At 40.1% G+C, this 72089-nt stretch overlaps 1 long non-coding RNA gene across 2 annotated transcripts, besides 2 other annotated features; it reads left to right on the top strand.

Moving 5' to 3' along the window:
* Nucleotides 38876-39756: an enhancer, noted in NCBI's record as "OCT4-NANOG-H3K27ac hESC enhancer chr13:107448863-107449743 (GRCh37/hg19 assembly coordinates)". NCBI's record gives its function as "activates a minimal SCP1, AML or CMV promoter by ChIP-STARR-seq in naive and primed H9 embryonic stem cells {active_cell/tissue: H9 hESC(naive and primed)}" and the evidence as "EXISTENCE:reporter gene assay evidence [ECO:0000049][PMID:30033119]".
* Nucleotides 39757-40639: an enhancer, noted in NCBI's record as "OCT4-NANOG-H3K27ac hESC enhancer chr13:107447980-107448862 (GRCh37/hg19 assembly coordinates)". NCBI's record gives its function as "activates a minimal SCP1, AML or CMV promoter by ChIP-STARR-seq in naive H9 embryonic stem cells {active_cell/tissue: H9 hESC(naive)}" and the evidence as "EXISTENCE:reporter gene assay evidence [ECO:0000049][PMID:30033119]".
* On the top strand, nucleotides 39893-62648 carry LOC105370349 (uncharacterized). Of its 2 annotated transcripts, NR_187801.1 has the most exons (7): nucleotides 39893-40051; nucleotides 41243-41360; nucleotides 48927-49048; nucleotides 51429-51565; nucleotides 58721-58778; nucleotides 60105-60335; nucleotides 62115-62648. It is a non-coding gene; the product is annotated as an uncharacterized LOC105370349 (long non-coding RNA). The 2 variants fall into 2 exon arrangements; NR_187800.1 differs by lacking the exons at nucleotides 48927-49048; nucleotides 58721-58778; nucleotides 60105-60335.
* The last annotated feature ends 9441 nt before the right edge of the window (nucleotides 62649-72089 follow it).

Below are 72089 nucleotides of genomic sequence, written 5' to 3'. Positions count from 1 at the left end.
TATTGCTGGGTTGGAAAACTACGTGATGTAAGGCAGTGATTTATTCAATTCATATCTGAAATCCTATGTCTGGCCAAAAAACTCAGAAGCATCAGGCTCAAGTGAATTCATGTCCATTTGGAAACTGCTTACCCAACAGAGCTAGAAGTTTAAAAATACTGGAAGATAGACTATCTTTCTGTCATCTCATCACTGTTTGTTTAAAACTTCATGATGCATGTGAGTAATGAGTTGGAGGACTTCAGCTGCTTCTTTGAGCATTTGTTCTTTTGTGGCTTCCACCTTATAATAAGCCTGCCTCTGAGACAGGTATTACTAATTGCATATTGTTTTGTGTTTCTAATGTTTCATTTCACTGACTCCTCTTTCTCTTCCCCTCTTAGTTGTAAGATCCCTGCTGTTTTAATATTTAACCATTTCTTCACAGGCATCTTTTTAATCCAGCTTAACTTTGGACATGAATTGAAGTTGACCAAATTGCTTGCTACAGTCCTGTCAGCATTTCTGCATTCAGAACTGTTTGTTGACCCAGTTGCAGTGATATAGATTTTCCCACACAGTCTATTTGACATTTGCAAATCCAGTCTGCACCAACTTCTATTGTATTAAGCAAATAACCATACTGCACTGAAATTCCACTCATTGTTAACTCCAAAGCAACGGGATTTTCTCCAGTTCACAAACAGTCAAACCTATTGTTATCAGAAAACCCTCTCCAGATGAAAACTGAAAAGAATCATATGACCCAGAAAAAAGATTAGCCTTCAGGAAGTCTTTGGGTTTTGCCATTTTGGTCAAAATATCCCCAGAGGCAGTGGAAAATAATAAAGTAAAACCTATTTTTGGAATAAAGCCCATTTCAAAATAGAGTCTACAAACTTTCAAATTTGCAAGACAGGGCTTCTCAAAATAAAAGGCACAAAACTGGGCTATGGCAAACCCAAAGGGACCAGAAGCAATTCAAAACAAGGGATTTAGTAAATTTTAATTGCCTCATTTTCAATTCAAAAGGGAGTGTAAGTATTGATATTATGCTATAGCTCAATTGCACAGACCAATCAGCTAGTTTGCTGTGACACAGGAATCCTCAGAGATTCATCATTACCCAGGATTTCTGTCATTTCAGATGAATTTTCCACCTTGTTGGAAACAACACGCTGTACTTCCCCAATCTTCTTTTTCTGTGCTTCTATCTGGGGAGACTGATTTAAATTATAGTGTTCCAAATAAAGTCTGAATAGGAAACAAACCCAGTATTTTTCATATATGAAAAGGCAGGGTATAAAGAGCTTGTTCTAAGGACACATGGCATTTGTTTACCAGAAGGAACACAAAGGTTTACGTCTCAAGATTGGAACGTAGACAAAACTATAAAACCTGACTTATAAAAAAGTCGAAAATAGTGAATAAAAATAGCTAATGAATTGCCAAGATTTATGTCCCAGTACCAGCTGCTGGGATTCCAAACCAGTTCCAGAGATGCTGGGGTTCCTAGGACACTACTTCAATTAGAGAGCTTTATGGAAACAGGATTGAGTGTGCACCCTTCTGGTCCACAACATCTCCTGGTGCTTCATGGATAGAGAAGGCAGGCAGCACTAACATTCTTCACTTCGAATCATTAGGAACAACCAAATATTCCATATTGGTCTCTTTGTATATTAGCTATCTATCATTGCATAATAAATTACCACAAAACTTAGTGGCATAAATCAATAACAACCATTCATTACCCCACTGTGATATCCAGCTTCCAGGATGGCTTACAGAGATTCCCACTTCCTAGTTTTCACACCCTTCTGCAGTCCACACCTACACTGACTATGACTGACATGTGCAGCCAGTTAGATCATATGGAAAAGACAACATGTGACTCCCAATGTTAGGTCATAGAAGACGTTATTATTTCCATATTTCCCCCTCTCTTGGATTCCTTCTCCTGGGAGAAGCCGGCTACCATATTGTGAGGACACTCAAGCAGCCTGAAGAGGCATCCATAGGGAGAAATCAAGTTTTCCTGCCAATAGTCAGTGAGGAGCTGAGGTCTCCTTAACATCCACATGAGGGAGCCATCTTGGAAGCAGATCACCCAGCTCTAGTCAAGCCTTCAGATGACCACAGCCCCAACCAATATCTTAACTGCGATATTAGACACCTTGAGCCAGTAACACCCAGTTAACCCCCTCATAAATTCCTGTTTCACAGACACTGGGGGGATAGTGTTTATTTCTTTAAGCCACTACATTTTGGAAAAATTGGTTATGCATCAATGAATAACTACAATAGTAACCTGCATATTTGGGAGTGGCTTATCTGAGTGGTTCTGATCCAGGGTTTTTTTGCAAGGTTGGCAAAGCTGCAGTTTTTTGAAGGCCTAACCATCTGATGGATCTGTTTTTATTATGTCTCACTTATATGGCTGGCAAGTTGGTGCTGGCTGTTGATGGGAAGCCTCAGTTTCTCTTCCTGTCATCTCTGTGCAGTCAGCTTTGGTGCCTTCACAACATGCAGGCTGGCTTCTCCCAGGGTGACTGAGCTGAGAAAGAGATCAAGGAGGAATTAATACAGCCTCTTATGACTGTGATGGTTAATTTTGTGTCAACTTGACTGGGCTAAAGAATGCCCAGATAGCTGGAAAGACATGATTTCTGGGTGGGTGTATGAGGGTGCTTCCAGAAAAGATTAGCATTTAAATTAGTAGACTAAATAAGAAAGACCCATCCTCACCAATGTGATGGGCAGGCATCAGCCAATCCATCTGTGGCCCAAATAGGAAAAACAACAGGAGAAATGGTGAATTTGTTCTATTTGAACTGGGACATGCATGTTCTTCTGCCTTCAAACATCAGCAGTCCTGGTCCTCAGACCTTTGGACCTGACCTCAATTGCCACTGGATTTCCTGATTCTTCAGCCAGAATACTGCAAATCATGGAACTCCTTTGCTTCCATAATTACATGAACTGGTTTTCATAATGATATTTCCTCTCTCTCCAGATAGATAGATAAAGAGATAGAAAGATATAGATAGATATACATATAGATCTGTCTCTCCAAATATATGTATCTGAGTGCTTATATATACATGTATGTTATATAGACACATATACATAAAAATATACATACACACATATATATAACACATTTATTTGTTCTGTTTCTCTAGAGATCCTTGACTTATACAGATTTTGGTACTGAGAGTAGTTCTAGAGATGAGTTTTAAGGATGAGTTCTATGAAATGGTTTTGTGGTCTCTAATTGGCTCTTGTAATCTGACTTGATTTCAAATTGCTAAGCACTCTTTAAAGTAGTAAAGAGAGCATAATAGTTCGTGGTGTAAACTTTATAAAAATATCCAAAGTATCTGCATTGGATATCACTAATCAACCACTTAGAAAAAGCAAAGAGTGAAGTGACTCTGTATATAACAATTTTGCACATTTTTTTTGAAATTGACACAATTCAATGTCATTGTTTGCTTATTCCTAATATCACTGAGCAAATGGCAAAAAAAAAAAAAGTATGAGCTCAGGAATTCAAATTTCCACCTCAAGCACCACGTAAATGACCTAAGAACTTCTAGATGTTCCTTGAAGGAGAGCCTTATCTTCTGTCACTACAGGGTTGAAATTACTGAAAATCAAACTCAGAATCTTATCCTGTGATTGGCTGGATTACAACACAAGTTGAACTCCCAGCCTTAAAGTAGGGTGTCTACTGTTAAAGTGAGAACATTAATTAGGAAAGAATGAAAGAATGAGATCCCATAAGTTGAGTGAAGATGTGTAGGGAGAACATAATTAAGCTGAGAACATTGAGCCCCTAAATTCTTTTTTTTTTTTTTTTTTTTTGGTACAGTCTCACTCTGTCACCCAGGCTGGAGTGAAATGGCACAGTCTCAGCTCACTGCAGCCTCTGCCTCTCGGGTTCAAGCAATTCTCCCACCTCAGCCTCCCAAACAGCTGGAACTACAGGTGTGCACCACCACACCAGGCTAATTTTTGTACTTTCAGTAGAGATGGGATTTTGCCATGTTGGCCAGGCTGGTCTCGAACTCCTGACCTCAAGTGATCTGCCTGCCTCAGCCTCCCAAAGTGCTGGGATTACAGGCATGAGCTATGGTGCACTGCCTGAGCCCCTAAATTCTGATGAGTCTTCTTTGCCAGTGGAAGAGGTCTCCCTGCTCACAGTGGTAGAGCCTTCTCCATTCACAAAGGACTGGCCTTTCCACCTCCCTTTGAGGATATTAATTTTGTATTGCTTGAGGAAATGGTAATGTCCTCCCCTGAGGCAGTTGCCCTGCAAGACAGTACTGATGCTCTTCACGACCTACCCTCATCACCCCTCTTTTCTTCTAGACATATAACCAGGCTCAAGTCCCAGAAGACCCCTAAAGGTGAGGCGAAAAGTGTGATGCATGGGAAGGTGTACTACACTCCAAAAGAACTTACTTGAATTTTCTAATTTTTATAAGTAGAAATTTATGGGACGTGTATGAAAATGGATATTAATAGAGTGGAATAGTATTGGGAGGAACATACATTTGGATCAGGTCAAATTTATTAATATGTATCCACTAAGCAGACATTTTGCATTAAATGTTGCAAATCAAGGAGTTAGAAAGAGCTCTTAGAGTTTGGCTGGTTGGAACATGGAATAAAATATAACCCACAATGAACACATTGCAAACATGCAACCTCTCTTGGTTTAATATAGATGAAGGGATTCAAAGATCTAGGGATATTGGAATGTAGAGTGGATTTGTCATTTGAGAGTTACCCCCCCAGGGAGGGTCCAGAGAACCATACTTTCACCAATTCTTTGAGAATTAAATTTGTGAGGGGAGCCCCAGCATGTTCTCTATAGGCCAAACCTGACAGTGGGAGCTACAGCCCTTGATTAGAAAATGTAAATGCAATGGGAGTAATTGGAACCTAGGAGGGCAGAGGCTAAGGGGAAGACTCAATTGCCAGTGCCAAGGTGGGCAGTGGCTACCATAATGGACATCAAAGTTAAAGCAGCAAACAGAGCAGTCAGACCTGTGCAAATGTGTGGTGTTGGTTAGTTCATCATGGTGATGCTAGAGGTGAAATAGACGGAAATCATACCCAAATTTTAGTTGACCTGTATAAGGAGAAAAATTCTAGATCAACTGAACAAAAGCCTAACTCAAATCACAAAAACAGAGTCACAGCCCCTCCATCAATTCTCAGAATTGAGCCAGTTTGCAGACCCAGAACCACTTTAATAAAGCGAAGGCTAGGTCCCTTGAGGAAGAGCCCTAGTGCCGTATCAAATATTTATACTGTAAATCTTTATCCCAGCCTTCCCCACAGAAACCTCCAGCCTTTTGAAAAGGTAACTGTGTGTGGGAAAAAGGAAAAAGTCAGAACTCTGGGGGACTTCTAGACACTGGCTCTGAACAGCTACTGATTTCAGAAGAGCCCAAAACATCACTGTGGCCCTCCAGTCAGAGTAGGGGCTGATGGTGATCAGTTACTTTTAGCTCAGATTCATTTCATGGTGGGTCTAGTGGATCCCTGAGCCCATCGAATCATTATTTCCCCAGTTCCAGAATTGATCATTGGAATAGACATAATCAGAAGCTGGCAGAATCCCCACATTGATTCTCTGACCTGTTGACTTAGGGATATTATGGTGGGAATGGCCAAGTGAAAGTTATTATGACTGCCTCTACCTAGAAAAAGAGCAAATAAAAAACAGTACCCTGGAGGGATTGCAGAGATTAGTGCCACCATCAAGGACTTAGACTTAAAAAATGCAAGGGTGGTGATTCCCATCTCGTCTCCATGTAGCTCTCCTATTTGTCCTATGCAGAAGACAGTGAATTTCTACATGCTTACCCAAGTGGTGACTCCTATAACAACTGTTGTATCGGATGTGATTTCATTGCATGAGCAAATTAACATATCCTCTGGTATCTGGTATGTAGCTATTGATTTGGCAAATGCCTTTTTTCCCATCTTTGTCCATAAGGTCCATCAGAACAGTTTACTTTCAGCTGACAAGGCCAGCAATACTCCTTCATGATCCTACCTTAGGAATGCATCACCTTTCCAGTCCTAGGTCATAATTGAATTCAGAGATCTTGACTGCCTATCCCTTCCACAAGCATTCACGCTGGTCTATTACATTGATAACATTATGCCTATTGCACCTTGTGAGTGAGAAGTAGCAACTACTTTAGACTTATAGGTAAGACATTTGAGTATCAGAAAGTGGGGAAAAAGCCAATGATAATTCAGGAATGTTTTACCTCAGTAAAATTTTTAGGCGTCCTGTGGTATGCGGCATGTCAAAATACCCTTCTAAAGTGAAGGATAAGTTGTTGAATCTGGCCCCTCCTACAACCCAGAAAGAAGCACAATGTCTAAAAGGCTTATTTGGACTTTAGAGGTAATGTATTACTCATTTGGGTGTGTCTCTCATCCATTTACCAAGTGACCCAAAAAGCTGCTAGTTTTGAGCAGAGCCCAGAACAAAAGAAGGCTCTGTGATGAGTCCAGGCTGCTGTGCAAGCTGCTCTGCCATTTGGATCCCATGATCCAGCAGATCCAATGGTGCTTGAAATGTCAGTGGCAGATAGGGATGCTGTTTGGAGCAGTGCAGGACTTAAGCATTTTGGAGGAAGGCCTTGCCATCATCAGCAGATAACTACTTTCTTTTCCAGAGAGAGCTTTTGGCCTGCTACTTGGCCATAGTAGAATTGGAACACTTGACCACAGTCCATCAAGTTAACATGTAACATGAGCTGCTTTCCATGAACTAGATGTTATCTGACCTATCAAACCATAAAGTTGGACATGCATAGCAACATTATATCATCAGATGGAAGTGGTGTACACATGATCAGACCCAAACATAACTTGAAGGCACAAGCAATTTACATGAATAAGTAGTTCGAATGCCCATGGTCCCACTCTTGCTACACTGCCCTTTCTCTCCCAGTCTGCATATATGGCCTCATGGGGAGTTCCCTACAATCAGTTGAAAGAGGAAGGCAAATTCAGACCTGGTTGACAGACAGTCAATATGCAGGCACCACCCAGAAGTGGATAACTGTAGCACTCAGCCACTCTCCAGGACATCCCTGAAAGACAGCAGTGAGGAAAATCCTCCCAGCGGGCACAACTTTGGCAAGTGTGCTTGGTTGTGAACTTCGCTTGGGAGGATAAATGGCCAGATGTGAAAAATGACCAGTGGATCCTAGATGCAATGGCTACAGCCTGTGAAGTGGGTATTAATGGGCTGTGGCTGGTGTTTTGACAGAATGGTCAGAGACTTCAAAGAAGGATGATTGGAAAACTGATGTCAAGTAAATATGGGGAAGAGGTGTATGGAGACATCTCTCTTAAAAGGCAAAAAATGTGAAACTATTTGTGTCCCACGTGAATGTTCATCAAACAGTAACCTCACTAGAGAAGGATTTTAATAAAGTGGATAGGATGACCTTTTCTGTGTATATCAGTCAGCCCCTTTCCCACCTCTGTTATTGCCTGATAGGTTCATGAGGAAAATGGCCGTGGCAGTGGAGATGAGCTATGCCAGGGCTCAGCACTGTGTACTTCCACTCTCCAAGGCTGACCCAACTGTGGCCACTGCTGGGTGATCTTTGCTAGCAGAAGAGACCAACACTGAGCCCCCAAACAGCACCTTTCCTCAGGGTAATCAGCCAGCTACCTGGTGGCCGGCTGATTACATTGGAGCACTTCCATCATGGAAGAAGCAGCATTTTGTCCTTACTAGAAAAGATGTTCACTGTAGATATAAATTTGCCTTTACCGTATGTGATGTTTCTGCTAAAACTACCATCCATGGATTTACAGAATGCCTTATTATTCAGCATTGTGGCATTACACACAACATGGCTTCTAATCAAGGAACTCACTTCATAGCAAAGAAGTGCAGCAATGGGCCCATGCTCACGGAATTCGCTGGTTATAGTACGTTTCTCACTATCTTGAAGTCGCTGGCTTGATAGAATGGCAGAATGGCCTTCCGAAGAATCAGTTACAGTGCCAGCCAGGTGGTAATATCTTTTAGGGCTGGGACAATGTTCTCCAGAGGCTATATATACTCTGAGCCAGTGTTTAATATGTGGTGCCGTTTCTCTGATAGCTAGGATTCACGGGTCCAGGAATCAAGGGATGGAAGTGGGTGTGGTTCCACTCACTGTTCCCCACTAGTGACCCACTAGCAAATTTTTGCCCCAGTTCCTGTGAATTTATGCCTTGTTGGCCTAGACGTCTTTTTTTTTTTTTTCTTCTGAGATAGTGTCTTGCTCTGTCACCCAGGCTGGGTTGCAGTGGTGCGATCTCTGCTCACTGCAACCTTTGCCTCCCAGGCTCAAGCAATTCTCATGCCTCAGCCTCCCAAGTAGCTGGGATTACAGGCACATATCACCATGTCTGGCTAATTTTTGTATCTTTAGTATAGATGGCGTTTCACTGTGTTGGCCAGTATGGTCTCAAACTCCTGACCTCAGGTGATCCACCCGCCTCGGCCTCCCAAAGTGCTGGGATTACAGGCATGAGCCACTGGCACCTGGCTAGACATCTGAATTCCACAGGGAGGAACGCTTCCACCAGGAGGCAAACAATGATGCTATTGGATTAGAAGAGCCCAGGCCACGCTGGGATCCTTATGCTTCTGAGTCAACAGGCCAAGGAGGAAGTTATAATGCTGGTTGGGGTGATTGATCCAGACTGCCAAAGGGAAAGGTGACTGCTGTTCCACAATTGAGGTAAAGAAGAGTGTGTCTGGGATACAGGAGATTCCTTAGGAAATCTCTTAGTACTACCACGTCTTCTGATTAAGGTCGATGGAAAATTAAAACAACCCAATCAGGCATACCAACTAATAGCCCAGATGCCCTGGGAATAACAACTGGAGTCACCCCATCAGGTAAAAACCAGCCGAGGTGCTTGCTGAAAGCAAAGAGAATATAGACTGGGTAGTATTAAATAGAAGAAGGTAGTTATCAACATGAGCTGTGAGCACATGACCAGTTACAGACTTAAGAACTGTAATTTTCATGAGAATTTCTTCCTTTATTGTTATAAATATGCCTATGTATATATATATATATGCATATATTAAGCAAATATCTTTGTTTTTTATCTCTTATGCCCTTATATAATGTTAGATATATTGACTTTATAACAATATTTAAGTATCGTTAATTCTACATCGTAGTATTTAAGTTACAGAATATCACGAGAAGAGTACACATCTCTCAAGGACTTTACTTTCTCTTTTAAGGGAGGGATAATTGTGTATTTTCAGTTATACACAGGGTAATTGCATCGTGTTAGGTAGAATTGTGACATTATTGTCTTTATTTGGAGGTTGAGTTTATTATTTGATAAACTAAGGCGACGTGTTTGGGTGCAAAGTTGGCAAGGGGTGGATATGTGATGGTTAATTTTATGTGTCAGCTTGACTGGGTTAAGGGATGCTCAGGTAGCTGGCAAAACATTACTTCTGGGTCTATCTGCGACCGTGTTTCCAGAAGAGATTTTTTATATATACATACATATGATATAATTCTATATATAGGCACCTATGTCTATGAACACACGCACATATATATCTCCTATTGGTCCTGTTTTTCTGGAGAAGCCTAATACGATAACCTAGTGTCAAAAGATACACATTGTTACTTCTATGAAATTCTATTCATTAAAAATAAGTTTCTAAGTCTGAGACATATTTTAGCTGAGGGGATTTAGGCTCTACCTTTTGAAAAGAAGAACATCAAAGAATTTTTGGACCTACTGTAAGACCACCAGAGTTCACCCTCTGGCTACAAATTATTAACCTTCCTCTTGCATGCCAAATATACATATTTCCTTCAAAACTCCCCCCCAAATCTTACTTATTACAGCTCAGACTCAAGTTCAAGGATTTGGGTATCTAAATCAAATCCTGCTTTAAGTGAAAGTCCTTAAATGTGGTTTCTTGAGTACAGCTCCTTCCTAACTGAAGACTTGTCAACTAGAGAGAAATTGTCTGTCTTATACACCTGTATGTAATGGTGAGACAAGCCTGAGATAACCCATGTAAATACTTTCAAAAATGGGTAGAGCAGGAGACACTCAGGAATCAGTGGTCCATAGCAATTATGAAATCTAGCAAGGCACATATTAGCATTTCTTTGATCAGGAGTCAAGGCCTGAGAATAATTCTTCATAACTTTTGGCTCTGTCCTCTAAGTTCTTGGTTTTCCCCTGAGTCATTTCTTCTTTTCCATGGAATACAGCTTGTGTTTTTAGCAGAATAGTATTCTTAGCCTGCTTCTTACCTTTAGAAATTTTGGATTTCAAAGCCTTCTTTTTAAATTGTACTGTTTCTGTCCCTTGCAGTTCAAGCAAATAATGTTTTTCTTAATAAAATTATCTTAAAAACTTTGTGAGTCTCCTATGATTCCTGTTGGTATTCACTCCCTTAGAAAAAGCCACACACACAAATGTGGAATTAGCCCTTCTCTATCGTGGGCTTCTACTGCAAGTGGTGAGGGACAGCACTTTTTTCTTTTAATTTTTATTTATTTATTTATTTATTTTTTATTATACTTTAAGTTCTAGGGTACATGTGCACAACGTGCAGGTTTGTTACGTATGTATACATGTGCCATGTTGGTGTGCTGCACCCGTTAATTTGTCATTTTCATTAGGTATTTCTCCTAATGCTATCCCTCCCCCCTCCCCCCACCCCACAATAGGCCCCAGTATGTGATGTCCTAGCCCTGTGTCCAAGTGTTCTCATTGTTCAATTCCTACTTATGAGTGAGAACATGCGGTGTTTGGTTTTCTGTCCTTGCGATAGTTTGCTCAGAATGGTTTCCAGCTTCATCCATGTCCCTACAAAGGACATGAACTCATCCTTTTTCATGGCTGCATAGTATTCCATGGTGTATATGTGCCACATTTTCTTAATCCAGTCTATCATTGATGGACATTTGGGTTAGTTCCAAGTCTTTGCTATTGTGAATGGTGCCTCAATAAACATATGTGTGCATGTGTCTTTATAGTAGCATGATTTATAATCCTTTGGGTATATAACTTGTAATGGGATCGCTGGGTCAAATGGTATTTCTAGTTCTAGATCCTTGAGGAATTGCCACACTGTCTTCCACAATGGTTGAACTAGTTTACAGTCCCACCAACAGTGTAAAAGTGTTCCTATTTCTCCACATCCTCTCCAGCACCTGTTGTTTCCTGACTTTTTAATGATAGGAGGGACAACACTTTTTAAGCTTCTCAGAAGCGTCACTGTTTGAATGGTTGTCTGAGGTACACGATAGATATTTCCAAGATCTTAACAAAAGGTTTACAGCCACACCCTCAACTGCTTCTTCTTAGCATGTTTTGTTGACAGCAGTCTAGATTTGATCTTTGTCCTGGAGCCATTTTTAACTTTAGCATCATTTTACTATCTAGGAGGTCTAGTATTTTTTAAAGTAGCAATTTTCATCTCTCTTATGCTTCATAGACCTTCCTTTAGTTTGTATCTCTTCTTTTCCATCTTACTATAAGCAGCAAGTAAAAACTATGTGATGCCTTCAGCAGTCTGTTTGGAAATGTTATTAGCTAGATCTGACAGTTCCTTGGGTACATTTTGTACTTCAACAACACTTTCACCAGCTGGCCAACTGGAGCAGGTATCCAGGAAAAGTCAAGTGCCTGTTTACCTGGCCAGTGACCTGGTCTCACAAGCACTAAGAAAGTATGCTTATCCATAAAAGAAGATAAATGGCCAGTAAAAATGCATGAAATAAAGTGATTTCCATAGCTGGAGAAGTGGGTGAGGTGGGTATGGTTTTTGAGGTCAATACTTAAAATTCTCTGTAATACCAACTAATTTAAATATTGTGCTTTACAATTTCCAAAGCACTTTCACACACATTTTTATGTGACTGTGCAGTATTTCTTTTGAGACAGTCATTGTGGATTACTGAATAATTGGATATTTTGGTAGGTACTTGTTTGCATGAGTCAGAAGCAAAGTTAGAGCTGATTAACATTCTATGAAATATTCTCAATAAACATGAACACTGGAAAACATAAAAGTTGAGCAATATGCATTTACATTTAATAAATGATACCTATTTCAATTCAATACATTGGTATTAGATTCATTCAGTGTGGTTTTAAAGCTCTGACCTCTCACAGAGAAGCTGGCAGCATATGCAGCTCTCTACAATACAAAGCAAAATATCTTCATACACACAACAGAGAAACTAACTAGTTTTACTGAAGTTCACTTAAAACATGAAGAAGAGGCCGGGCGCGGTGGCTCACACCTGTAATCCCAGCATTTTGGGAGGCCGAGGCTGGTGGATCACGAGGTCAGGAGATCGAGACCACCCTGGGCAACACGGTGAAACCCCTTCTCTACTAAAAAAAAAAAAAAAAAAAAAAAAAGCAAAAAAATTAGCCAGGCGTGGTGGCAGGCACCGGTAGTCCCAGCTACTTGGGAGGCTGAGGCAGGAGAATAGCGTGAACCTGGGAGGCGGAGGTTGCCGTGAGCCGAGATCCGCCACTGCACTCCAGCCTGGGCGACAGAGCGAGACTCTGTCCTAAAAAAAAAAAGGAAAAGAAAAGAAAAGAAAAAAGAAACATGAAGAAGACAACTCCAGAACTAAATTCATTTTCCCACCATTTATTCTAGTTTTTCCCCAAGGTATTTGTTTAATGATTAATGGCAGAGGAGTGGGACGTTATACCCCATGTGTGCTGAGGAAAAGAGCAATGAGGCTAAAATAAGCAGATGAATGAAAAGGAAAGAATCAGATCAGCCTACAAGGCAGGCTACAGTTTCAGGGGGAAAAAAAAATCTAAAAAATGAGGGGAAAAAAAGATGAGTTTAAAGAATGTAACTAAACACAGGATATGATATAGCCTACTGTATAGTGATTACAAATAAGATGTTAAATGGGAGAACTGCCCATTTATTTTTTCAATGACTGTTTTAATACACTCTAGTCAAAATGTAGAGTGGTAAATAAAATATAAAATCTAGGAATAAAAAAGGAAGGGACATAAATTATTCTTATTTCTAAACATTGTCATTAGTTTTTTAATTGAAATTAAATTCATGTGGTGTTTAAAATGTCAGAAAAAAAGATCTTCTCTGCATCCACATCACGTTCAAGTCTACTATGTTGACATCAGAAATAAGACCTTGCAATGGGTGAAATTCAAACTTTTAAATCTCTAGAAAAATTAAAATTTAGACTTTGAAGTTAATTTCTTTCATTTCATAAGATGGAATTTTTGTGTTTTTTTTCACATAAATGCAAGAGTTCTATGGAAAGAAAAATAGTGTACAAGAAACTAGATGGTGTTCACCTTGCTTCTCATGTAACTAGTGCCCTGCAGTAATCTGGGTGAGCTATGTCTGCACAAGCACATATTTCTCCCTGAAAACAGGAAGAAAATTAGCAAGAAAATTAAACACATATTATTTCCTGACCTCTGCTCTGTGTTGATTACTGAAAAAAAGGGGACTTTAAAAACATAGGATACGGCGGGGCGCGGTGGCTCACGCCTGTAATCCAGCACTTTGGGAGGCTGAGGCGGATGGATCACCTGAGGTCAGGAGTTCGAGATCAGCCTGGCCAACATGGTGAAACTCTGTCTCTACTAAAAATATAAAAATTAGCCGGACGTGGTGGTGGGCGCCTGTAGCCCCAGCTACTCGGGAGGCTGAGGCAGGAGAATCGCTTGAACCCGGGAGGCTGAGCTTGCAGTGAGCCACAATTGCGCTGCTGCTCTCCAGCCTGGGTGACAGAGCGAGACTCCATCTCAAAAAACAAACAAACAAACAAGGTAAAAATAAAAATATAGGATCTTTTTTTCTTCCCTTACAGAACTTCCTAGAGAGGGGAAAAGGAGACAAAGGGCACAGCTGCCCTGGAAGCTGCGGACGGCTTCCTCTTCTCCATCCTGGGGGACTATTTACTTCTCTCTGATAGAGCTGTTTCTTTGTGGATCATGTCAACATTTTATGTTCCGTCTCAGTAGTTTCCTCGGGCAGCACAGAGAGATGCTGAGTTATTGCGCTCACTAAATCATGACCCTCATACCCTGGACATTCCGTGTGAAGGCAAAAGGCACCCTGGGAGACAGTGCAGCAGTTAGCTAACTTCTCTGGGGGTAGTCACAGCTTTCCAGAAGAGAATGGAAGAAAAAACATCTGACAGCCACTGATTCGCCTCTTCTCCACCCCTAACCTACTGCTGGAGTGACACTTTTCGAGGACAACAGTCTGCCACACTCCACGGTCCTGCACCTGGGAATGTATCCATGCGTCTAGGCTGCAAGAGTGTCTGAGCCTCAGCATCGTTGCCTCATACACCTGAGATGTGCGTTCTTTCACTGACAAAAACAGATGGCGGTGTTTCAAGCCATCGCCTCCAGTGGAAAGGTAGATGTCAACGCAGATGAGAAAAAGAGCTTGAGGAAAACTGCAGGAGTGCGAGGAATCATTTGAGCTCAAAATGAAATATGAGTGAAAACAGGTTTCCAGTGGAAATGTTCTGTAGATCAGTTAGTATGAAGAAGCAATAATTACAGAAGATGTATTGCAAATATTTTCAGTGCAAAAAACAGAGAACAACAATACTGTTTCCTTTCTGAAACGAGTCACACCGAAAGCGACTACATATCGGGATCACCTCACTCAACCATAGACTGACAGGATTCAACTGTTTAATCTGGACTCTAGTTTTCCCCCGAAATTCTTTTCACCATCTAGCTGCGCAGTACAGAGCACATGAAAACATTAAACCTACAATTACATTGATAAACTGACCCTCAGGAGGCATCCCCTATACCTTAGCTATGGAGACTAGAATATTTTTTATTTTATTAGATTTTAAAATCTAATAACTTAGAGAACAGAAATCACGCCTAAAGTTTACTTCAATAGAAAAAGCGGAACGTGGAATTGCTGGATTAGATGTTAGCACCAGTGTATACATATGTCCAAACTCCCCAAATTGTATACATTATGTGCAGTTTTTAATAGCAATTATACCTCCATAAAATCAGAGAAAAAAGAAAAAAGGCAGAATGTGAAGAAAAAGGGGGGAAATGAAATGACTTAAATATATTTCCTGTAAAAATTGCAATATCGTATGATATAACCAAATATTTGCTCTGACTTAGTCTGAGGCTTTGAAATGGATAAAGGCATGGTTAGTGCTATTCTGGTGCTAGGGTATGTTTCCTTTGAAAGGATCACCTTTCTCGGTGTGCTATCTTCTCCTGAAATGTGCTCCTGACGTTAGATCACAGGATGAGTTGCAGTATATCAAAGTGAATAGCGTAGTTAATCTCCAAAATAAAAACCCTTGTAAATATCAACCTGAAGATTGCTCCCAGAAAGTTCTTTCCAGGATATAATGTCACAAGACAAAGTCGATGCACATACTGAAGAGAGATTTGATAAGACAGAGGACCTGAAAAGACCAGTTCCTGGTGAGGATTTTTTCTCCATTTATTCAAGAAGTACATGTAGTTATGTTTGTAACCAGAAATGAAGAAGGTGAAGCACCCAACCAACCCACGAGCCAACAAATGTGTGTTTGCAATTGTAAGTACCGCACTGGAAAAACATGCCAAAATGGTCAGCATGAGGGGGCTTTATTTCAGTAGATTAGTCCTGGAAGCACAGACTGCCCTCAAAAAGAGCAAAGAACTAAGACTATACCTGGAATATGATATATTGCTAATAAATGATAGGAAATTCATAAATACATAGATACCATCATGTACTGTGTAAGGATGCTTCAGTCAATGATGAACCGCCTATAAGACAGCAATGTTTCAACAAGATTACAAAAACATATCTTTTCTATGTTTAGATATACAAATACTTACCACTGTGTTACAATTACCTACAGTATTTCTTTCTTTTTTTATTATTATTATACTTTAAGTTCTAGGGTACATGTGTACAAAGTGCAGGTTTGTTACATATGTATACATGTGCCATGTTGGTTTGCTGCATCCATTAACTCATCATTTACATTAAGTATATCTCCTAATGCTATCCTTCCCCTTGACAGACCCTGGTGTGTGATGTTCCCCACCTACAATATTTCTTACAGTAACATGCTGTACAGGTTTGAAGCCTAGGAGCAATAGGCCATACCATATAGCCTATGTGAGCAGTAGGCTATATCACTAGGTTTGCGTAAGTACTCTATCATGTTCATACAATGACTAAATCACCTAATGATGCATTCCTCAGAATGTATCCGTGTCATTAAGTGATGCATGACTGTATTTTGCAAGTCATATGCTCTCTGTTACTTTCGCCACTCACCGTTTCATCTTAACAACACCAGAGGGAGAGGGGGAAGCCACATTCACACCAACATAACTATCCAGGCATCTTTTCTTACTCTCCCCAAACAGTAGCCCCATGATAGATAAAACTGTTAAAACCACCCATGGTTGTTAACAACAACTATTCTACAATGGAACATGTTTTTGTGTTAATGGTCATATTGAGAGTGACTTCATCTCCTCCCCTCCCTTCCTCACTCTGATCCTTGAATGCCAAGCCCATCTCCCCCAGGACCAGTGCACATGCTATTTCCTCTTTCACAGGAGCACTCTCCAGGCATCTGCGTAACTCCCTCCTTCAGTCCCCAGGTGCTGCACAAATCTCTCCTACTAGAGGCTTTCCCCAGTCACTCAATAAAATCATAACCGCTCCTGTCCCTTGCAACACTTCCTCTTTCTCTTCACCTATTTCACTGTTCTCCAAATATGTGTTACCACTTGGCAGGCTATATATATTTTGTTTGCTTGTTTACTATTTTTCTTACCCCCTAAAATGCAAGCTCCATGACGGATGTCTTTTTGTTCAGTGCTGGATTTCCAGTTCCTGGAGCATTTTCTTCCACATAGCAGGTTCTCAGTAATTATGTGCTGAATAACTGAATAAATTATTCAATTATAATGTAATTAAAACTCCACTAAGCTTCATGTTTTCTATCCTTCTCCACAAACTAGGAATGCGGTCATCTTTCTAAAGCACAGATATGATCAGGTTTCTCAATCCCTTGCACTGATAACGTCAAAAGCAAACAGGAACATGAGTAACTTAGGAGGCTCCCCTAGGAAGACAGTCTAAATTCCTTAACCTAATTTACAAGATTTTTAATGATCTGCCTTTTGGATGTATCTCTAGATTGATTTTCCACTACTTGGCTATCACGTGTTAAAAGCATGGATTTTGGAACTTAATTTATTGGGTTGAAACTTTGGCCTCATCACTTATTACCTGTGTGTTTATAAAATTTCTACAGTTTTGTTTTCTCAATGGTAAAATGAAGATGATAATAGTATCCATCTTGCAAATTGTATTTTGAGAAACAAGTATGTTAAAATCTGCAAAGTACTTAAGGAAAGAAAAACTACTAAATACATACCTAGACAGTGATCTAGCAGGTCAATTCCTAGGGATTTACCAAAGAGAAATGAAAATACCAGTTTATGAAGACAGTTGAACAAATTTTCATAGCAGCTTTATTCATGATAGCCCCCAAATTGGAAACAGCCCACATGTCCATGAATGGGAGAACAGATTTAAAAATCTGTAGTGATGCTGGTGAGGCTGTGGAGAAATAGGAACGCTTCTACACTGTTGCTAGGAATGTAAATTAGTTCAACCATTGTGGAAGACAGTGTGGTGATTCCTCAAAGACCTAGAGGCAGAAATACCATTTGACCCAGCAATCCCATTACTGGGGTATATGCCCAAAGGAATATAAATCATTCTATCATAAAGATACATGCACGCGTATGTTCATTGTGGCACTATTCACAATAGCAGAGACATGGAATCAACCCAAATGCCCATCAATGATAGAATGGATAAAGAAAATGTGGTACATATACACCATGTAATACTATGCACCCACAGAAAGCAATGAGATCATGTTCCTTGCAGGGACATGGATGGAGCTGGAAGCCATGGTCCTCAGCAAACTAACACAAGAACAGAAAACCAAATAACACACGTTCTCACTTATAAGTGGGAGCTGAACAAGGAGAACAGGTGGACACAGGGAGGGGAACAACACACACTGGGGCCTATTCAGGGTTGGAGGGAGGGAGAGCATCACGATCAACAGCTAATGCATGCTGGGCTTAATACCTAGGTGTTGGGTTGATATGTGCATCAAACCACCACGGCACATGTTTACCTATGTAACAAACCTGCACATTCTGCACTTGTATCCCAGAACTTAAAATTAAATTAAATTAAATTTTAAAAATAATAATAAAAATAAAAATCTGTAGTATATTCATTCAATGGAATACTACAGAGCAATAAAAAGGAATGAACTATTGATACAGGCAATGACAGGGATGAATCTCAAAGACCTCATGCCCAGTGAAAGAAGCACCGCACAAAAGCAAGCAGTGTATTGATAGAAGATTCTGGAAGAGAAAAAAATAATCATGGGGGAGGGAGAAAATCACAGGAGTGCTTGCCCCTTAGAAAGTGGATTGAAGACTCACTGGGAAAGGCTTGAGGAACTTTCTGGGGTGATGTTAAGTTTCTGTATCCTGGTAGAACATTGGGTTAGAAAGGTGAGATTGTGCTGAAATTCAGAGAACGTACACTTTCAATTTTTGCAATTCATTTCACATAAATTTTACAGGAAAAGAATATAAGTAAATGCTAAATTTTAATTTGTGATAGGCATATTTCAATATTTAGTAGAAATTTTACCAATGTCTGCAATTTACTTTCAAATGCACTGAAAGCAAATGATAATTAATTGCTAGATAGAAGGTTGGAAGAATGGATAGACATGATAAAGAAAGTTTAGTTAAATGTTAATGGTAGCATGGAAGTGGTGAGTATATGGATTCTCACCTAAAAATTCCTTTAACTTTGCTGTATCTGAAAATTTTCATAATCAAAATTGGGAAAAAATACAAAAGAAGTATAGCAAAAATATTAATTTAAGTTATCATCATGTAAAATGATTCCACATTTACAATTGCCCATAAAAGTAAACCCAAGCCTCTTTCTTTTAGATCTTTGAAACTCAGTATTACTTATTGCCTGACAATTATTGACATACTCATTCTGCACTAGCATTAACCATATTTTTCTTCATTGACTATTTTTATAGAACAAAAGTTAAATGAGCCCAGTCTTTTGCAATTAATTTTTATAGCATCATTGATTAGATTTCCCCAAATAATTTATTTCTCACTTCATACCCTAGAAGGTAATTCCATTTAATATTGTGGTGTAACATTTTAAACCAGACTGCCTCAGCATACCATTGAAAGATTTACGTAGGTCTGAAACAAGAGCTATTTCTGCCTAATGACCTGTATGTAAAAGCAACAGAAATATAGAAGGTAGGAATAATCAATCCATAAAATGTTATATATCTCCTAAGAGTTGTCTAAGTAATCAAAGATTTCCTGGTGTGGGTCATTATACATTGCAATGACTTCAGTTAACTAAACACTTAAAATATATGTTTCTCTTGCATTTAACATTACCTCTGCAGAGCTGGGATAGTAAACCATTTTGTGTGGCCCATTCAAATATACAACCTAATTATCTAATTCAGTCAGTAAATAAAATAAAGCATTTTTTTATTTTGCAGGCTGCGGGGCACCAGCTAAACTCTCTGGGAAGTTTGCAGGAGGCACAGATACAGCCTTAACCTTGACGAGTCTTCCATCAGAGACATTTCAAGATGCAGTATGAAAACTAAAAGGCTCTGCTCTAACAGAACTTTCTGCCCAGCCATAACACAAAGATATCAAGAAGAAAATAACAAAATACTGTCATAAGAAAATGTAACACAAATAAAGATACAGTACTCCAAAGTACCGAGGATGCCAATTATAACTTACCAATATAACTTCAGGTTGTTAATAAATACTTCATAGGTCTATAATTTCAGAGTAATAGTTTAATACTGAATTTAGATGAAAAAAGAAAATATATATATTTTAATCCTATACTCAGTAATGGCTAACATTTATTGATCAATTTTTTTATTTTATAACATTTTATATAACTCATAAAACAATGCTTATATAAAAATTCACACAAAGTGGCTAGAAAGCACACGATTTCCAAAAATGTCCTGGGTTTTTGTTACATTCAGTTTTCCAAAGATGCACTCAAATTAATGGTAAAATGCAGACATTATATGATATTTCATTCTTTGGTAAAACTATTCTTATTATTTTGTCTCCTCACAGGATAAACTCTGACATCTCCTTTGTGCAGGAGCTGCTATTAACATCACCAGGAGAAAATTGTTAAGGCTGGATCTGGGAGAGGCAAGTATTTCCACATAGCAGTAATAGCTCCTTAGTCCCCACCCCCACTTCAGTACCTCCACCTGGTCCATCTACACAGCCAGGCGGGGTGAGAGCTCAATGACCTCCAAGCAGGAAGCTGGAGACCCCCTCTCCATTGAGCAAGATGCAAATGTTTAGGGGAAAGGTGAGAAAGGAGGATGTCTCTGCAGGAACCCAAGTCACCATGCTGTGGTGTGGTCAAACCAGTGACTCTCACCATGTAGGCAGCCAGTGGCTGGGGGATGGCTGCTGCTGGTGTGATGACCCCTCCTCATAAATTTAAACTTAGAAGACCATCTTTGATGGTCACAAGCTGTGTGATCTCTGCTCAGCCACCTTGTTCTGATCATTTCCCAAGTGAGAGCCACGAATAATATTTCAACTCCTATGATCTTTATATCCACCACCAAGGATCCTCCTACCACCCTTACATTATGAAAACTGGGCTAGAATCCCTCTTGATTCCAACTTAAAAGCTTTATATGCTGTCTATGACACAACTCTATGTACTAAATAAATAAATAGATTTCAAAACAATCTGTGCTATAGCATTGTGTAACCATCTAAGCCATAAAGTTCTATATTCAATAATTTAACAAAAATAGCTCAATTTTATCTTCAAAAATTCTCTGAATAAAGAGACACAAAGCAAATATATCTTAAAAACCTTTGGAAAAGAATCACATAAAAATAATTATAATCTATAATTCAGAGCTTTGTTTTTCACAAAGGTAATAAATTAAACATTCTCCTTTGAGATTTCTTTACTGTGCAAAATGAGACCAATTAGGTCAAACTGTTCTTTTTACCACTTTTTGACATGCTAGTCAGAGATATTAACATTTCCAAACAGAATTGGAAAACATACCAGGGTTTGAAGAAGAATTTGGGATAATCAACCTAAAAGTAGTTGTTGATTATATTCTTTCCCTTTCCTTGATTATATTGTTTATCCTTCCCTGATTCCTGTGAAATTTTCTCCTGTAAAGCAATGGGGAGTTGAAAGAAAGGACAGCAATATATATTCACAAATATTTTCTTTAAAATCAGTCTAATCATCATACCAAAGAAAGAAATGGCAGGCTAGCACAAAGCCAACATGCTCTCAGGAATGGGGCCTCCATGTGTTTCCTCTCCTCTACATCTCAGACTCTCTGCAACATGACTTCAGCCTTTGTACTAAGCATAAACCTCTCCGATTTCATCCTAGATCCTTCTGTGGTCACAGAGGAGTCAGAACTGGGCAGACTCTTCCTTTTATGCCTGAATCCTCCTGGCCTTTCCAACTGTCTTTCCACTAGTAGCATGCCTGCCTAATTTCAGTCCTTCAACTTTCTTTCTCTCTCTCTCTTTCTTTTTCTTCTTTCTTTCTTTTCATTCTTTCCTTCCTTCCTCTCTCTCTTTTTCTTTTTCCTTCCTTCCTTCCTTCCCTCCTTTCTCTCTCTTTCCCTCCCTCCCTCCCTTTTTCTTTCTTTCTTTCTTTCTTTCTTTCTCTTTCTTTCCTTCCTTCCTTCTTTCTCTTTCTTTCTTCTCCTTCCTTCCTTCCTCCCTTCCCTTCTTCCTTCCTTTCTTTCTTCCCTTCCCCTTCTCCTGCTCCTTCCTTCCTTCCTCCATCCCTCCCTCCCTCCCTCCCTCCCTCCCTCCTTCCTTCCTCCCTCCCTCCCTCCCTCTTTTCTTTCTGTCTTTCCTTTCTTTCTTTCTTTCTTTCTTTCTTTCTTTCTTTCTTTCTTTCTTTCTTTCTTTCTTTCCTTTCTCTCTCTCTCTCTTTCTGTCTTTCTTTCTTTCTTTTTTTCTTTCCTTCTTTCTTTCTTTCTTGACAGAGTCTTGCTTCATCACCCAGGCTGGAGTGCAGTGGCCTGATCTCAGCTCATTGCAACTTCCACCTCCTGGGTTCAAGCAATCCTCATGCCTCAGCCTCCCAAGTAGCTGGAATTACAGGCGCCCACAACCATGCCTGGATAATTTTTGTATTTGTAGTAGAGACAGGGTCTTGCTCTGTTGCCCAGGCTGGAGTGCAGTGGCATGATCATAGCTTACTGTCACCTCAACTTCCCAGGCTCAAGCGACTCTCCCATCTCAGCCTCCCAAGTAGCATGGTGCTTTGCCATGCTTATTAACCCATTACCTAGCTATTAAGTCTTGCATGCATTAGCTATCTGTCTTGATGCTCTCCCTCCCCTCACCCTCCAGCAGGCCCCGGTGTGTGATGTTCCCCTCCCTGTGTCCATGTGTTCTCATTGTTCAATTCCCACTTATGAATGAGAACATGTGGTGTTTGGTTTTCTATTCTTGTTTTAGTTTGTTGAGGATGATGGCTTCCAGCTTCATCTATGTCCCTGAAAAGGACGTGATTTCATTCCTTTTTATGGCTTCATGGTATTCCATGGTGTATATGTACCACATTTTCTTTATCCAGTCTATCATTGATGGGCATTTGTGTTGGTTCCATGTCTTTGCTATTGTGAATAGTGCCGCAATAAACTTACATGTGCATGTAGAAAAGACCATTTTCACCTAACAAACTGGCAAAAACTGAAAAAGAATAACCACACCCAGTGCCACCCAGAGCAGCACTTTCCAACCCTGCCAGAGCAGCACTTTCCAACCCTGCCAGAGCAGCACTTTCTAACCCTGCCAGAGCAGCACTGTCTAACCTGCCAGGACGGCACTGTCTAACCCTGCTACGGCAGCACTGTCTAACCTGCCAGAGTGGCACTGTCTAACCCTGCCAGGGCGGCACTGTCTAACCCTGCCAGGGCGGCACTCTCTAACCCTGCCAGTAGAACTTGCAGATCGTGACGCTTCTTCCTAATGTATGGAAAGTCCATAATATACACATAACCTTTGATGCAAGAATCTCATTTTTAGGAATCTAATTAATAAAAATAACCAGAAATGTTGCAAAATTGTGTAGACAAGATATTTAGCTGAGTCACTTGTAATAACTAAAGTAAACAAACAGCATAAATATTCAGAAATAAAGATTAAAGAAATGTCTATGAAGAAACACTAGGTAGCCATTTAAAATAAAGATGTAGACTGGGTGCAGTGTGGCTCACCCACCTGTAATCCCAGCACTTTGGGAGGTCGAGGCAGGTGAATCATTTCAGGTCAGCAGTTCAAGTCCATACTGGCCAACATGGTGAAACCCCATTTCTACTGAAAATACAAAAAAAAAAAAAATTAGCCAGGCATGGTTGTGCATGCCTGTGTCCCAGCTACTCAGGAGGCTGAGGCAGGTGAATCGCTTGAACCCAGGAGGCAGAGGTTGCAGTGATCAATATCATGCTACTGCACTCCCACCTGGGCGATGGAGCCAGACTCTATCTCAAAAAAACAAATAAATAAATAAAAATAAGTTAAAATAAAATAAAGACATAGATAAATATTAGTTGGCATGGAAAGACATCTATACTGTATTGTTAAGCCAAAGGAACAGAGTACACGTAATATAATCTCAACTTTTATTATCTGGCTCGTAAGGCAACAGGAGATATAACTTGATTTTTCTTTTTAAAAAAATTCTAATATATTTTCTTCAGAGAACACGAGTTATTTTTTATAGTTAAGATATCCTTTAATTGGAAAAATGTTTCGCAGAAATTATTGACTTTCTGCCCCATTATCTCCCCCAGCCCCACCCTGTACAGAAGGATTAGCGAGTTCAAGTGGTCACTCACACTCCGTGACCCGTCACATTAGGAGTGAGGCTGCTGTGTGTGCAGACATCACGCTTATAGATATGATGTCCTTTTTTCTTCTTCTTGCTTCTTTTCGACCAGGGATGCTTCCCAAGCCTGAGGTCTGCCCGCGCGCTCCCTATGCTCTTTCTGCTGTCTGGACCCTTTCATCCTCTCCACCCTCATGGTAGGTCAGCCTGAAGCAGAGCCAGGAGACCCAAACTGAGTTTGGGCTCAGTGTGGTGAAGAGGATATTTGTGGCTTTAGGTCGGGCACCATTCTCCAGCCATGCTTGCTAAAGTGCTCTGCAGATTTTGCTCACAAGTACAGCTAATAATTGAATAGTATACCCAATTTCTTTCTCTCCCATTGTCTCCTTATGTCTGTAACTCCCTCAGGAGCCCCCTAAGGAGAATTCGCGGGGATTTGTGGTAGGATCAGGCATTCATCAACCCCCTAAGCAAATACCACTGAATAACACTAGGATTTTGCCCCTGCCAGGGCTAGCTTCATGAGCCCTTGATCTGGTTTGTCACAAAGAGTTCCACCTTTAGAAGGGCTCTGTGCTTGGTTCTGCTGTTGCTATCTTGAAATCCTTAAATTTTTTTGAGCAAATGGCACTGGGCCCCACAAATTATGTAGCTGGTTCTAACCCTAGCCCCAAACACTGAATTCCTTTGAAATAAAAGTGACAAAGTCAAAATTTACATATTGGGGAAAAGAACATAGGAACATCCCTTTCCTTTTGGATGACCAATTAGTACAAATAATAGTGAGAAGAACAACTCTCTTTCCTTCCTAGAAAACCACCCGAGTCCTTACCTTTTGAACTTGACTATAGATTTGCATTTGAGAATGATTTTCAGAGAGGTGAAGTAAAAGCTCTAAGTGGTCTGCACTGTTATCGGAAGAATGGAACAGAAGAAGTTCCTAAAAAATGAAAAATTGTTGATAACCCATGATCTCAAGATTCCAGTTTTGTAAATATTTTTACTTAGTCAGACAGAGTGACTAGTCTTTGGGGGTTCTAAACTCATGCCAGGATGAAATTCACATTGTAAATAGAAGAGCAAAGCTTGTGTGATGAAGCCAATGAAGTGTTCTTGGATTTTAAACAGCCATAGATTGGCCAACAGGTCAGCTAGTAAATCAAATTATGACACCATCAAATGCTACCACCATCGATTTTTTTCATGCCATTTAAGAGAAAAATAATATCACTCATCCTTCCCCAGAATTTAGTTCAGAGGTTTATGGTCATGGCCTTTCTAATCAATGTCAAATTTCTATCAAGATAAGGCCAAAAAGAGCTGTCTTAATTGAAACAATAACTGGAGATCAGAATAACATTTTTTTCTAGCCACAGTCAGCATACAGTTCTGTTTGTCTCTTTTAGTCCATTTCCCTGCCAACAAATTTATGTTAAATGCATGTAATATTCCAATCTGCTAAAAAGATTTGGTATAAAGTGAAAGAATAGTGTATTATGCATAACTCTGTTGTTGACAAGCTCTAGGGACATACCGTTCTAGTTTTAATTATATTAAAATGGATATGGTTCTCAGATGCTAATACTCTTTCTTATTTGTTTACAGTAAAATGGGTCAAAAGACCATTAATTCAGATCCAGAACTGTCATCTCTGGTCCTAGGTTCCGTACAACTAATGAGACTTCACTGGTATTTGCTCACACAGCCTGCTCAGCCCTTAGCATTCACAATTTCCATTGACAAGGTTATTGGATTCAAAATGAATGTTTACATTGAAAGGGGAAACAAGTGTCAAATATGAAGCTCAAATAGATACTCCAAGCTGGAGAAGCTTATCATGGCTTAAACCGTCTACTGTTTATTTCCCCTAATGAAAAGCAAAGACAATAGGGGACATGGGGATAAGTGTAATGAAGAGAAACAATACCAGGATTCTTAGGGGTTAATCCAGGCACAACAGAGTTAATCTGGAAGAGGGTAGGGGAGGTTTTAGGCTAAAGACACAGACAAAAACTTGTTACTTTTGATCCAGTTGTACCCAATGAATGGCTCTATTTGCAAAGAAGATTTTGGATTTTCAAACCAGCGGGACAAAAGTTACATCCTTGATTTTTCTTGTTAAACGCACTTGTGCTTGTTTCCAGAATAAATGATGTCACAGATCTTCATTTTCCTCTCAAACAACAAAACAAAAGGAGCATAACAATACAGATACTTAAGAAAGCACAGAATTTGTCCTAAGACTGAAAAGTCCCCGAGAGCCAACATGTATTTCAACAGATGCTACAATAATTACTTTGTGAAGCAGAGAAAAAATGCTATTTTATTTTAATATCCCAAAAGTTAAAAGATAAAAGCAACACAGTGGATTTGTCATCACATGTAAATATAGTGCTTCAAAATAATAATTTGTTTTAAAATTGCATATTCTGCATTATTATAACTGAAATATAAAGTCAGATCAATGAGGTTATAGGAAAATGATTAAATTTAAGTGTACAGCCCTGCTTCTCATGTTTGCAAAATCTCTGCCTTGCAAACCTAAATGTACAAACTTTCAAAATATGAGTTAATTAAATTCACTTAGGATTTTCCTAAGGTAAGAAACCAACCATAACCTGGGTGGTGAGGAAGGATGTTAAAATCAAATTAATATTTCTGAGAACTAAGTGTGTTATTTGAATTCAATAGCATAACTTCAAACATGTCACTGAGCACACCTTATATGAAAATCCCCATGGATTAAATCTGAGCCTCTATCACATAAATCATAAATTATGCCATGCATTACATCTGAATGAATGGAAAAATCCCCAAACAAAGTAACTAAGACCAAATAAAAGTAATATCACAGCCTTTTGGTGAATAGGTAGGTATGAAAGGGGAGGGAATGTTACTGCCAAAATGTTAAACCAGAATTGTCCTAAACACAACTAAGGGTTTTTATGAGATTTTCATATTTCTAAAAGAAAGATTTTATTTCTAATGGCAGTTTTTTAATTTTCCTTTTCTAATTTGAAATGTTAATATGAAAATGTATTATATGGAATATGAAAACAATCTTCTTACAAAAGATTATTAAATGTATCTGCCAGTTAAAAAAGTATATCTTAATCTAAAGAGGTCATATAAAAATTATAATAAAGCTTAAGTGTTATTACGTATCTATCATTGTTATTCCTATTGTTTGAAAAACTAGTTTGAAAGCAAACAAGTGCATTCGAAAAGGAAATATGTTTGTAAGAGATTCCTCTTGAATCCTATTCGTGAAGTCATATTTGATCTTATTATTTAAACTATTGTCATGTTCTAGGGTATCATCTTTATACCAACTAAGTTGAAATAAACACAATTTATAAAGCAATAGTTAAAAATACATTTCTCATGCATATGTTTTGTTTTATTCTTAGCTGTTATGGGGTAGTTCTATGTTTAAAAGTAATTTGTAGTATCATATGCTCAATTTTCTTAGATTATTCAAAAGTTTCTTGGCAACAGCATTCTTAAAATAAACAAATAGATTAATACGTAAACATAAGTGTTTAGGTAACATACGTAGAAGAGCTTGCCCACTGGAATATAAATAAGACCGTCAACAACTGACATTATTTCATCCAAAGAACAAAGGGAAACCATGAAGTTGTCTGAGTTTACAAGAAAAACATGTTTGCTTGTTTTTATGTCTCTCTCCCTGCAGAGGACAGAACAAAGGTCAACAGACTTAGGTCAATGTAAGTCAAGACTTTTAGAATTATAGCTATACAACAATCAAAATGGCTGTATTGAGGCATGGTGAGCTTCACATCACTGCAATTATTTAAGAGAAAATGGATAAACTAGATAAATTGCCTTTCTGCTAAAAGGGAAGTCTTTATGAGTTTGAAGTTGAACTAAATGACCCCAAAGGTCTCTCAGTATATTACATTCAACAAACATTATGAGTAAGCCAAAGGGGTATCATTTCAGATGTGTATACATACATTTACTCAGAATTCATATAACTTTAGGAACCATACTCAGATTCAGCTGCTTTTGGAAAAAAATCATGAGACCTATCCAGGCTACTACTAGAGATAACTAATTAAACATCATCTTGTAAAATGTGAAATTCTGAATGTTCCTGAAAACATTTAATCCTTTTCCCCTTCAATCATCTGTTCCTCAGCTTATAGCACGTGGGTGTAACTCAACTAACCTCTCTTGTGGTGCTTCCCCACCCACCAGTGTTTGTGGGATGCATAGACATGATTGGGTTGCCGGGGTACATCCTGTTTCCCCAAGAATTCTGAAAGAGGTGAAGGGCAGAGAGTAGGTGAAGGGAATGGAGGAAGGGGAAGCAAAACAGGTCCTGTGGAGGGAAATAAACCCTTGAGATCTTCGCAGGAAAAGGAACAGACTTTAATTGGCTTTAATACAAATAATATTCCCTCTGAGAAGCCTTTCCTCTCCCCCAGTTCTGACTGGGGACCCTGACATGTGGTCTCTAGCCTCCAGGACTTCTTCCTCTCCTATCACCTTTGTCTCTGCACTGAAAGTGACTGTCTGAGCATCTGTATTCCCTATGGAAGGTAAGATCAGTGAGCCGGGGGGCTATGTTTCCTGTCACAGAGCTAACACGCATCAAAGGCTCACGGGAATCTTGCATATGGTGTTTCACTTGATCTCACATCAACTCCCTGAGGTGGCTACTATTTATCCTGCCTGGGAGACACCTTAATACTGTGGTTAGGAGCATGGACTTCAGAGCCAGAGGGCCTGGATTCTAATCCTTAGGCAAGGCAATTACTTCTTCATGCCTCCATTTCGTTGTCTGTAAATGGGTCTAAAAATGGTGCTTACTTAAAGAGTTAATGAATACTAAATAATTTAAAATGTATATGACACTTCGAGCAGTGCCAGGCACAAAATAGATGGTACAGAAATGTTAGCTGGTATTACCTCCCATTTTGCTGATGAGTAAACTGTGGCTTAGGGAAACTAAGTCACAGGTGGTGAATGGGGAAGTGATCTTACTCTTATCTATCTCTACAATACTGTCTTAAAATATAAAGTATAAAAGTGTGTATTCCAAGAACAGAGAACAACCATAGGTAATCAGTAAGTGTTATTAGAGGGAATGAATAGCAGAAATACATCTCCCTCAGTACAGCCGCCAAGGCAAGCTGGCCAGGGAGGGACACGTGGAAGCTGTGCTGGAGGGCAGCAATGTGGCAGGGCAGGGATCCACAGATCTCAGGTGTCATTACTTTGAGAAGCTTGTCTCACTTGGAAGCAGCCTGTGAGACTTTGATGGTAGGCATTAATTCCTAGCAACTGACCACTACTTAGAATGTTAGTTTTTTCTTTTCTAACTAAGCATAATCATTGTGTTCCTTTGATTTATAGCTCCATCTCCAAAAGAAATAATTGCACATACTTATCAACTAGTTAGCTATGACACAGGAATCCTCAGAGATTCATCATTACCCAAGATTTCTGTCATTTCAGATGAATTTTCCACCATGTTGGATGCCAGGGACAGGCAACAGGTTCAATAAGTATTCATTTACTCAACAAATGTTTAATTGAGCAACTACTATAGATCAGACACAATGTTAGGTGTAGGCATTTATGATGCAAAGGTAGGCAAGACAAGTTACTTTTTCTCTTTGAAACTAAAATCTTTCTTCAACGGTCTGTGCAGGGGAGTGATTAATTACCTAAGGATAAAGAATATATCTAGATTCTCACCTTGTACCATATATTAAAATTAAATTTCAGATGACTAAAATAATTAAGTGTAGAAAAAAACTAATGTAAACTATGAATGAATGACTTGACTTATTGGTAGAGTAGATCTTTCCAAACCAATAAGCTCAGAAAAAAAATTGAACATTGTACAATGAGATTAATTCAAAATTGATATGTTTGTGAATCAAAATATCAAGATAATAAGAAACCGGGAAAATATTTACAATAAATATGAAAAAGTCAGCAATCTGGAATCTGTCTTGCTGCTCTATACTGCACAGAGGCGTCTGGGAAGCCCAGCGTGTGGTCAGTTTATAACCAATCCCACCATTGACTGCTTTCCTCCAGGATCTGGATTAGTGCTGAAGTGTTCTGATGTGTGCTTAAGTTCTAATACTGATTTTAGAATTTTTCCCCAAATCCCTACTGCTTGGTATTGGTTTTTATACCCAGTGGAATTCTTGCAATGCTCCTTCCCCAGCCTGGACCCTATCACATGCCTGCAGAGAACAGCACAAATTGGTCAGTCCAACACAAATATCTGGTGGATCACCTAGAACCGTCTCTGAATTAGGGCTGACCTGGTCCCATTTTCTTGGTGACAACAGAAATTATGTGATTGACACACTCCTTTGGGAATGAGCTCTACTAGTTTTCTATCCATCCCCAGATTCCTCTCCACGGGCATCCTGCTAAGATGCAACCAGGTCTCAGATACTAGCCTATCTGGGTAATGATAAGAGAAAGAAATCACCCATGTTTATTTTATGTTAAACAACAAAAAAATCATTTTTTCTCTCTCAGCTCAAAGGGTTGTCCTAGATTTCAGTTATAAAATGTGGAGTATTCAAAGGATGTGAGAAACCCACGGAGCAGAAACAGGAGTTTACCAGGAGAAACAGTCTCTCCTGGTAAAGGGTAGGCATATGAACACCTGAACTCAGCATTTATGAAGTGCTTGCAAAAACTAGGCAGTGAGCAAAAAAACTAGTTTTTGCAAGCACTTTATATGTGACTTGGACCTCTTAGTACGTTTCAAGTTTTATAAAAAGTTTCCTTCCTAATAATGTGATAATATTTGCTATTTTTAAAGTTGCACCATCTTTTAAAAGTTGCCATATTAAAGAAGAAAAAAATTAGATATTTGTTCCCGGTTGTGTACATTGCGTTCACTCCTGAAATTCATGTCAAATCAGAAAGTTGGGAGGCTAACTGAAGTGGAAACAGGAAATAACACCAATACACTTCTAACCCACAGGTTTCCCAGCCCCATTAAAATTCAAAATGTGGAGGAGGTGCTGGAGGGAACTAACAAGAGCGTCCTGTAACCCAGGAGGCCAAAGATCAGGCTCCTGCATGGATGGAACTTCCATTAAATGATGTTTATTTGTACCTAGGGGTGAGGTTACTAATGGAAAGGCCTGCAGCCTGCAGTATTTAGTGTCATTTTGCATTTTTGTCAATGAATTACAAGATACATAACATCATCCTGAGTCGAGGCCGGGGGATTTTGTTATGTTTGAGGGTATGATTTTTTTTTTTTTGAAGGGCAGGATGTGAGAAGGATTGTTTTGAATATATTGTTGAAGCCCCAGTCCAATCATGAGAAAAACATCAGACAATTTTTAATACAGGGACATTCTACAAAATACTTGGCCAGTCCTCCTCAAACTGTCAAGGGGATCAAAACAAGGGAAGTCTGAGAAACTGTCACAGCCAAGAAGAGTCCACGGAGACGTGATGGCCAAATGTAATGTAGAATCCTGGATGGGATTCCAAAACAGAGAAAGGACATTAGGTGACAGCTAAGGAAATCTAAAGAGACTATGGAATTTTGATTAAAACAGTCTATCAATATTGGTTCATTAATTGTAACAAATGTACCGTGTTAATGTAAAGTGTTAGTAATAGGGAAAAATGGGAGAGGCTGCATGAGAACTCTCTATACTATCTTCTCAATTTTTCTGTATATCTGCAGGTGCTCTAAAAAATACTCTTTACAAATTAAAAAAGTATTATTGAGATTAAAGTCTGTTACTAAATCTTAAGCAAAATAAAGATAACTTCGACTGATACATGATAATCACTATCCTTTTTAATATATTTTTTCTTTTTATTGAACAAAAAGAAATGTGACAACCTATATTCACATTTTTCTTTTTAAAATTTAGTCTTACATATTTTATTAATTTTTTTTCTTATTTTAGTAGTAATGATTTGCCATTGAGGAAAATTAAGAAAATACATGTAAAAAAGGAGAAAATTAAAATCCCATAAACACACACAAGCCAGATAGATTGGGTAGAGAAAGGATATCTCATCTGTTTGAATACCTGAGTTTATCTTAAGAATATACAACAAACACATAATTTATACAAACGTAATTTATAATGGCTGAATGCATTTCATTATATAATGGGCCATTCTTATTTGGCCGGGGTCTTATTTTGAGATATTAGAGTTCTTTCTAATTTTAAAATTTTTTTCTAAACCCCACTCAGCTGAGCATTCTGTTCATTGTTGCATATATCTGTAATTATTTCCTTAGCACAAATACCTAGAAATGGGACTTCAGGATCAAAAGCTATGAATAATTTTAAGCTGCTTGTTAATGTTGTGAAGTCACCTTCCCAAATTTGTGCCACTGTATACTCCAATAAACTGCAAGTTCCCTTCATTAATCAAATCAGCCATCCAACAAAAATACTTAAAGAGATCTTTCTGCGTATCATGTTCTTGTCATAAAAAGCTCAAAATATAAAATAGACTACAAAATAACTTTCAAAAGAAACTCTTACATCTTAAAATTATAACATTCTGCACTAAAAAAAAAATTGGTTTCTTTCCCTTGTTGCTCTGTTACGAAATATTAACATTATTAAATATGAAATATATTAAATAATGAAGGAACAGAAGTTTGTTGGAAGCTATAGGTATTTTTCCCACTTCCCCCAATAACTAGGCTTAAATTAAATCCATTTATAAGCATGTTTATTTTGATAAATTGATAAATTGAAAATTGATCAGTTGAACTCATTGTGTTTTATGTAAAACAGTAAATATAACATAATTATTGTAGAAGGAATTACTTTCAGCCAACAGAAGGAAGTGGGGAAGAAATGTTACTTTATTCTCTGTAAACTGGCTTCCCTGGCTTTGACCCCCACCCCAGGGCACCAGCATTTTGGGGAATGCAATCTTAGATACTACTGTGTCATCCTCTGTCCCCAGGGCTTGTGGAGATCTTTCCAGGTCTCATGTGGTCCTTGCAGGTCTGGAGGCTCAGCCACCTCCACGTAGCCAGGGCGCAGGTTCCTGCAAGTCGAGGACCAAAGAACTCCTTCCTCCCCTGACTCTGGGAACAGCTTTTTCCTTCAGCTGGGCTCTCTGCCTGCTCTCCGAAGCCCACCAGGTGCAATCGGGGCAGTCTCGCTCTGCACATACTTACACTTCTGCAAATGAAAATCAGAGCTTTAAGAAGCAGCTTCTATTTTCTAGCCTTGCACAGCTTCCTCAGGCAAAGGCTCCCAGAGCAATAGCTGCCTGCTGGAATCCTGGGTAGGGAAAAATATAGAGGAAAAAGAAGACAAAAAATAGTGTTCCAGCCTGCCTCCCGCAACCCCGCCTCCACCCCCCAACACACAAAAGTGCTTGCTGGTTCTTAGTGTGGATAGAGTTATCAGCTCTCCTGAGAGGACTTTTCTGGGAATCTCAACACCAGAGGAATTGAGGAATTAGCAGATTAGGGGGAAAAGAAGTCTTTGAACAATTTAAATACAAGGCAGCTGTGTAGACAGCATGCTGGACTTGCAGGATCTTCACATTCCAATATGGTTGTGCTCAGGCCTTGCTGCAGGCACAGTTTTACGGCAAGGAGGTCTGCTGTGCTTTCACCTTTCTCGAGTGTCACCATGCACCTGACCTACCTCCTGGCCTTAGCTCTGCGAGCTGCTCCTATTTGTGCCTTCTGTTAGCTCCGGAAGAGTCTCCTGGACAGACATCGCTCCATCATGAGTGTGACATTACTTTGTTTACTTGAAAGCGTGGCTATGAACACTTGCAGAGCTGTGCTGAGAGTGGGAAATACAGTTTCGAGGGTTTCTGGAGTAATTAGTTAACTGGGAAAGCATCATTTTCTACATAAAAGGGTCCCCCGTCCCCCCACTTAAACCGCCCCCGTCCCCCCACTTAAACTGAATCCCCTTCCCCGCCTACATCCAGCCCACTCCTGGAGCCAGAATTAGCTCACCCATCTCTAGACCGTGTGTGCACGTGTTTCTGTGTCTGAGTGTGCTCAGTTTGATGCTGTCATAGTTGTGTCCACACTCATCTTCTTTATCGGACTGGACTCTTACAAAGCCAGGCCTTCCTCTAATATTCACTTTCATTCAAATGATGTCATGTTTCCTACTCTAAGGGAGATCCTAGGTAAGAAAGTGAACTAGACATAGGTGGCAAATATAGGCCATACCAGGCACATAAATACATGCAGAGGATACTGATCCTCAAATCCCAAAACGTAGCACAGTGCTTGGCACATATTGAATTCTGTTTGCTGAGCTAAGTTAAATAGTGGTTGTGTCTAAAATTGAATTTGGATTCTGATTCTTGTCCACATCCTGCTCATCATATACTAGGCAGCCCTTGCCCTAACATGCCAGTTTATTAATATTGTAAACAGATGATTCAGTGTAAAAAATGAGCTTTGTCCTAAAAAATAACACTGTACTAAAGGCATGTGACCAAACTGCGCTTTTCTTTTCTTTCTTTTCTTTTTCTTTCCTTCTTTCTTTCTTTCTTTCTTTCTTTCTTTCTTTCTTTCCTTCCTTCCTTCCTTCCTTCCTTCCTTCCTTCCTTCCTTCCTTCTTTCTTTCTTTCTTTCTTTCTTTCTTTCTTTCTTTCTTTCTTTCTTTCTTTTTTTTTTGACCAAGTCTCACTATGTCACCCAGGCTGGAGTGCAGTGGTGCGATCTCAGCTGACTGCAACCTCCACCTCCCGGTTTCAGGCCATTTTCCTGCCTCAGCCTCCTGAGTAGCTGGGATTACGGGTGCTCGCCATGACGCCTGGCTAATTTTTGTATTTTTAGTAGTGACAGGGTTTCACCATGTTGTCCAGGCTAGTCTTGAACTCCCGACCTCAAGTAATCTGCTTGCCTCAGCCTCCCAAAGTGTTGGGATTACAGGTATGAGCCAGCACACCTGGCCTCTTTATTTTCTATATGAGAAATTGTTCTCATGCTCCAAACAATAATCATGAGATAATAGTAGTAAAAGGAGATAATGGCTGTAAAGAGATTATCTAGAAGTTAAATCTTATTTTGTGGGTGGGGACACAAAGCCCGGATAAATGAGAAGGGCCAATGATATAAAACATCAGATGTTGTCACCTCTGTGTAACGATCATGAAGGAAATGCATCTGTCTCAAGTTCTTGGACATTTTATGTATACTTTCATCATCTCAGCAATTACTATGTACAGATTATAAGATTTTCACATCTGTCTTGAAGTGTATTTAGGTTGCTTTAATCTGATATTCACATCTTTTCCAAGACTGTAGAGATTTTGGTGCAGGGACTTAATCTTTTACATCTCTTATATTAATAACTTCATTGAATGTTATATCAATTAATGGAGTGAATGAATACCTTTGACCCAGATTGAGTGCTACTTCTATTTGAATTTCTTAGCTACTGAACCCTGTCAGCTGGATCCCTTTTACTATCAAGAATTAACTTTTTTTTGGACCTCAACAGAATTTTGTTAGCAACGATCTGAGCAAAGACCTATCACATATAAATTTAGCAAATAGATATGGATGCCTATAAACAATTAGCTTGTTTTTATTTTATAAATCAAAGTTCTAAATATTTTATTAAATACTTTGTCCTTACACCATAAGCAGAATCATTAACTTGACACACTTCAAAGAAAGTCGTGTGAGATTGTATAAGTAATCCTTATACAATCGCTGAAAACTGATCATAAACACTCTTCATTTATAAAAATTCACCCTGCAATATTTTGGGGAAGTTACCTCTTCATTTTGTTAGAAACAGAAATAATTTCAAATACTTCAAAGAAATCTTAAAGATAAAAGTTTTAAGAAATCACAAATGACCATTCATAAAACAGAGTCATTTTGTCTCGATGAGAAGCCAATCACGTTTGGACAAATTTAGGAGATGACACGCTAGACCTAGCAACACCCAGAAGATCTTTTCACACATCATTTGGGATTTTTTTTTCTTTTCTTTTTGATGGATGGATGAGCACACTTAAGGAGTTAATGGGCAGATAAAAGTTGAAATGGGAAAGGACAGTAACGGTCAGGCCAGTTAAAAGCTCTTTCCGACACCAACTCCCAGCTCTGCCTCCCCAGCCGATCCCCTTGTGAACTTTTTGTGTTTCATTCATTTTGCTGGAATTGGAAATGGAGAGGCCAAGAAAAGGCCATATCCTGCTTCATTGACTAAAGCTATCCTGTAAGCGAGTTTAATGGGTTAGAAGTTAATACCAGTGACAGTTGTAAGAAAAGTTTCCAAGTGTTTCCCGGGTCTGGAGGGACTCCCTGTGGCTCAGACTTCTTTACGCTTCCTTCCACTCTCCTTTTCTCTTATCTGTGGAAGCTTCCATGACAAACAGGGGGCATCTGCTAGGAAACAAAGTCGGGGGCTGCTAGAAGTGAGCAAATCCCCCCAACCGCAGGGCCTGGCAAAGAACGAGTTCCAATTACAGCTGACACAACAGTGGTGATCAGGTGAACAGATAAGCACAAGGAAAGAGAAATCAAATTTCCTTCCCATTTACAAACCATTGTTTCCCTTTATTTGTCCTCTAAGAGAGGGCCATCGTTCTCCGTGAGATGTGAGCCCTCTCAGTTACACTCACTTTCTCTGCATGGCTTCTATTGTGACCGTTTCTGAACATCGTGTTTTCACATGGTTCCCCTCAAAGTACCTTCCAAAGCACAGGAAGGTAGTGACCACAGAAGAGTGGAATTCATTCTGCCAGCTAAGTGCAAGAAAGGGCTTTTTCCAACACTTCCTCCAAGCATCTGCTTTGTGACATATATTTTTTGATTCCTTTGTTCAAGTGTTGTATACAAGAAAAACATGCACAATTGGTAAGTCCACATCTCACTGAATTTTCACAAGCTCTCGTGTAACCAGCATTCAGTCCAGGAGACAGAACGTGACCTGTGCGTTCAATTCCTAGGGCTGCTGAAACAGAGTCTCACCAACTGGGGGGCTGCAAACAGGACTTTATTGTCTCACAGTTCTGAGGCTAGAAGTTTGACATCAAGGTGTTGGCTGGACTGGTTCCTTCTGGTGGGCATGGGGGAGAATCTGTCCCGTGCCTCTCTCCGAGCTCTGGTGATGGCTGGCAGTGCATGCTGTTCCTTGTCTCATTGATGCATATCCCAATCTCGGCCTCCAGCTTCACACGGCCTTTCTGTGTGTATGCATCTCGGGGTATCCTCTCCACTGGTCATATTGAATTAAACTTGATGACATCTGCCAAGATCCTATGTCCAAATAAGATCACATTTGCAGGTACTGGGGATCACACTTCAACATATTTTTGGCAGGGGAAAGGAGGTGGAAAATAATTCAATTCATAATAATGACTTTTCCAGATACTCCCCCATCCTCCCTTCCAGTAAACACCCCCACCCCTAAGGGCAGCCACTCTTCTGACTTCTGATAGCATACATTTCTTTTACGCTTTATTTAAATCATACATATCAAGTCTTTGCGATGTAATGTGATTTTTAAGGGGGGCTTTCCAAACTTTAGCAGTCACTCAGATGCCCTGAATGGTTCCCACCATTGATATTCCTGAATAGCAATCTACTACATAAAGAGCAGATAGTTTTAAAAGTCAGATAACCTATCATAAAATCAATTATTTCAAAAGAGAAGAAAACAAAGTTTCTTCACAGCAGTACAGCAATAATTCTATAGAAGTGGTAAAGCTTCAAATGAATGCATCAGATACATTCACGTCAGCCTCCTGACATGCATAGCATGAAGCCATGGACAAGAAATGCAACTGTCTATATTTCTCAACAAGGCATCCACTTTCTTATTTTAAGCCATTACTCCATGAGGACAGGAGAACCTTAATCTCAGTCAATTTTGTGTTTCTTTCAACTTTTCTTGGGGATTGTCTTAGCATGGGAAGGGGACGGGGACCCCAGGGAGGGTTTGTGGCTCTCTCAGGTCACCTGGCTCTGCAGGTATCTGCTGGGATGTCTATGGGCCTCTGTGATTTTAGGCTGGAGATAGAACCTGTGCGCCGTGAAATGGTGCTGGTTTCTGTCCTTCGGCCTCTCAGGTCTCGTAGCTCTACTTCTGAAGACCCTGAGAATCCTCCTGTGACTTCTATACCATTAAGAGTCCTGGAATCACTGGGGCCATTTCTTTTTTGACATCTTCCTTGGGTTTTCACCAAAAAAGCCTTTCTTGGGCTTTGCCACCTGCCCAGAACTCGCTGGGAGGCACCTTGTGGAGTCCCCTGCCTGGGCCTCTTTGACACGTCTGCTCTTATTCCAGCGCCTTGCTCTCAGGCAGTCCACCCAGCCAGGGAAATCTTTTTCTAGCAGAGAGGGAGGACATCTCTGTCTTACTCTATCTCAATCATTCTCCCAATCATTTTGTCTAAGCCTCAGATCTTCTAAGTTCCTTTGAAGACTTTTTTAACACATGACCCTATTTTAAGCGAATAAACACACCTGGTTCAGTAACTTCGGACAAGTTAATTATTCTAATTAAAGACTATCCTCTTCAGTAAGGAAGAATTAAAAACAGTATCCACCTCACAGGATTTTTTTTTTTTTTTTTTTTTTACTGTAGAGGGGCATATAAATTAACTGAGTTTATCTGTATAAACACATAGAACTGTGCCTGGCACATACAGAGACTCTATAGTGAAAGTTATTATTATTATTGTTATTTTGAGATGGAGTCTTGCTCTGTTGCCCAGGCTGGAGTGCGGTGGCGCAAGCTCGGCTCACTGCAACCTGTGCCTCCCAGGTTCAAGCAGATTCTCCTGCTTCAGCCTCCCGAGTAGCTGGGATTATGGGCACCCACCACCATGCCTGGCTTTTTTTTTTTTTTTTTGTATTTTTCTAGAGATGTGGTTTCAACATTTTGGCCAGCCTGGTCTCGAACTCCTGACCTTAGGTGATCCGCCTGCCTCGGCCTCTGAAAGTGCTGGGGTTACAGGCGTGAGCCATCACACCTGGCCAGTGAAAGTTGTTATTAATTTATTTATTAACAGCTTAAATGGACAGGGAGAGAGAAAACAACAGGAGGGGAAAAAAATCACTGCATTTTCAAATTAACATAACAAATCATTATTTTGTAAATTTACAAACTCATTGTAAATCTAAAAACAGAACGATAGAAATGAAGAACTGCAGGGAGACATCAAGAGAGGAAATGTTAATTAGGCGGCATCTGCTCCTTCAAGGTAGCTAATGGTATTGTGAGAGATTGGGGGAAACCCACACATGTGTCCCAGACAGAAGATTCCCCGCTAAGAGGTAAAAGATCAATTCATTTCAGTCAGGTTAGCTCATTAAAAAAAGATAAAGTTAAGGTACCCCGTTTCATCTAAAACTGTGGAAGGAGAAACAATGACATCACGGAAACTGTAATTAACATTTCAAAAGATCACAGAATTAGCCAAGTAGAAGCCCTGGGTTGTCAACACAACAATTAGCCCTCACTGGCTGAGTAAACACAGAGGGGAAGTAGCTACTTCTAAATGTTTTTTCATTTTATCACTTTCAACGTTGTCAAATATTCTACAATGGTGACTTAAGTAGCACGTTCAGTGACACCGGTTTCACTGAATCTCAAGATCGCTTTCACGGTAAACACTTTGTTTAGAGTGCCATACACCCAGCGGGTGAAAATAAATATGAAATGGAAATGACACCACTCCGTAAGGTATCGTGTGTCTGATCTGTTGACGGTCATCTCAGCTGGAATGCCTGGCAGCCCACCTGCAGGTCTATTCTACTCCGCAAGTTACTCATCAACACATTGGAAAGCATCTTTGAAAGAAAGAATTAGCAACCAGATGTTCTTCCTCTACAGTGAAATGAACAGAGGAGGCGGCAGCAGGGAGGTAGCCAAAACGCAGTGGGAGAGATTTAAGTTATATGGGAGATGCAATGAATTCATGTGTTAACAGAAAGGGGTCCTGATTCAGACACCAAAAGAGGGTTCTTGAATCTCATGCCAGAAAGATTTCGGGGTGAGTCCATAAAGTGAAAGCGAGTTTATTAGGAAAGTAAAGGAAGAAAGAATGGCTACGCCACTGGCTACGCAACCAAAGATACTTATTGTTACTTCTTGATTATTTGCTAAACAAGGGGTGGATTATTCACAAGGTTTCTGGGACAAGGGTGGGCAGTTCTAGGAACTGAGGGCTCCTCCCCTTTTAAGACCATATAGGATAACTTCCTGACATTGCTATGGCATTTGTAAACTGTCACGGCGCTGGTGGGAGTGTCTTTCAGCACGCTAATGCTTTATAACTAGCATATAATAAGCTGTGAGGACGACTGTAGGTCACTCTCTTCACCGTCTAGGTTGTGGTGGGTTTTGGCTGGCTTCTTTACTGCAAACTGTCTTAATAGCAAGGTCTTTATGACCAGTATCTGGTAGCGACCTCCTATCTCATTCTATGACTTAGAATGCCTAACCTCCTGGAAATGCAATCCAGTAGGTCTCAGCCTTCTTTTACCCAGCCCCTGTGCAAGATGGAGTTGCTCTGGGTCAAACGCTTTTGAGGCATGGACAGTAGACATTATTAAACACAGGCAGGTGCTAGTAAAGGCAATTGTAGAATTTTATTCATAGATGTTAAAAAAAATCAGAGACAAAATCTGTGAAGATTTCTGTATAGTGATGTTTCAAATTAAGATATGCAAATTAAACAGATTATGGTGAAATGGGTGAACTAGGTCCTCTCTTGAGATCTCTTTCATCTCTCAGTACTACATTGATTTTACAGATGCAAATATTAAGAAAGTTATATGGTACATGGACTTATTTTAAACTTTCTGCAAATCTTAGCTACTTGATTTCAAGTTCAATTATTGCAGCTCCTTTCTCTGTAGGAAGTCACTATCATAAAATAATTTGATGAATCATTATGACCGCTAAATTTATTGCATGCCTTGTGCTATAAATCATGAATTACCTAGAAAGTGCTCTCCCAAGCAATGATTTAAACAAGAAAGTGCTAGTGCACTTTGTTTTCCTTTGTTAATGTAAAATGTTTATTAAAACATAATTTAATGCAGCCATTAATATTATGTAGAATAATATTTAGTGGATTGGAGGAAAGTTTATGATATACTGGTTTTTAAAAAGCAGGTTACCCAGTAATAAGTACATTATCTTTCTTTCTTTCTTTCTTTCTTTTTTTTTTTTTCAACAGATTCTCACCCTGTTGCCTAGGCTGGAGTGCAGTGACGCGATTTTGGCCTAATGCAGCCTCTGCCTCCCAGGTTCAAGCGATTCTTCCGCCTCAGCCTCCCTAGTAACTGGGATTACAGGTATGTGCCACTATGCCCAGCTAATTTTTGTAGTTTTAGTAGAGACGGAGTTTCACCACGTCGGCCAGGCTGGTCTCAACTCCTGACCTCAGGTGATCCGCCTGCCTTGGCCTCCCAAAGTGCTGGGGTTACAGGCGTGAGCCACCACGCCTGGCCCTACATTATCATTTTTAAAAGATATTTTTATAAGCACAAGAAAAATAAAGGACTAGAAGAATATAAACTAATACATTCGCAATATCTCTGAACCATGGAATCAGAGGTGACTTTTCTTTCACTTTGTGTTTTCTAAACTTACTATGATGGATATGTACTATTTTTATAATGAGAAGCAAAACCTATTATGAAAGTAAAGAACGCTGTGTCTTAATGGTGAAGACTAGATTAATATTTTGAAAAAGAAATGCTATCGTAGAGTAGAATATTTCATTTGGTAAAATCTATGAGTCTAATGTGCACACATATTATCCCTTAAACTTCTAGCCTAGGTGGAGACAGATATGTTTGTTTAGCCTTAGAGGAGAGGTGATAACATCTACTTAAAAATATCAGCTGGCTTAACCAAATGTTTCAGAAATAGCATGGCATTTCAGGGTATGATGAATCAGCTGGGTGGGAACTTATTCTGACAAAATAGCTCTACTTTCAGGAAAACTGTCCCTATACATCCCAACTCAAATGTATCCAATGCGATTTGTAAATAGAGCTGAACTATACTAATGTGACTCCAATAATACGGGATTTCTTAAAGTTTGAACCAGGAATGAGCCAAATTTCGACCTTAGCAAAATTTTTCCCTATATTACAAATGAATGCCAGGGCTAATGTTTAAAATTCATGAAAATCTCTTTAAACAACATCATTTTTATATTTATTAAAGCAAGTTCCTTACAGAATACTTTATTGACTAAACTTAATTATATGTTCTTAGCAGTAATCGATCGTGTTTTTCCTTTCACATATAGTAGTTTTTTAAACCGTCATTCATTTACATAGAACCTTCACATTAGACTTATAGGATGAGCCTACAAAGGCTTGAAAGTTGTTAGTTGCTAGCTAGTTAAACCTCTTCAAAGAGTCCCAGCAAAGAGGCTGGAGCCACTGCATGTGTACTTTGCATGATAGAAACTGTTAACATTTATTTATTAAATAAAAACTTATTGAAAAAGAAGACTGGACATGGGTAAGGTCTATTGCCTGAACTTCAAGAGCGACCAGCACTTTACCCCCAAGCATGAGCTTGTGGTAGAACAGCAGTACAATAACATAAGCTCTAAGAGAAATGCCAGATTTCTTTAAGGGAATGCAGCAATACATGCTTTAATTTCCAGAGTGAGTCTCCAGAGGCAGCAAGCTTCTTAGAGAAGCCTCACAAACCAACAGCTTCTGAGCTGTAGAGTAGCAGCTCTCTCCACCAACAGCATCGCCTTCACCTGTGAGATGCAGATTCCTGGACCCACCTCACACCTATTCTGAATGAGGCTCAGCAATTTGTGTTTTAACAAGCCCTCCTGGTGATTCTGACACACACACACACACACACACACACACACACACACTCAAGTTTAAGACCAAAAATGGTGTCAATCAGGATGACTGCAGGGATCATGAGTAATTAGCGCTCTTTACCAAATAGTTCCTGAGCCTGCAGTGGAAGTATATTGCCTTAACCTGAAAGTTAGGCATGCTGTGTGATTTGCTTCGGCCGATAAAATGTGAGTGAAAATGGCATGTTTCATGTTCAAGATGACAACTGCCACATCCAATGGTCCTTGGAGTGATGCAGAGCAAAGCCCCAGATGAAGTTGAAGGACATGTAACATAAGCATGAAATAAACTATTGGTTTTTGAGCCACTGATTTTTGGGAGGTGCTTGTTACCACAATGTAACCTAGTCCATCCTGACTGATACAATAGGGAGGAGGAGTGTGCACTGCCCCCCAGAGCATAACCACCAATGTAGTTGACGATGCTACATACATCCTAGGCACAATTTTCATCATCAATGTAGCATTAGAGCATTCCTGGGTGCTATGGTTTGGATATGGTTTATCCCCACTAGAACTTATGTTAAAATTTGTTCATCTATGTGGTGGTGTTGAGAGGTGGGGCCTAGTGGGAAATGTTTGGGGAATGGGCGTGGATCCCTCATGAATAGATGAATACTCTCCTGAGGGTAAGCTTTTTCTCTCTTGGAATGGATTAGTTCCCTCAGAAGTGGGTTGTTAAAAAGAGCCTTGTTTCCTCGGTTTCTCTCTTGCTTCCTCTGTCGCCATGCAATCTCTTTGCACACACCCACTCTCCTTCCACTTTCTGCTGTGAATTGAGGCAAGCTGAGGGCCTCACTACATGCAGCTACCCAGCCTTGGGCTCTTCAGCCACTAAATTATGTGCCAACTCAACCTCTTTTCTTTATAAATTACCAAATCTCAGGTATTCTGTTACAGCAACACAAAATGGACTAAGACACTGGGCTTCCCAAGAAAGGAGGGGCAGCAGCAGAACAGGGAAGATAAGTAAATGGAGAGGCAAACTATTTTCAAAGATTTTTAAAAATGTGGGTGTCATGACCATAGGTTACAGCAGGCACAACAAGTAACTGCAGCCAATGTGTACATATGAAGCTCAATAACCAAGCAGCACAGAACCGCTCAGCAAAAGATCAATGAGAGGCCTTTCCATTGATGCCATAAAGCGGTGAGCCCCAGCTGCCATCTCAGGACAGAGAATGAAGATGGCAGGAAAAACTGAGCATTCATCTCAAAAACAGAATGGATGGAATGAAATTATGATTGACTATATTACCTCCAATCAGACTTTTTTTGCTGTTATCTACTATAGAAGCCAAATGAATGCTCAGCATGTTAATGATAAATGTAGAAAGCTACCTGTGTATACATTCAATTTGTGCCTATAATTTTAAAATCTAGATAAGGGCATCAAAGATATATATATATATAAATAAATATAAATATATAAATAAATACATATATAATAAGAGATGATAAGGAGAAAGTAACAGGGTTATAGGATAGTGGCAGCTTGGGAGGTGAAGCTACCTTAGAAATGGGGGTTTTGGCCGGGTGCGGTGGCTCACGCCTGTAATCCCAGCACTTTGGGAGGCCAAGGCGGGTGGATCACGAGGTCAGGAGATCGAGACCATCCTGGCTAACACGGTGAAACCCCGTCTCTACTAAAAATACAAAAAATTAGCCGGGCGTGGTGACAGGCGCCTGTAGTCCCAGCTACTCGGGAGGCTGAGGCAGGAGAACGGCGTGAACCCGGGAGGCGGAGCTTGCAGTGAGCTGAGATCGTGCCACTGCACTCCAGCCTGGGCGACTAGAGCCAGACTCCGTCTCAAAAAAAAAGGAAAGAAAAAAAAGAAAAAGAAATAGGGGTTTTGAAAAGCCTCTATGGGAACAGACACTTTCATTAAACTTTTTTTTTTTTGAGACAGAGTCTAGCTCTGTCACCCAGGGTGGAGTGCAGTGGCGCGATCTCGGCTCACTGCAAGCTCCGCCTCCCAAGTTCACGCCATTCTCCTGCCTCAGCCTCCGGAGTAGCTGGGACTACAGGCGCCCGCCACCTCGCCCGGCTAATTTTTTGTATTTTTAATAGAGACGGGGTTTCACCGTGTTAGCCAGGATGGTCTTGATCTCCTGACCTCGTGATCCACCCACCTCGGCCTCCCAAAGTGCTGGGATTATAAGCGTGAGCCACCACGCCCTGCCTTTCATTAAACTTTTGTGCTAAGTCCTGAGTGTTGGAAAGAGCCAACTCTGTGAGGTTCTGGGGAAATTGCAATCCTTATGAAGAAAAGCACAAGTGCAAAGGTCTAGGGACCAGGATTCATGTTCAAGTGACAAAAAAGAATATCTATGTCCACGTGTGCAGCAGTCTTATCCACCAGGGTTCCTAAGAGAATGAAATCCTATAGGAAATGACCTGCAAGACTATTTCCCAAATTCTCTCAAGTTTGGGCCATTCTAGAGGAACAAGAGAGAAGCCACTATATGTAACACATGCTTTATGGCACTCTGGTTTCATTCTCTAAAAGAACCCCAGCTGAGAAGGGCTGACTGCAGGGTGGCAGGTTGGAAAGGGATTCCAATGAAGTCAGAGAGGCGAGTAGGGGCCAATAAAGATTTGGGGTTTGATTCTATGTGCAGTGGCAGGCACCGGAAGGTTTCAAACAGTGGAATGGCACATTCTGACAGGTTTGTGAAGGATCACTGGCTGCTGTTTGGAGAATGGACTGCAGAAAGACAAAGGAAAGGCAGCCAGTCAGGAGGTGTTTGCATTACTGCAGAGAAAAGAAGATAAGGCTAGCATGGCTGGGGTGGAAGAAGAGACAAATTTAGAATATGGTTTGAATGTAGAGTTGGGCTTGGTTATGGGCTCAGTATGAAACCAGGTGAGGGAAGATGAGAGAAAGGTATGAATCTGACAGGATTCCTGAGCAATTCCTGATTGGTGATGCCATTGAAGAACGTGAGAAAGATTAGGGAAAGAGTGGAATTGAGGATGGGACAATTATGAGATGCTGAGTCAACAGTGGAATATATGAGCCTGGATCTCAAAGGAGAGGCAAGGATCTCAAAGGAGATACATAAACAAGGGAGTCATCAGTGTATAAAAGTGTTTAAATCATACAATAGGATGAGATCACTGAACTCTGTCAATTTCTCTTCCAATGTCCCTCAAATTTATTTCTTCCTCTTATTCCTGCTGCCATTAGTCTTTGTTTCCCCAAAGAGCTACTGCAGTACTTCTGTACCAGGCCTGTGGTCTCTCTCCTCAGCAATCTCTCCTGTGCATAACCACATCTACCATTCATCTTCCTGTTTCACAAATTAGACCATTTTTTTAATTCAATAAAAAACTGAGTACTCATGTACAAATCTCTCTGTTCAGTTCTTTGAGTGATTCAAAGATGAACAAAAAATAGATTCTGACATTGAAAGCTTTTAGTCTATAGAAAGGATGTGTTTGTAAACAACTATATTTCTGGTCAGGCGCGGTGGCTCATGCCTGTAATCCCAGCACTTTGGGAGGCCGAGGCGGGTGGATCATCTCAGGTCAGGAGTTCGAGACCAGCCTGGCCAACATGGCAAAACCCTGTCTCTACTAAAAATGCAAAAATTCACCGGGCGTGGTGGTGCGCGCTTGTAATCCAAGCTACTCAGAAGGTTGATGCAGGAGAATTGCTTGAACTTGGGAGGTGGAGGTTGAGGTGAGCTGAGATTGTACCACTGCACTCCAGCCCGGGCAACAGAATGAGATTCTGTCTTAAAAATAAATAAATAGATAAATAAATATGTTTCAGGGTAGAGAGTGACAGGAAGGAAAAGAAAAATAAATATTATGGCCGTTTTTGGGGATGAAGAAGTGACTGTTTGCTCCATGGATTTGGAAAATTTTTGTTAGGATGGTTGTCTTAGAGTTGGACCAAGAGGTCAAAATCACTTCTTGACTTGTTGATTAAAGTGTGTGGTCCTTATGATCCCTAGTCTCTCAGAATCTTCTTAATTAGCTTCTCTCCCACTCTCTGATGTTCTAATGCTGGCATTTTTAATGGTTCAATGTTAGGTGATCTTTCCTTGGTGCCACACTCGTTCTCTAGGCAAGCTCATCTACTTGGATGGCAAATCCATCATGTCCCTTCAATTCATTGCCTTTCATTTACAAATGCAAATCTGCCCCTGTCAGTGTGTGCTCAAAGCCTGGCAATTCTATTGCTGTCAGGATTAACCTGAAACGTCAGACCTCCCTCCCCCATCTCTTGCTTGTCTCTTCCTTACTCTCTGAACTCTAACCACTCCAAGTTCCTCCAATAATATACACCCCATCCTGCCTCTGGGGCTTTATCCATGTGATTCCTGGTGTTTGTAAAGTTTCTTAATTTCCAGCTTTCCATATTACCCAGGGAACTTCTACTTCTACTTCCCAGCTTAAATGTCAATCCCAGAAAGCCATCTCTGAACTCACAGGGACTTATTGTTATATATTCTCACCACATTTTGTATCTTTCCTTTATTGAAATATCAGAATTATAATTGTTTCATTTATTTGTGTTATTTGCTTTCTATTTCTCTGTCCCAACAATCTATAAACACCATCAGGCCTGAAATGACTTGTCCATGTTCAACACTGCAAGATCTGGATTGCGCAGGTGCACTTTAATTTTTATTGCTGAATGGAAGCCTGCTGTTCCACTGCTTCCTGATTTCACTTTGTGCTCCCTCACTTCTTGTACATACCCCCCCCAGCACTTCAGTGCAATTTCTCCTGTAATGTTATACTTGACATTTCTACCTCTTAAAACTCTAGCCATTCTGAAGGGCCATTCTGTCTTCCCGCTTGACCATGAAGTCCTCCCCACTCGCTCCTGACCACACCTGATCCTCACTCTTGGCCACACCTGATCCCCACTCCCGACCACACCTGATCCTCACTCCTGATCACACCTGATCTTCACTCCTGACCACACCTGATGGAGGTGATCTCCCCCACCTCTAAACTTGCAGCGCATTCTCAGAGTTATTCTAATTGACATGGTTCACTACTGCCAAGCTCTACAGTGATTTGTAGGCATGCGTTACCTCTGACTTTCCAAATTTTAAACTGTCAAGTTTGGGATTCACTGTATATTCTATAACTTTGTATGCACTGACAAAATCTACCATAAGATTGTAGAATTGGGGAAGTATCACACTTGCTACCCCCCAAAAATTTGGTGCTTAAAGGGTTAATATTATTTGGAAAACTCTCAACTGTAGAGCACCTGATTTCTATGTGACATTGGATAAAAGGAGAATTACCATGCTTGCATGTGGACTATAATTTCCAAAGAGCTAAAGGATGCTTCTAGTCTGATTTTAAGAAACATAGTTGTCCCTAATCCATTTGTTGTCAGGATAACAGGATCTTGCTGCAGTTGTGATAGCTTACATGACCTCCCATGCCCAGATGGTAAAGGGACTTAAACCATATTGTAAGAGGACCAATTAGAGATACCTGACTGTTCAGCTCATGAGGAAATGCAATATGAAAAAGAAACAGGCATGCTGACTATGCTCAAATATTAAAAGGACTCTCAAATAAAAGTAAAATTAGATTTATTTTAAATGGCCCCAAGAAACCTTTCTAGGAATAATAAATAGATATTTCAGGGGGATAGATATTTACTTGAGGTAAAGGAGAACATTATAATAGCCAGACTTCTCCAATGAAAGAATGAATTACCTTAGAAGGTATCGAGTCTCCTTTTACTTGAGGCATTCAAGGAGAAGTTGTATAAATATTTTACAGGAATGTTAAAGGCAGTTTCAAACACTGCAAGGTTGTACCTACCATCTTTCCACACCTGAGATGCTTTGATTCTATCGTAATAACAGCTAAAATGCACAGGGCACGAATCCCATGCCAGGTCCTGTGCATTTTCTAAGCATTTTCTATGCATTACCTCATTTAATTGTCACAACAACTGTTATTACACTCATGACTAAAGATAAGAAAACTGAAGCACGGAGACATTAAATGATTTGTCTTACTTCCCATAATTAGGTAAGAATTTTGACACCAGGAAATCTTTTTCCAGCACCCAGCCTGTTATTCCGCCTTTCATATTCATACGGCAGATGTAAGTCCAAAACAGAAAGGCCTTGCCTAGGAAAGTGAATGATAAGGTAAGAGCAGTGGGATGATCTTAGGAAGAGTGTGTTAAGAAAATGTCATCTTATAAACTGAATGGTAGAGGCATTACGGAATGATGAGTTTAGAGAATGGCTCAAGACACTTGCTCACACTTCCATGTGATGAGCACAAGGCAGAAGCCACTAAACACAGCACTTTATAGTGCAACCCAGAGTATATTTTGAAAACATAAAAACAATTTATTTTTATTTATTTATTTATTTTTTTGAGACCAAGTCTCGCTTTGTCGCCCAGGCTGGAGTGCAGTGGTGCGATCTCCGCTTACCACAACCTCCACCTCCTGGGTTCAAGCGATTCCTGTGCCTCAGCCTCCCAAGTAGCTGGGATTACAGGCACCCACCACCATGCTCAGCTAATTTTTGTATTTTTAGTGGAGACAAGGTTTCACCATGTTGGCCAGGCTGTTTTCAAATTCCTGACCTCAGGTGATCCACCCACCTCAGCCTCCCAAAGTGCTGGGATTACAGGCGTGAGCCACTGTGCCCGGCCGTATTTTCATTATAAATTAAATTGCCTGTACCTCATTCACCATTAAGACTAAGCTTGAAGTTTAGTGCTCCTGCAAAGAAAAAAAGGAGGTACTATCTAAAACCCAGAAAGTATACAGGGTAAGGAGAAGGGGGACATGATATAGGAGTGTTTCTACCAGACAGGAAAGGGAAAGAGGATCTTATGAAATAGTGAGGGAAATCAAAGAAGAAAGCAAGGCACCCAATAGTAGGGGCCTCAAACAGAGCTAAAACTTGAAGGAGTAAGGTAGAGACATCCCAGCTATGTTGAGACTGATGCTGAACACAGAGGTCTCCTGTCCCGCTTCCTGTTTTGGTCTCTGAACGGAAGTGTCTTGCACGATGTCCCTTCCCTGCACCAGCACAAGGGACGTGAGGAGAGAACCTACTGGGATCTAGAAGTTACTGAGCATTCTTAATGGGGGATGTGAAAAGTAACAAGTGACCCAGAAGGGCTGTAAGAAGATTCCTTTATGAGGGGTGACATTGCCCCCTAGAAGCCAAAGGGTAGAATACTCAAGCCAGGGGCCAGGTACAGGGGTCCACGGAGCCCCATAGATGTTGCTATTGTTGTTGTCTTGTTTTTTTGTTTCTGAAACATAGTTTTGCTCTTGTTGCACTGCAACCTCTGCCTCCCTGGTTCAAATGATTCTCCTGCCTCAGTCTCCCAAGTAGTTGGGATTACAGGCATGCGCCACCACCCCTGGCTAATTTTGTATTTTTAGTAGAGACTGGGTTTCACCGTGTTAATCAGGCTGGTCTCAAACTCCTGACCTCAGGTGATGCACTCGCCTTGGCCTCCCAAAGTGCTGGGATTACAGGCATGAGCCACCGCACCCAGCCCCATAGATGTTATACTCCAGCAAGAGCAAAGTGACACTCGTTGGCTGGGGAGATTGAAAACATTGCTCATGGCCGATGTTGAGAGAAACAAGTTTACCAGAAGTGGCTCCATCAGTTGATGCCAGAAGGTTTATGAGAGATCAAGTGTGGTAAGGGATAGTCCAGGCATGGCGTGGATGATTAAAGGGTGCAGGAAACAGCAAAAAACTTAAGCCTGGACTTGAGACTCAGTCATTAACAGAGCACACATTGTTTTTCTTTGTACTCAAATGCTATCTTGAGAGGAATGATTGTGTAGATACACTAAAATAATAATTTTTTTCAATTAAAAAGACAAACCTGAGCATTTAGACAAAAGAGACTGAATTGACCAAGAAGAAGCTAATTTAAAACAAAGACACTGTTTAATTTAATTGAGGGTTTAAAATACTTCTTGACCATCCAAAAGGGATCCACAAAGAAGTTTGAACCAGAAACATATATAGCAGACTATTATATGTGAAATTATGTGTGTATGTGTGTACATACATATTTGGCAGATCTTAATTTGCTGAGAGTTAAGTTGCTCCCTCTAAACATTCAATTAAATAAATGAAGTTGAGACCAGTGTAGAGACTCACATCTATAATCACCTTGGAAGCCTGAGGCAGGTGAATCACTTGAAGTCAGGAATTCAAGATTAGCCTGAGCAACATGGTGAAACCCCATCTCTACAAAAAATAGAAAACATTAGCCAGGCGTACTGCACCTACCTATAGTCCTAACTACACAGGAGGCTGAGGTGGGAGGATCACCTGAATCCAAGAGGTCAAGACTGAAGTGAGCTGTGATCGCACTGCTGTACTCCAGTCTGGGCAACAGAGCAACACCTTGTCTCAAAAATAAAAAATAAAAAAATAAAAGAAATACAGTTGAGTTTCTTGAACTACTTATACATGAGGTTTTAATTTATAAAAGCATTCAGTTTATTCGAGAAACATTTCCTGTTCTTCTATTGAAGCAAATCTAATTGAGAAAAAAACCAACCAGAGTCAGTGTCCAGTAATGGCTCTGCAATGCGCAGCCTCCGAATGTGACGACCACAGGCTCTGCTTGCCTTTTACCTGACTGCCAGCACCCTGCAGAGCAGCATCAAAGGTAAATTTCAATTCTTCATGGTTTTCTAACTTTGAACACTTACTAAATGCATTTTCCACCGGAACCTTCAGAGTTGCCCAGCAATTTCATTTGGGATTTATCACTAAATGTCTTTGAGCTCACACATGGTATTAAAAGTGTGCAACTGTAATAAGGATTACATTATTTTAATCCTGTAACTAGTGCTTACAGATTGCTGCTTCATTTCAAATTATTGTACTTGCTGGAAAATTATACATACAACAATATAAAAAAATTTAAAATATAAATGGGTTATACATGTGTTTTAAGCATGTAAAAAGGGGCTGGAGCCAAGATGGCCAAATAGGAACAGCTCCGGTCTACAGCTCCCAGCGTGAGCGACGCAGAAGACGGGTGATTTCTGCATTTCCATCTGAGGTTCCGGGTTCATCTCACTAGGGAGTGCCAGACAGAGGGCGCAGGACAGTGGGTGCAGCGCACCATGCATGAGCTGAAGCAGGGTGAGGCATTGCCTCACTCGGGAAGCGCAAGGGGTCAGGGAGTTCCCTTTCCTAGTCAAAGAAAGGGGTGACAGACAGCACCTGGAAAATCGGGTCACTCCCACCCGAATACTGTGCTTTTCCAATGGGCTTAAAGAACGGCACACCACGAGATTATATCCCGCACCTGGCTCAGAGGGTCCTACGCCCAAGGAGTCTTGCTGATTGCTAGCACAGCAGTCTGAGATCAAACTGCAAGGCGGCAGCGAGGCTGGGGGAGGGGCACCTGCCATTGCCCAGGCTTGCTTAGGTAAACAAAGCAGCCAGGAAGCTCCAACTGGGTGGAGCCCACCACAGCTCAAGAAGGCCTGCCTGCCTCTGTAGGCTCCACCTCTGAGGGCAGGGCACAGACAAACAAAAAGACAACAGTAACCTCTGCAGACTTAAATGTCCCTGTCTGACAGCTTTGAAGAGAGCAGTGGTTCTCTCACCACGCAGCTGGAGATCTGAGAATGGGCAGACTGCCTCCTCAAGTGGGTCCCTGACCCCTGACCCCCAAGCAGCCTAACTGGGAGGCACCCCCCAGTAGGGGCAGACTGACACCTCACACGGCTGGGTACTCCTCTGAGACAAAACTTCCAGAGGAATGATCAGACAGCAGCATTCGTGGTTCATGAAAATCCGCTGTTCTGCAGCCACCGCTGCTGGTACCCAGGCAAACAGGGTCTGGAGTGGACCTCTAGCAAACTCCAACAGACCTGCAGCTGAGGGTCCTGTCTGTTAGAAGGAAAACTAACAAACAGAAAGGACATCCACACCAAAAACCCATCTGTACATCACCATCATCAAAGACCAAAAGTAGATAAAACCACAAAGATGGGGAAAAAACAGAGTAGAAAAACTGGAAACTCTAAAAACCAGAGCGCCTCTCCTCCTCCAAAGGAACACAGCTCCTCACCAGCAACGGAACAAAACTGGACGGAGAATGACTTTGACGAGCTGAGAGAAGAAGGCTTCAGAGGATCAAAGTACTCCGAGCTACAGGAGGAAATTCAAACCAAAGGCAAAGAAGTTGAAAACTTTGAAAAAAATTTAGACGAATGTATAACTGGAATAACCAATACAGAGAAGTGCTTAAAGGAGCTAATGGAGCTGAAAGCCAAGACTCGAGAACTACGTGAAGAATGCAGAAGCCTCAGGAGCTGATGCGATCAACTGGAAGAAAGGGTATCAGTGATGGAAGATGAAATGAATGAAATGAAGCGAGAAGGGAAGCTTAGAGAAAAAAGAATAAAAAGAAATGAACAAAGCCTCCAAGAAATATGGGACTATGTGAAAAGACCAAATCTACGGCTGATTGGTGTACCTGAAAGGGACGGGGAGAATGGAACCAAGTTGGAAAACACTCTGCAGGATATTATCCAGGAGAACTTCCCCAATCTAGCAAGGCAGGCCAACATTCAGATTCAGGAAATACAGAGAATGCCACAAAGATACTCCTCGAGAAGAGCAACTCCAAGACACATAATTGTCAGATTCACCAAAGTTGAAGTGAAGGAAAAAATGTTAAGGGCAGCCAGAGAGAAAGGTCAGGTTACCCACAAAGGGAAGCCCATCAGACTAACAGCGGATCTCTCAGCAGAAATTCTACAAGCCAGAAGAGAGTGGGGGCCAATATCCAACATTCTTAAAGAAAATAATTTTCAACCCAGAATTTCATATCCAGTCAAACTAAGCTTCATAAGTGAAGGAGAAATAAAATACTTTTCAGACAAGCAAATGCTGAGAGATTTTGTCACCACCAGGCCTGCCCTAAAAGAGCTCCTGAAGGAAGCACTAAACATGGAAAGGAACAACCGGTACCAGCCACCGCAAAATCATGCCAAATTGTAAAGACCATCAAGGCTAGGAAGAAACTGCATCAACTAACGAGCAAAATCACCAGCTAACATCATAATGACAGGATCAAATTCACACATAACAATATTAACTTTAAAGGTAAATGGACTAAATGCTCCAATTAAAAGACACAGACTGGCAAACTGGATAAAGAGTCAAGACCCATCAGTGTGCTGTATTCAGGAAACCCATCTCACGTGCAGAGACACACATAGGCTCAAAATAAAAGGATGGAGGAAGATCTACCAAGCAAATGGAAAACAAAAAAAGGCAGGGGTTGCAATCCTAATCTCTGATAAAACAGACTTTAAACAAACAAAGATCAAAAGAGACAAAGAAGGCCATTACATAATGATAAAGGGATCAATTCAACAAGAAGAGCTAACTATCCTAAATATATATGCACCCAATACAGGAGCACCCAGATTCATAAAGCAAGTCCTGAGTGACCTACAAAGAGACTTACACTCCCACACAATAATAATGGGAGACTTTAACACTCCACTGTCAACATTAGACAGATCAATGAGACAGAAAGTTAACAAGGATACCCAGGAATTGAACTCAGCTCTGCCCCAAGCAGACCTAATAGATATCTACAGAACTCTCCACCCCAAATCAACAGAATATACATTTTCTTCAGCACCACACCACACCTATTCCAAAATTGACCACATAGTTGGAAGTAAAGCTCTCCTCAGCAAATGTAAAAGAACAGAAATTATAACAAACTGTCTCTCAGACCACAGTGCAATCAAACTAGAACTCAGGATTAAGAAACTCACTCAAAACTGCTCAACTACATGGAAACTGAGCAACCTGCTCCTGAATGACTACTGGGTACATAACGAAATGAAGGCAGAAATAAAGATGTTCTTTGAAACCAAGGAGAACAAAGACACAACATACCAGAATCTCTGGGACACATTCAAAGCAGTGTGTAGAGGGAAATTTATAGCACTAAATGCCCACAAGAGAAAGCAGGAAAGATCCAAAATTGACACCCTAACATCACAATTAAAAGAACTAGAAAAGCAAGAGAAAACACATTCAAAAGCTAGCAGAAGGCAGGAAATAACTAAAATCAGAGCAGAACTGAAGGAAATAGAGACACAAAAAACCCTTCAAAAAATTAATGAATCCAGGAGCTGGTTTTTTGAAAGGATCAACAAAATTGATAGACTGCTAGCAAAACTAATAAAGAAGAAAAGAGAGAAGAATCAAATAGGTGCAATAAAAAATGATAAAGGGGATATCACCACCAATCCCACAGAAATACAAACTACCATCAGAGAATACTACAAACACCTCTACGCAAATAAACTAGAAAATCTAGAAGAAATGTATAAATTCCTTGACACATACACCCTCCCAAGACTAAACCAGGAAGAAATTGAATCTCTGAATAAACCAATAACAGGCTCTGAAATTGTGGCAATAATCAATAGTTTACCAACCAAAAAGAGTCCAGGACCAGATGGATTCACAGCCAAATTCTACCAGAGGTACAAGGAGGAACTGTTACCCTTCCTTCTGAAACTATTCCAATCAATAGAAAAAGAGGGAATCCTCCCTAACTCATTTTATGAGGCCAGCATCATCCTGATACCAAAGCTGGGCAGAGACACAACAAAAAAAGAGAATTTTAGACCAATATCCTTGATGAACATTGATGCAAAAATCCTCAATAAAATACTGGCAAACTGAATCCAGCAGCACATCAAAAAGCTTATCCAGCATGATCAAGTGGGCTTCATCCCTGGGATGCAAGGCTGGTTCAATATATGCAAATCAATAAATGTAATCCAGCATATAAACAGAACCAAAGACAAAAACCACCTGATTATCTCAGCAGATGCAGAAAAGGCCTTTGACAAAATTCAACAACCCTTCATGCTAAAAACTCTCAATAAATTAGGTATTGATGGGATGTATCTCAAAATAATAAGAGCTATCTATGACAAACCCACAGCCAATATCATACTGAATGGGCAAAAACTGGAAGCATTCCCTTTGAAAACTGGCACAAGACAGGGATGCCCTCTCTCACCACTCCTATTCAACATAGTGTTGGAAGTTCTGGCCAGGGCAATCAGGCAGGAGAAGGAAATAAAGGGTATTCAATTAGGAAAAGAGGAAGTCAAATTGTCCCTGTTTGCAGACGACATGATTGTATATCTAGAAAACCCCATTGTCTCAGCCCAAAATCTCCTTAAGCTGATAAGCAACTTCAGCAAAGTCTCAGGATACAAAATCAATGTACAAAAATCACAAGCATTCTTATACACCAATAACAGACAAACAGAGAGCCAAATCATGAGTGAACTCCCATTCACAATTGCTTCAAAGAGAATAAAATACCTAGGAATCCAACTTACAAGGGATGTGAAGGACCTCTTCAAGGAGAACTACAAACCACTGCTCAGTGAAATAAAAGAGGATACAAACAAATGGAAGAACATTCCATGCTCATGGATAGGAAGAATCAATACCGTGAAAATGGCCATACTGCCCAAGGTAATTTATAGATTCAATGCCATCCCCATCAAGCTACCAATGACTTTCTTCACAGAATTGGAAAAAACTCCTTTAAAGTTCATGTGGAACCAAAAAAGAGCCCACATCGCCTAGTCAATCCTAAGCCAAAAGAACAAAGCTGGAGGCATCACGCTACCTGACTTCAAACTATACTACAAGGCTACAGTAACCAAAACAGCATGGTACTGGTACCAAAACAGAGATATAGATCAATGGAACAGAACACAGCCCTCAGAAATAAGGCCACATATCGACAACTATCTGATCTTTGACAAACCTGAGAAAAACAAGCAATGGGGAAAGGATTCCCTATTTAATAAATGGTGCTGGGAAAACTGGCTAGTCATATGTAGAAAGCTGAAACTGGATCCCTTCCTTACATCTTATACAAAAATTAATTCGAGATGGATTAAAGACTTAAATGTTAGACCTAAAACCATAAAAACCCTAGAAGAAAACCTAGGCTTTGCCATTCAGGACATAGGCATGGGCAAGGACTTCATGTCTAAAACACCAAAAGCAATGGCAACAAAAGCCAAAATAGACAAATGGGATCTAATTAAACTAAAGAGCTTCTGCACAGCAAAAGAAACTACCATCAGAGTGAACAGGCAACTTACAAAATGGGAGAAAATTGTCTCAACCTACTCATCTGACAAACGGCTAATATCCAGAATCTACAATGAACTCAAACAAATTTACAGGAAAAAAACAAACAACCCCATCAAAAAGTGGGCAAAGGACATGAACAGACACTTTGCAAAAGAAGACATTTATGCAGCCAAAAAACACATGAAAAAATGCTCACCATCACTGGCCATCAGAGAAATGCAAATCAAAACCACAATGAGATACCATCTCACACCAGTTAGAATGGCGATCATTAAAAAGTCGGGAAACAACAGGTGCTGGAGAGGATGTGGAGAAATAGGAACACTTTTACACTGTTGGTGGGACTGTAAACTAGTTCAACCCTTTTGGAAGTCAGTGTGGCGGTTCCTCAGGGATCTAGAACTAGAAATACCATTTGACCCAGCCATCCCATTACTGGGTATATACCCAATGGACTATAAATCATGCTGCTATAAAGACACATGCACACGCATGTTTATTGCGGCACTATTCACAATAGCAAAGACTTGGAACCAACCCAAATGTCCAACAATTATAGACTGGATTAAGAAAATTTGGCACATATACACCATGGAATACTATGCAGCCATAAAAAATGATGAGTTCATGTCCTTTGTAGGGACATGGATGAAATTGGAAATCATCATTCTCAGTAAACTATCGCAAGAACAAAAAACCAAACACCGCATATTCTCACTCATAGGTGGGAATTGAATAATGAGAACACATGGACACAGGAAGGGGAACATCACACTCTGGGGACTGTTGTGGGGTGGGGGGAGGGGGGAGGGATAGCTTTAGGAGATATACCTAATGCTAAATGACGAGTTAATGGGTGCAGCACACCAGCATGGCACATGTATACATGTGTAACTAACCTGCACATTGTGCACAAGTACCCTAAAACTTAAAGTATAATAATAATAAAATAAAATAAAATAAAGAGATTTACATGCAAGAAAAGAAAAGCACGTAAAAAGGTGTGTTTTAATGTCATAGTGAGAGATATTATAATTTATATAGTTTATAAAATGTGGAGATAACTAATACAATGTAAAGTGATAAATGAAACATAGATTAAATTCACACAGTGCTAGGTTTTTGAAAACATTTTATTTTAACTCAACTTGTGTCTAAAGTATAATATGGTTGCATGAAAAAAGAAATCTAATGCAGGAAGCATCTTGTCCCCTGATATTTTAGTAGTCACTTGCTGAATTACAGTCTTGTTACTTTGGGAAACACTAATATATAAAATTAAATTATTAACCAACTAAAATATGAATAAATGAAGGAAAATTGTAGAAAGCCAAATGGAGATTACCTATATGATAAAACTTTATTTATTATGTTTGAAAAAAGTAGAAATAAGAAATGCATAGATTTTAGACTTGGTGTATAGATCAGTAGCATGAACTGTGAAGGATGAGGGTCTCAAATTCTGTTTTGACTCTCTTGGTGAGACTAGATTCACAATGTAAAAGGTAGAACAAATGTTAGTGAGAGGAAACCTCAAGCAGATGAAGGCATTGTAATGTGGTATCCAGATACTCCAAATGAATATGTATATTTATGATCAATTAGTTAAAAATTAAATCTCTGAATTATTTTTGTAATCTTTGAGAAACTATGGCTACTGGAGGAAGAAGAGGGAGAAGGTGAACTCCATAAACTATAAATAGGTAAGCTATATATCAAATCTCAAAATAGATTATGAAAATAATTGTAAGTATTTAGAAAAACATACTAATTTGTTAGATAGTTTTCTTTATGTTCCTCAGAGAAAAGCCCATCAACAGAATGTGATAAACACGACATAAGTACTTTGTTAGCAAAAATTCTGTAAAGATCTACTATGGTATCATTATAAACAAAAAAGAGGGGTAAATTCTCAGCTAATGAAATGACAATTCTTAAACTATGTGGAATAATTGATTGCTCTCAATCTAAAGTGATATTTGCACTGAAAAGCTGAAGCCATTTTTTGTCACTGTCTGATGGGCACATTTGTGTTTCTGATTTTTATTTTTCTAATGAAAAGAAGTTAAGATCTTTTGACAAATATATTGGATGAAATAATTTTTTTTGAGACAGAGTGTTGCTCCAAACATCACAATTTAGCCTAGCCTACCTTATATGTGTTCAGAATACTTACATTAGCCTACAGTTCAGCAAAATTATCTAACACAAAGCCTATGTTATAATAGTGTTGAATATCTCATGTAATTTATTAAATACTCTGCTGAAAGTGAAAGATGAAATAGTCATATGGGAGCTCAAAGCACGGTTTCTACTGAATGTGTATTGCTTTCCTACTATCATAAGTCAAACCTTTGTTAAGTTGGGGACCATCTGTAATTAGTTTTTAATTGATCGGTAACTATGTGCTAAACACTATTCTAACTCATATATATATATATATATATATATATATATATATGTATTATTATTATTTTTTGAGACGGAGTCTTGCTCTATCTCTCAAGCTGGAGTGTAATGGCACAATCTCCACTCACTGCAACCTCTGCCTCCCTGGTTCAAGCGATTCTCCTGTCTCAGCCTTCACTCACTGCAACCTCTACCTCCCAGGTTCAAGTGATTCTCCTGCCTCAGCCTCCTGAGTAGCTGGGATTACAGGCATACACCACGATGCCCAGCTAATTTTTGTACTTTTACCAGAGACGGGGTTTCACCATGTTGGCCTTGAACTCCTGACCTCAAGTGATCCGCCCTCCTCGGCCTCCCAAAGTGCTAGGATTACCGGAGTGAGTCACCACACTGGGTGGATGATAGAATTTTAAAGAAGCAATTTAGAAGGTGTTTAGTCAAATTTCTTTCAATTGTACATTTTAGAAACTCAGTCTAAAAGAACTTAAATAAGAAATGAAATTTATTGGCTTATGTAAATTGGAAGATACAGGGGTGGAAGGCTGGCTCATAGGGTTTGAATTATATTATTGGGGTTCTATGTTTCTCTCCATCTTTCAGCTTTGCTTTTTCTCTTACAGGCTTAGCGTGAAAGACTGCCACTGGCTATCTTAGTCTTGTATTTCCTTTACCATCCATGGTACCAGAGAAGGAAGAGTGTTTCTCTTTATGGCCTCAGCAAAAATTCTGTGGAAGGTGTTGATTGACCCGATTTGGGCCATGTCCTACAATCATGGAGGCCAGAGCCATTGGATATTTCAATTGGCCGGGCTGAGAGCTACAGAACATCCCTGTAGTGAACAATGAAGAGAGTAAGAGAGAAATCAGATCCCAACTAAACTACATGGCATGTTTACACATAAGAAAGGAGGGCTTGGTTGACAGGTGCATGGAGGAGCACAAGTGAAAAGGCAGATTGAAAACCATAGATGCCTCACTGTGCTTCACCGTCTACACTGTTAGTAAGGTTCAATGTGAAGCCCTATGCTAGGATCCAAAATTAAAGTTAAAAACAAGAAAATGAAAGAAATATGCCTTTACAGTGAAACACATACAAAAGAAGAAGAAAAGTTTAGCGGCTGTAAACTGGATGCATGAAGCCTGCAGTATGTCGCAGCTAGGAAAAAACAAACAAGCAAACAGGAACAATAGCAGGCAATGCCTACATTAAAGAGGAAAATATTTAGACACAGGACACCATGGGGGAAGCACGAAACTCTTATTTCTTCAGCTCACCACAAACAGTAGATGTGGTGGCAGGATCTCTAGGAAAGAGCTAAAATTCAGACAGAACTTACTATTCAAAGAGGAATGGCCAAGATGGCAAAAAGACTGGACACGAGGTCCTAAGAGTGAACAATGGGTGGGTGGCTGAGTAGTCGAACTGGACATGAGGTCCTAAGAGTGAACGATGGGTGGGTGGGTGAGTAGTCGACTGACGCTGGAGACCATGACTTTTGGGTGGTATGAAGGAAGAATCTGATCCAAGGTTGGGAATTTTCACCCCAAGTGCTGTTGGGGGACAAGCGGGCAAGAGAATTGAGGGACTCACAGAAGAATGCCAAGAGTGCTTCTCCTTGGGGTTCATCTGTGGAGGAACTGAAGCTAGGAGGGGAGGACAGGGAAGAAATGAGGCAAGGAATTGCTGAATGAAGTCCACAGTTCTGGAGTCCTGGGAGGAAGAGAGTGGGAGGTAGAGGAAAAGGCAGGGCAAGCCAGAGATTTTTGGGTTTCAGCTGAATATTCCAAATGTATAATAATTTTAAGAGTGGTACCAAGGCCAAGAATGCAGTCATGGAAGTGGATTTCTGAAACACAGTAAAGCGAAGACCAGGTTTGTTGGAATCTTGTTAGTCAAGGAACTTGGATAGAAGGTCTTAACTGGGTGGACTTCCTCTTTGGTGTTAAAGTCACAAGACAATGACTGGATTTAGGGTGGAAAAACATGACTCAGAAGCTGAAGTCCACAGTGACTTGAAGCCATGTCCAAGAGTTTGGTCCCTGACAATGCAAAGAAAAAGTACATGAGGGTGTAAACTGTGAGCAGCACCTCAAAGGAGAAAGATCAATATGATGTTCTAACTAGTACTTGAGCAACTGAATTTCTTTTTTCTACACTGATAGACTTTTAAAACTTTATTTTCATTTAATATGAACATCATATAGGGTATATAAAAATTAAAACTAAGAGACACATTGGCTTTGTAAATCTATGTTTTTACATAATGGTTTTGTTAGATTTATTCTTCCATCAGTGAAAACATTTCTTAAACATGAATTCCATTTCCATTTAAACAATTTGTAAGCAAAGTCCAGGTCCGATTAGTTTTTGGATATATTTAATATTTGTCTCCTGAAGTTTGTCTTCATGTACTTTAAGATATTGGTTTGTCTTTCCATGTTTTAAATGCACGATTGTATATCACATATTTTGTTCATTGTTTAATAAGAGATAATGTCCATCTAGGAAATAAATAGATTTTATAAAATTTTTTTAAAAAGTGAGACAATAGTCATGAGTAACAAGGGGGTAAGTTTCCTAGAGCCACAAATTTCATGGCTTAAAACAACATCAATTTATTCTCTTACAGTTCTGGAGGCCAGAAATTTGAAATGAGTCTTATGGAGCTGAAATCAAGCACAAACCAAAGCTGGGCTTCATCTGGATGCTCTATGAAAGATTCCTTTGCTCGCCTCTTCCAATTCCTGGTGGTTGCTGGCATTCCTTGCATTGTAGACTCGTCATCCCAACGTCTTCCTCCTTGGCCCCATTGCCTTCTCCTCTCCTGTGTGGGCATCATCAACTCTCCCTTTCCCTCCCTCTTAAAAGGATATGAATGTGACTGCTTTAGGACCTACCTGGATAATTCAGAATAATCTCCCCATCTCAAGACCCTTAACATAATCACATATGCAAAGAACTTCTCTTTTCTTTAATCATATGAGTTAACATGTACAAATTTCAGAGATGAGAACATGGATATCTTTAGGGTGCCATTTTTTCAGTCCATTGGAAATGGTAGATGTGGAAGAAGAGGAGCTAAAATTCAATCAGACTAGGGGTCTGCAATCTGTAGCCTGCAAGTCAGTGCCTGTTTTTGTAAATAAAGTTTTATTGGAGCACAGCCATGCCAGTTTTTTTGCATGTTGTTTATGGCTGCTTTCCTGCTACCTGGAAGAGTTGAGTGGTTGTAACAGTAACCATATGGTCCTCAAAGCTGAAAATGTTTACTGTCTGGCCCTTTACAGAAAAAGCTTGCCAGTCCCTGGGTTAGATCAAGAATGTGGCAAATCATACTGGGGAGATTATAAGGTTTTAATTTAAAGTTCAGCAGCAGACAAGTGAGGGTAAGAACTTCAGTGGATGAAAAACCTACAAAATACCAGTAGATTTTACAGTTAGACTTTGGTAGTTTTGGGTAGACATATTTCATTGAAATGGTGAAAGTGGAAAATAGATATTAAGAAAATCCTAAGGAAATGGATATTAGTAAAATATTTTGCAATTTACTTAAGATTTTTAGTTTTATTATATCTTTATATATATACAAATATGTATTTACCAACTACATATGAGTTGATAAAATGCATATGCTTGGAAATATTTTTCAATAAGTTTGTGTATGGAGTTGAAGGAAAAGCTAGAATGGAAGCATAATAGCATCACAGGGTAAAAATAAAGCTAAAGGCGAGAGAAAATAATACTATTAGTGCTTTATGATTTCTATTGAGAAAATCAATGTTCTATGAATGCATAGCTCATTCCAGAATAATCAATACAAACCATGTCTAACATATGTGCACTTTTGTTTTCTGGGCCAGTAAAGAGATGCAATTGCTTTTTGCGTGTGTGTGTGTGTGTGTGTGTGTGTGTGTGTGTGTGTGGAGGGAGAGGGGCTGAAGGAACAAGGCATAGAGGAGAGGCTGTGAGTGAGGTGCCACCTCAACGAGAATGAAGAGGGTGGGAGTGGAGGGCTCCTGGAACCCCAGGTAGGATGATTTGCCCGGTAGGAAAGAGGGAGCCTCTTTCTCTCCAGGGAGGAGGAAATGCATGGAGACACCAAGAGACGCTGATGTGCAGGGGAGAACAGAGAGGGGTTCTGAAGCTATAACAAATGGAATGTGTCTAATCACAGATGTTAGAAGCATGGGGTCTATAAATGGTCCTGAGAAAACTGAGACCCTAGAGGATTTAGTGAGAAATTTTATCAGAAACCGGAAGAGTAGGGTCATCTGCCAGTGGGAGAAAGTCAGGGTGAGGCTGGGGAACTGGCTGTGGAAAATATGTGTAACAGCTGTGGGGGATGCATGCAGGAATTTAACTGGGGATGACCAAGGCTGTGAGCAGACTGGGGGCAGTGGTGTGAGCATATGTATGTGTATTACAGAGAGAGAGAAAGACAGAGACAGAGCTTCTCCGACGGTGCTCTGCAATATTCGAGTAGGAGCTGCTGGAGTATGTCGAAGAGGTCATCCTTCAGCACAGGCTTTCTACAACAGGTTCAGCCACGGTTGAAGAGCAACAGGGATTTTCACAGATAGGCAATGACTGCTTCCATGTGAGCCAAGTACAAAGGGCAGGTGCCTGAGAAAACAGGAAGCTGTCTGGAAAGGAATCATATCACTCCTTATATCCTCAGTGACTGGAATATTTGCTGGCTGAATAATGAAAAATGACATCTTTTTGAGAGCTGACAACACTCATCATCACATACTCCCCAAGTGGTGTGACTATAGCACCTACGCCCCTCCCTTACCATGAACCCGTAAGAAAGCTGGGTGCAGGGATGGTGAAGGATTTGCCAGAAGAGACAGCTAGTAAGGAGGAGAAGTGGGATTCAGTCCTGGGTCCATCTGACCCTGAATTTATTCCCTGCTGTGAAGCTTCCTCTGATAAACGAGCAGAGGCCACACGCAACAGTGACGGGAGGAGGGTGAATGAAGTTGGCCTTGGTTCCATATGATCCCTTGAAGCCCGGCGTTCACAACGTTTGTGCAAAGCAGTGCCGTTAATATAAGTCCTTCCACATTTTACTGCCTGTTGTAGAGTCTGCTTGTCATTCTGACAAAGGCAAAACTTTCTGGCAAGCAGAAGCCCCAAGGTGCTACACCAGGGCTGTCCTGTGGGGATGGGGCTTAGAACAAAGGCAGGACTGGAGAACACAGGCAGACGGAAGAATTAGGAAGCCCCGAACAGTTCAGACAAAGACTCAATGCACGGTGGGCTGGGCAGAAATGCGAGATGCTCACAGATGCTGAGGAAGGGGGTCTCGGGCCAGAGAAACCAGCCAATGTTGGGGTGTGGTGTGAACAAGAGGCATATCAAGAATACCAAAGGCCCTGATCCCCAGAACCAGGCCTTTTGTATGGGGTTTTGTTTTACCATGGGAGTGGAAGAGGGACCATGAAGTTGACAAAGCCAATTTGGACAATACTAAAAGTAATTTATCTTAGTGAGGTGTCCCCAGTTATCTGCCTGTGCTATAATCCACTCTTCCTCTGGGTCGTTTATAACTCATGACTATTTCTCCTACTGTAACCTACACCCGTGTCTGAATGGTGGTCTCATGCCACCCATCTCTTCTCCCTGCTGTGCGCTTGCTCTCATATCTTGTTATCTATTGTTTTGACAAAAATGATCCATGGTTGCAGGGTAATTTCCCTTTGTGATGAAGTGCAATTGATTTGGTGACAGTGATTGTTCATGCTCCTTAGGGCTCGATTAGGGAAGGCCCATAGCTTTTGCAGAAAGTTGAGTTTTCCAGATGTGTAATTTCCTCCCAAATAGGACCTTTCCCAGTTGGTCCAAAACATCGATATCACACAGCTCAGGCTGAGCAACTCAGCCTTCCCCAGCCTCTCGCCTTCAGTTCTAACAACAAATATGTGGCATAGTAGCCCTAGAGTCTTGCGCCTCTGTCCACTGCACCTCTCACCCCAAATTTGGCTGGTCCCCACTTTTAGAATTAGTCCACTTTTGATCCAGGAGAATTTGGAGGCAATTCAGTAAAGCAGTTTTATTTTTTGTGGATTCCACTTATGCATGCTGTTCCTGTTCCCTGTGGCCATCGAAAATTGCAAGCCTGCTACACTTTGAAGGAAAAGGTGGTGGAACAAACCAATTAGCATCCCCATCATAATCACTCACCTGTGAGAAGGCTGCTGACTGTCTGAAGTGCATGACAAGCACAGACTTCAGAGTCCCAAGCTGGAGAAGTGGTATCCAAATCACAAATCAATCCACCGGGAGGGTTTTCAAGCGAATAAAAAAGGCAATCAGCACCCGGACTCCAGGGTTGTTTTCTTCTTCATGTCTCCCTGTTCCCCCTTTCATGTGTACCCCAGTGTTTCTACAAACAGAAATAATAAGGACACTCAGGGCCTTCAAACAAAGCAAAATGCAATCTCTTTGTGGCTGACGCATCACTAAATGAATGGTGCTCCCTAGACTCTGGAAGAGAGATATCAGATGTGCTTGGGGATCTTAATAATACTGTTATTAGGGAATAGACCAGTTGAGAAATGTGCTTTTTCTGTAACACCTGGAGCAACAAAAGCCCAGAAGTAGAAGAAAAAAAAAATGTTTTTTTTAGGTCTGCTTTGAAATTCATTTTTCCTCCTTAGTAGGGACCTGCCAATCAAACTCCTGAAGTAAGAAAAAGGTCATTCTTACAAAAAAACAACCAAGGGAAGACTTTCCCTTACCTTGGCGTGTGCAAACACTGGGAGGGAAAATAATGCTATTGGTGCTTTATGATTTCTCTTGAGAAAATCAACGTTCTATGAATGCATAGCTCATTCCAGAATAATCAGTACAAACCATGTCTAACATATGTGCACTTTTGGTTTCTGGGCCAGTAAAGAGACGCTATTTTGTTTTTAACTGAAATTTTACTGAAACTCTGCCCCTAAAAGTTCTTTTTTCAGACATATCAGGAGAAAGGGCTTCATTCCATTCCTTTTGTCTATAAGGAAAAACTAATTCCTTTCCTTAGTCCCTTGTCCCTAATCCTTCTTCTCTCCCTTTTCTTTTTATAAGGGAGTTATAGAATTTTATTAAAATGCTGTATGTTTTAGAGAATCATGGAATATTAAAGTTGGAAGTGATTCTTAGACACCATCAAGCCAAGCTCCCTCCTTTTATAGACAAAAAAATCGAGGCTCAGATACGTTGAAACTTATCCAAATTCTACACCTACTTAGCAGCAAAGCCGGAAACAAAATACAGGTCTCTTCCCTTCCAGCGTAGTGCTCTATCTCCTAGGCTAGGGATTTCCAAAATTACCTGATTACCCAAATTACTCTGGGCCTTTGTGAAAGATACAAATCCCAGGTCTTCTCTGGAGATCCTGTGTCCATCGTGATTATCTTTCCAGGTGATTCTTAGGGCCAAGCATTGACTGGGAAACTTCATGAAAACATGTTGCTCTACCTTTTTCTCTCAAAGGGGGATTCTCTTTCACCATCTGCAGTAGCTGCTGCCTTGGACAGAAAGGCAGGGACTGGAGGTAGAAAGAGTCAGGCTTGTTCTGACTTCTGGCAGCCTCCTCCAGGGCAGTGAAGCAGGAAATGGAGAGTAACTTTCATGCGTGACCACGGCAGACCTCAGCCACTTTTCCCTGGTCCAAATTCCCAAACTCTTATTGTCCCTTTAGGTAGCACTCATATGTTGCCTATTACTGGGTTAGTTTTCCATTGATATTTGCATTTCTTGGCCACTTTAATAAATTGTAAGATTACTAAGACAAGAAAGAATGTCTAGCTCACCCTTACTTACCTCTGAGTACGTAACATTACACCTTGTTAATTAATTGATTTAAGCTCCATTTTTACTTCCAATTTATAAGACAGAAGACAGGACAGTATATGCCTCTTCTCCTGGCATGATCACCCAAAAGCAACTAGGAGGATTTTTTAAAAAAATGCACATCCCATTCCTATAGAAAATAGTAATACCTGGAAAATCAATAATACCTGAGAAAAGACTGCCAAATACAGTGAAGGTCAAATAGGGGTGTTGGAAGATATATAGAGGGAATGCCTGTAGCTGCAAATTTCAGACTCAGACAGGATAACACTATTCTTTCAAAGTAACCCTCACATCGCACACTCTTATTTATAGCCACAGGAAGGGGCTGATGGCAGGAGTTGCTTCAGTTCTGGTTGGCTATAAAGAGGAGCAAGGCAGGGCCGTGTGTGGTGGCTGATGCCTGTAATACCAGCACTTTGGGAGGCTGAGGCAGATGGATCATTTGAGTTCCGGAGTTCAAGACCAGCTTGGCAAACATGGTGAAACCCTGCCTCTACTAAAAATACAAAAATTAGCTGAGCATGGTGGTACACTCCTGTAGTCCCAGCTACTCGGGAGGCCAAGGCAGGAGAATCGTTCAAACCCAGGAGGTGGAGGTTGCAGTGAGCTGAGATCTTGCCAGTGCTCTCCAGCCTGGGCAACAGGGCAAGACTCCATCACAAAAAAGGAAAAAAGAGAAATGAGGAGAGAGGCAGAAGGCTGAGTGGGGAGTTGGAGATGCGTGCCAGGGGAGAAGAGACTCTCTGTATTGTGGACAGCACTTTAGCTGCTGCCTCTGACAAATGAGAACATGTAGAGGCTAATAACTAAATTATACAAACAATTCTCTTTTGTAAGGAGAATTTCTCCTAGCCTGAACTCACCTGGTTCAAAAACGAAAAATAAGGAGGAGGAGGAGGAGAAGGAGGAGGAGGAGGAAGTACTGCTCTGTATAACTAAAAGAAAAAAAGAATGAAGCAAATAAACACTCATTGGGAAACAATGCAAGAAAATTAAAAGAAAAATAAAAGAATGACTATATATAGCCACACACATTAAGAAATCTTACCATGACACTGCTTCTATTTAAAAAAATTTCCACATAATTAACAAAAAAGTACAGGGAAATGTGACAGGGAAATGTGTCAGGAAAACAGGGAAAGCTGAAACCTAAGCTAGCAGAGATCAAGAAATAAGTGAAAAATATTAAAACACTGTCTCAGAAATGAAGTCCACATTAGAGGTAGCAAAATAGAAAATAGACATTTACACATACCTTATAAAGGCCATGGAAAATACTATTTAAAAAGTAATAAAAATGAAATGAACAAAGAACTGAAAGGGATAACAGAGAAAATAATCGGTAATGATAGATAATGAAAGACTGACAAAGAAAATCCAACACATAAATAATTGGTACCCCTGTCCCAAAAGGAGAGGCTCCGTAAACTTTCTATAATTCATCTAAGAAGTGGTGTACTATGTCTTAGAAGCAAAAAGATGAAGAACTGTCACAAATAGGACATACCCAGATAACAATACTGGATTTCAAAGATCAACAAAGGAAGGAGATTGAATGCTGAAATAAAAATTTTAAATTTCAAAATGTGAGAATCACATTATTATTGTAAGATCAATGAAAAACTATATTTGTGTCTGCATTGTCACAAAGAGAGTAAACTTATAATGTTACAGAATTTGCCATATGCTGAACCAAGAAAATCTTAAAGGATCATGAGGTGGTTCCTTTCTAGCCCTTTGCTCTATAGACAATAAAAACACAAGCTCACTCCGGTGGAAAATTAGAGTTGGAACAAGGGCTGGAGCCAACTGTTGGTCACTAGTCATGTTATGTTCAAATATCTGAAATCCTAAGGTCCCTCACCAGAGGATTTACTCAGAGAAAGCAATGTTTTGTACCCATAACATGATAAAATTTATTTTGAAAAGGATAAAATAAAAAAATCTATCCACTTAAAATTTTAAAGGTGTTTCTTAAACAACTATTGATAACAGAAGTTATTAAACTGTATAGGCTCTTGAAAATGGTGATAATGGAGACATGGTTTGCTAAAATGGTTTTCAGGGAAAAAAGTCCTGCCTTGGGTATTTTCTTCTTTCTTTGCCACAAAGATAGAATAAAAATACATGAGATAAGAACTGAACTCAAGAAGTTAGAACAGTAGGGAAAAGGCCAAAGAAAAGAATTTTTAAAGATAAAAATTCTGTTAAACTTGTGTTTTCTACTAGCACCTTTATTTCTGCCTCTCCTCTGAATGTCACTACATTTATAATGAAATTCATACACGCGCATGTGTGTGCACGTGCACACACACACACGCACACACACACACACACAAACACACCTGAACAGGCAAAAAGAACCAAAGAGGAGGCAACAGAAATTAAGAGATGCAACCACAAATGCTGCACCCAGACTGAGTGGTGAATGATTTTCCAGCCTGGAAGAAAGCTGGAACCTCACCCAGCAGGGACAAAGCCAGCACTCACTTTTCACCATAGTTCCTTTTGTACTATTTAGATATTCCTCCATGTGCATGTATTATTTAAAAAAAATAAACAGTTAAGAAAAAGTGCTTCCTCCCACCCACATTTAATATTATAGGTTATGATTCTATGTCTTGAAAATTAAACCCCACATCAGGAAGAAAGGAATGCTAGAGGAATGAGATTGTAGATTTTAGCTCACTTCGGTCTCCCTCTGTTCCTAAATGTCTCAATCCTTTCACAGGAGACAAAACAGTCCCCCTGGAGGGTAATAGTTCTGAGGTCCCCAGGTCCCCTTCTATGCCATAAAATGTGGCATAGAAATCACAGTCTGAACTTTGTCTCCAAATCCTATCTTAGCTATGTTAAATCTCACAGCCTTTCACTGACCCAGTGAGAAGGTTATGAGAAATTAGCTTGGCTTAATTAAGACTCATAGGGTAAAGGTTCAAGGAAAGGCAGGAAAAAAAAACCTCAATCTATCCCTGAAAGAGCAAGAGGCAATTCTGGAGTGAAACTCAGCTACAGTCCTTACAAACTATGTGATCCCAAGCAACACACTTAGTCTTGATTTTTTTCATCTATAAAACTGGGGAAAATATCCACTTTACACGTAGTTATAGGAGCTAAGTGAGTTAATGAACATAAAGAATCTGGCACAATATGAGCACTTAACTAACAGCTGCTTCTTTTTCACTCCCTAACCTCCTCTCCTTCATTCTAAGCAAACCTCCTCATCTGTTGACACCGTCAGATCACCAGAAGTGGTGAGGCCAGCTTTCATAAAATTTGTGAGGCTGGTCCATACCCAAAGAGAATAAAATTTAAAAAGCTGAGATCAGCAATATGAAAATAAATTCTTCCATATCCTGGTTCCACTTATTGAATTAGAAACTAAAAAGTGAAGGAAAAATAAAATATAAATTTTAAATAGATTTGTTACCTGAGGTCAGCCTGAGCTAGGGAATATAACTCAGGAACATGGGTTAAAACAACATCATCTGTAGGGCCAGCACCAAGACTGCTGGACTCCCAGCTCCTGGAATATTGGTGTCCCCAGGAGTCTGCACACAGCCCTCTTATCTTCTTAAGCTACATATGAATGCACACAGGTCCTGTTTCAATCACCTATGTGCTGATGACTTTTAAAGCTTCATCTCCACTAAGATGTCTCTTCTAAGTTCCAGACCAATACATAATGTTGCCTTCTAGACATCGCCAGCTTGACCCATCAAACTTGACATGACCCACACTGAACTCATGACTGCCCCATGTTGGCCCTAGGCAGGTAAGCCTGCTCCTTCTCTGTTTCTTGTCTCACCACACACAACAGCCAATGACCAAAGGGCTGAGTCACCCTAGATTCTGCCTTTTCCTATAACCATCACTACAGGAAGACACCTGTCTATTCTACTTCACAAATACACTGGAAGTCTGACTCCTCCTGTCCTTCCTAATAGCCACTTTGCCAGTTCCAATCATCTCATTTCCTTCCAGGAGTTATATAACATTAGTTTCCTAACAGTATCATCGTGGCACCCCATCCAAGTCACCATTCATACCAACACCACATCGATCATTTTGGAACTCAGAAAAAGTCAGCTCACTCTTGGACTAAACTATTTTCCGTGCCTCCTTATCACTTGTAAACTAAAATCTAAAATTCTTTGTACAGCACACAAACTTCTGCTCATTTTTAGCCTCTTATCCCATGACCTAGCCACTGTATTTGTGAATTAGTTTGTCAAATGCTATGAGCAATTGATAATTATAAAATCAACAAGTTGTTTCTTTCCTTTAGTCTTTACATCTACCATTCGTTCCTCTTAAAAAGTGCTTTTTTCTCTTACCTTTCCAGAGAAATACTAAAACCCAATTTCTGGATGCCTCCATGGTGAGACCTTCCCTCAAATGTCCTACTTAAAAAACACTCACACAGGCACTTCTTCTCTCTACAGAACTTGCTATAAAAGGGCTTGCCACATGATTACAACTGGTACAACTCATGTCATTTTCTCTCATGATGATCCATTTAAGAGAAGGAATTTGTATTCGCCAATACCCAGTACCATGATTAGCACGTTGTTGGAACTTAATGAAAGCTCGCTGAATGAGGAAAGATTCTTCTTTGTTTCTCAAAAGCTCTCAGAGCCTTTCCATATGTCCCCAGCTAACTGGTACTGTCCTTTCCTTCAAAATGCCATGACATCTCTAACTTTGCTATCAATATTTGCTGCTCTTAAGGGAATGAATACAGGACATCAAAACT

Source organism: Homo sapiens, chromosome 13, assembly GCF_000001405.40.
Source record: "Homo sapiens chromosome 13, GRCh38.p14 Primary Assembly".
In the NCBI taxonomy this organism is placed as follows: Eukaryota; Metazoa; Chordata; class Mammalia; order Primates; family Hominidae; genus Homo; species Homo sapiens.
This window is presented reverse-complemented; position numbering and strand designations above follow the sequence as displayed.